Source organism: Semicossyphus pulcher, unplaced genomic scaffold (assembly GCF_022749685.1).
Source record: "Semicossyphus pulcher isolate SPU_LCO1_2020_fin unplaced genomic scaffold, fSemPul1.0.p SCAF_17, whole genome shotgun sequence".
Lineage (NCBI taxonomy): Eukaryota > Metazoa > Chordata > Actinopteri > Labriformes > Labridae > Semicossyphus > Semicossyphus pulcher.
The window spans coordinates 4,718,106-4,788,692 of NW_027211681.1; the positions used below are offsets into that span (position 1 = coordinate 4,718,106).

Consider the following 70,587-nt stretch of genomic DNA (forward strand, 5'->3'; position numbering starts at 1 on the left):
CTCTGAGCAAACTTTATAGAAGTGTGACTCAAAATAAAAACGTCTTCAAAAGGTGTTTCTTGACCCAGCAGACTTTAAACCATCGAGCCAAAAGTTTAAGATGAACAAACATTTCATAAAAACTCCACAAGACAACTGGAGGTTTTTATGTGAAGAAATAACACTTCAGAAATTACCCAGAAGCCTCTTATGTCAAGTACAACTAATTAAAAAGTTCTCATCACACACTTAGACGTGGTCTGGTTACAGATGTACCCAAAGAGGTGTCACATTAAAGATGAACCCCTTGAACCTCCTCCGTCTCTTATACTTTCCTGCTGTCACAGTGTCACCACGCTCTCACACCGCTCCTCCCCGTCAACGCTGAAATCACGCTAAAAACACAGCAATCAACTCAGCGGCGTCTCAACGTGACCTCAGACAGTCATCGGCGCTGAGGTCAGCAGCATCATTACCACGCTGACGATGGCAGCTGCTAATAAGAGTGTGAATGTAGGCGGGCGGCGGCATGGCGGTGACTCACCAGACAAGATGGACGCCTAAAGGATAACTGTGTGCGTGTGGGTGTGTGTGCGTAAGTGTGTGTAGAGATGGACTTGCAAAGGTGCAATCACTGTGACAGAGATAGTCAATTAATCTCAGCGTTTTAAAAACAGGTGGAGTGTATGCAGCTGAGGTTGACTTCAGAAGAAGGTGTGGGGGGGAGATAATGTGTGTGAGTGAAGAGTGACGGCGACTAGAGATGACATTTATCAGGTTAGCAGTGGGAACGATGGGTGAAACAAAGTGCAAAATGGGAGGATGAGTCAACAGGGAAGGTAATTGCCATCAAATGGGATAAAATAAGCTTTTAAGGCTTCAGCTGTCACTAAGAGGTTGGTGGGGAGGGGGCGGTCACTCCTCTGACTCATTCGTTTTGTTCTGAAAGGGTCTTTCATCCCAGATTGTGTATCTTCCAATCACCTCCTTCGTATATTAGTCAACCTGAGAGCCACATCAGTGTTTCGGTGTGTGTATATTGTAGTCTCCTGGGCTCCAGCGGGTTATATTCAGTGACATTCAGAGCCAAAACAGGAAGTAGTGAGATGATGTTACAGTAAAAAGTCAAAGGTCCCAGATTCTAAACCTAGTTGTATTTGTACTGTCCATATATGTGTATTAAACGTTTATGTAATGGTTAAAAAAAAATCAAATTGATTTGAAATTTTGCCTCTTTCCTTGTTACAGATTTTGCTGGTTGAACAGTTATTTGGTTCCTAAGTAGAAACTGGATACGATCCTTTCTGGCTTGTAAAACTTGGAGTCTATGTTGTTGTGTGGGAGCTCGAGGATTGGCAATAACTAGTGACTTCATATTTTCTAATCTTTAATTTTACACCTCTGAGTTTATAGAAAACAGGAAGCACAAGAAAAACACATTTGCATAATATTGGACTTTTAAGGTTTGAGAATCAAAGAATGTCTTCCCCAGGGGTCCGTTTCAGAAAGGAGGTTCAACAAACCCTCAGTCTAACCCCGGACTGTGGTTTGACTTACTCTGAGTTAAAATTCGCTGGCTTTTTGGTTTCAGAACAGCTGATCAGAGTTAGTTCAATCAACTCTGAGTAGGTTCAGCCGGAGTGCATGCTGACTATAAAAAGCCAGCATTAATAGAGCCCCGATACCACGATTCACCATGGCAATTCCATTCCGTATCGTGACGTTTTTCCAAGTGAAACAGGACGTGTGGGCGGGACATATCATTGGAGGGATTTGATTTGATTGTTGAGAAGTGGGCGTAGATAGACGTTCTCCACAGCGCAGTAGCTAGCTAACTGACCAAGCGTTCTTGGTGCTCTGCGGCTAAATGTTGCAGATTGACTGGTTAAAATTGGTTGGTTCTGGCCTACGTAAGCACACAGGATTTTTTTTGTTTTACAGGAAGAAAAATTATCGGATTTTGATATAAGAATACGAAGAAATTGATTTTCTGTATTCTTTTTGGCCTATATTGCCAAAGAGATTCACAATATTACCGGGGATGTGATCTAAAAGGATTAAAATGACATTTTTCATTTCAGCTCGACTTTAAGAAAAATAAAGTAACACGGCTGCAGCTGCAAAAGAGAGAGAAACGGCGTGGGAAGAAACTGCTGCTCAAGTAAATTTATTATTAATTAATACTTAATCACGACCGGAAGCTAAAATTTATATTAATTTAGGAGAAATCCAGTGGGAGAAAAAAACAAACATGGAAGCAGTTAAAAATAAAATACCAGAACATCATTCAAAGGTACGGCTCAGGCAGAACAGGCTCATGGCTGAACCTCACTTCAATCATATTTTCAATATGAAACTAATGAAATATCATTCAGTGGCTGTTTTAATGTGCATTAGCTTTATCCCTAACATGATGCTGACTTCACATACACTGAAAACTGAATTGTATTAGTTTAAAAAAAAAAATCCAATAACTTACGGCGTCTTATCTGAGTGCTCTCGGCAGTGGTGTTGGAAAATCTAAAAATGATGACTTTGACACAGATTTGTCTTTTGATTTTTTTTTATCATAAATATAAAAGACTTTTGCAAAGCGGTCTGAGCAGCACAGAGACGCAACGTTTCTTCTTTTAATTCGGTAACCGCTCAAACACACACGTGAGACGGGCTGAATGAATGAGGAAGTCGAATGAGGGTTTTATATTCTGGAGGGAGGAGACAGAGCGAAACTCTGAGTTTCCTGAAGAAAACCTGCTCCCGACCAGGTTAGGTTCACAGACTGTTACCATAGTAACCAACTCAGAGTTAAAGTTACCTCTCTTTCTGAAACTGCAAACCTGAGGTTTCCCTCATTTCAGGGTTAACAAACCCGGGGTTTTCACTAAACCCGCTTTCTGAAACGGACCCCAGGTTAACTGTACTTATTTATATCCAGACTCTAATCTTTCCAAAGCTGTAACAAGTTAAACATAAAGGGGACATATTTTAGCTCTGCAATCAATCTTCTTTTGCTCTAATGTGTTTTTGAGTCATAGTAAAGTTTGTTTCGTTTTAAAAATTGTACACATATTTTTATCCTTTTTTGAGCCTTCCCTTCCTCCTGAAATGAACGAGTCGTTTTGCCATTAAGGTTAGACCTTCGTCACGATTGGCTGTATTTGGAGTGACCGCGTAGCCCCTCCCCCATGTGTGCAATCCCACGTGGGGGAGCGGCCGCACTGCACTGTCGCTCCAAAGTAGGATCGGTTATTTGGCCTTATATGTAATAGTAAGCTGAAATCTTGATGTGACTACAAGCTAGAGCAAGAAGGCAGCCTGAGGTTAATGACGGTGAATGATGATTGGTCGATTTCAGCGAAAGCAAGGTTCTACGTAGAAACCTGCAGCTGGCCCATTTCAGAGGCGACCTTTGACATGCGACATGTGATTCTGGAAAAACTCGAAATTACGCAGTTTTCACTTTTTCAACGTGAACAATAAACACCCAAGAATGTGAAACCCATGCAAAATATGAGAACATCCATTTAAGAGATATGGCCCCTTTAATTAGAGTGATGTCAACATACAAATGTAACTTATTCTTCAGCAGTGCTTTGTAACACTTTTCAGAGGCATGTGTCGTTATGATCGGAGTGGAAGAGCAGAGAACACTTCCTCAAATGACAAGTTTAGTCTTTATTTTGGAGGGCTTGTTTGGATACTCAGATGCAAAGTGGAGATCTGCCAACAAGTCTTCGAACTAAATAACAAGGAAGTTTGTGTGTTGCAAAGTTTTGGTGGGAAAATCAACTGTGAGGAACTTTGATTTTGTTTCCACTTTGGAGGCCCCTGTGGACGAACTGGTACATCTTTTGTCTTTACTGTTTGTGTCCTGTACATTAATCATCGTATTCTCAAACCCAAAATCTGCTTTATTTTTAACCATCAATATATCACTCACTGTAAATCTTTGGCAAGGAAAATGTAACAGGAACTATAAATTCCTTGTTTGTTATTGCAAGGCGTATGGCTCCAGGCGTTAAAAATAACAAATAGTCTTCCTGATTAACTTTTATGCGTTTGTAGGTCATAAAGAGGCATCGGAATTAATTTTATTCTGTTTCATAAGCCGTTAAAAACTTAATTTGTAGGTCAGGGAAAGATGTTGAGGATTTTGTAACATGTCTGTAACAGGGCAGAACCTCCTGTCTTCTGCATGAACACTGGATGCACTAAAACCCGTGCACCATGATGACCTCCCTGCCCACATGTTTCACCTGACTACATATCAGTCAATATACCTCCTGTACTCGGACTGAAGGTTAGCAATGGACATAAATCATTATACATTACATCTTAGGTTGTCAAATTGCTTTGTAACGACCCGTGGTATCTCACAGAGATGCTAAAGGTAGGAAACAAATGCCGTCATGACGTCTAAATATTAGGTCAATGTTTCTCCTCTCTCCTGTGAGAGCACCTAATATTCACATGGGTGGATTTGCATTGTAGTTAGTTAAAAGCCCGGTGCGACTCATTCAGATGCCACTGTGTAAAGTAAATCTTGAATATGCAAGAGATGCAAGAGCCGTGACAAAGCGAACTTGCAAATAAGGATGAGTTGATAATTCCTGTGGATCCTTGGCTGGTTAACCTGAAGAGGATCTCTGTTGAATGAAAAATGAGAATTCATGACTGAACCATTGTTAAAAATAAAAATGTTCTGCCCCCCTCCTCTAACTTTTTGCAATTACAATGAACTGTTTAACCAGGAGAATCACAGACCAGGGAATTTACATCAGCATCAGAAATCTGTGTTATTCACTTTCATGCTAAAGTAGGTTTGAGTGAGTTTGCTTGTATTACATGCTGGGTTTTGTTGCAGAAGCATTATGTAATCTAAGTACAAAAAAAGTGATTGTGTTTTGTTAATTATTTCTACTCCAGTCAAACATAGTGTCAAGGTTTGGACTTAAACAAAAAGGGAGAGGACCCGAGGTGCAGACAAAACTAAAAGTTTAATTAACAAAAAGAAAAAGGCAACAAACAAAAGCTTACTGAGAAACAGTCCAGGTACAAATCCAACAAAAATATCCAACTGAAAAGTAAAACCAAAAATCCAGCAGAAACACAGGAAGCCACAAGAAAGTCCAGGTACAGGTTCAGGAAACAGGATGACTGACAAGGATTCAGGATAAAGACAATGACGAACTGACACTGACACAAGGGAGCACAAAGACTAAATAAACTGACACTTATTAGACACAGGTGAGACAACGGAGGGAAGCACAACAAGACATGACATACAAGGGGCAAGAACTACAAAATAAAACAGGAAACACTAGGAACCAAACTCAGGACTGAGAGGACTACAAAGTAAAACAGGAAATTCTCTAAATGAAATGTACAACTAAACCAGACTAAACCAAGACAGGAACACAATATACAAACTAAACAATAAGAACTCATGACAACAAGAGACAAAGTGACCGAGGAAAAAAGGAAATAATATCAAAACACCAAAATACAAATCAGCAACATAACTAAACTAGAATGACTCATGACACATAGCTGGATAGTGTTTGTGGACTGTCTCAGAAAAAACTTGTGTGAGACGAGAGGGCAGTAAATGGACTTGGAGCACATTAGGGACTCACTGTGGCTCAGAGGTAGAGTGGGCCGTCCCCTAATTTGAAGGTTACCGGTTCGAGGTCTACATGTCGAAGTATCCTCGAGCAAGATACTGAACCCCAAATTGCTTCCGAATGCATAGACTGTGGTGTATCAGTGTGTGAGTGCTTAGCTGATTAGTGGCCTTGCATGGCACTACATTAGTGTATGAGTGTGTGAGTGAAAAGTGGTCACCTTCTGCGCTATATACTATATAAAATAAAGTTTCTATTTGTCTTCCAAATGCTGCCTGCATTTAGTTTGGCCTCTTTACCTATAAGGGAAAATGATCCAGCAGCAACTTGAATTCACTACATTTAGGGTATTTATGTTGGTGCCTGATTTCAACTTGGGGCATTCTTTCTGGTCTCATGTTAACAAAATCTTTAACATTACCATGCAGAATTATGAGATACCGTTGACTCTCTGCTTCCTCCTCATAGACCCTCTCTAGGAATTCCTCTCGGAGGGGAAATGGCCCTCCAGCCTGCAGCCCCGCCCGGCTCCTCTCGGCTGGGGAGACGTCTGCCTACCTCGTCCCCTTTCATCAGTGCCAGAGCTACTTCGTGATAACAGGCTTCATGGCTCACTGATTGAATTCAGGTGGAAGGACTCATTTCCAGGGCATTGATTGCTTCCTTAATGAACAGACACCACGGAGCCTTTCGTATCAGGACTCCTAGTTTTACATTTATGGCGGTTAAACTGAGACAAACAAAGAGCAGAGATAACCTTGCTTTAGGGTGTATCTGCCTCTGAGTTTATCTAAGGAGGAATCGTAGAGAAATGCTCCGCGCTAGATTAAATGTCCATTAGCGTGCGTCACAGGCTTGACTTTCAGGAGACAGGAAATTACCTTTTCTTTTACCTTTTTACCAGGCAAATTGATTTTTTACAACGTGAAAACAAACACACACACAAGATGACAGGTTGCACGCTGCCTGCACGGCTGCCGGAGCAGAAAAACAAATTATCCCGAGCAACAATTTACCTGCTATTCACAAGATTGGATCCCAGCTGACCAGTGTGTCTGCGGCTGCTCGTCCAGATCAAAGTATGACTCAGACGGAGAGTGCGAGTGCATTCAGACCTTTGTTTGATGTCAGTACAATGTGTGTGGATGAGGGGAAAATAGGAGCACTAACACAACAGTTGTTGGTTGGAAAAGGAAGCAACGTTCCCAGGAATAATTGAAGGAACATGATGCTCCCACGTCATTAGTCATTATCATCTTCGGCATGTTCCAGGAGTGATTTTGTAATAAAGGGTTGGGAGTTTCTTTTCGGTTACTTTGCATGAACGTGTCTCATCTTCCTCCATCAATTTTTTTTTTATAGCTTTCCTAGAATGAGAAAAAACAAGGGGACATGCCTGGACTTGTTCAGGCTGAGTGTGGGGAGGAACGAGTTTTGGATGAAAACAGAGAGAATACAGCGTCCGTCTTGGTTGATTGAGGCGTTAAATTGATTTATAAAAGTAACATTTCTTCCTTTTTCCAGATTAATTTTTTATGTCTAAGGTCTGATGTTGGTGCAAGATGGTGACTCCAAGCCAAGTGAGTCAGAGTCGAAGGCCTTGCTTTCTAATCCTGGCCCAGAGCAGCTTTTTAAGACGTGTCTTTGTGCATAAAAACAGACTTTCACTTTCACGTCTGAACTCTTTGTGCTGCTCATTCCTCTTCACACAAAAGCGAGCTGTTCTTTTGAAGGAATGGCTGAGCAGGGTATTCCCCGGAGATATTTCTGATATTCTCTGCTGCTTTGTGTACGTTTCTGTGCGTCTGTGTGGAGGGGTCTCATCCAGCGTCTGTGATGGGCTTTTGTTGCTCATCCTGTTTTTCTCAGTGACTCAGGGATGAGATTTATTTTCCCTCATGCTGACTCATCAGGGGCGTTTTGATCACCATCTCGATAACGGTCATAAACTATTGGTCAAAAGTCATTTTAACAGCCTTCTATTCAAATGTATAATGTATAACTGTGTGTTCACACCGAATGTGAAGCGAATATTCGCCTCGCGTTACTCGTGCGAGTTTGACCACCGGATCAAAATTCACGTTTAAATAACAGGCGAATATTCGCCCTTCACTTCCGGAATGGAGGAGAGGAAGCAGGGCTTATCGCCATGGTTACCAATAGTGTCAGGAGAATCTCGATGTAGATAGGCTTTCGCTACACCATGTGACGCAAATTCACTGAGGAAGTTCAATTTTTTTCAAATTTACGCAAATAAGCGTTGCGATATTTCGCGCCATTCGCGCAGCCCGACACGAGTTCGCATCTACTCTCGTCATTGCATTGACTTTGTATGGAATCTCGCCGCAGATGCGCGTCTATTCGCACTCAGTGTGAACGCACAGCTATACTGTTGTCTTTTGTGATGCTGGCATACTGTGATGTTTCGTGTCGTCTCAGGCCTAAACTGCAACATTTCTTTTTTAATTATATCTGATTGGTTGACTAAATCTGAAACTTGGGCCTCAATTTGTCATTAAGGAGGTGGTGGTGGGTCCTGAGGCGAGGGGACCTCTGGGGATCAATAAAGGATTATCTTAGATAGATCACTGAATAAAGGCTTTTTTCTGCTCCGCACCAAAGAGCACATCCATCACACTTTGTTTGAATTTTCAAGAACTCAAGATTTTTTTTCTTCATCGATTCAAACCATTAAAAAAAATAACAAAATAATTAAATTGGTGGCCAAAGCTGTTGAATGAGTGATTGTGAAACATAAAAGATGCTTATTAATGCTAATAAGCTGGTGCAGACTTGCCTTGCCTGAGTTAAAACATTGTGCGTCATTACATTACTTCTTGTATACTAGTTCACATTGTTTTTATACTGTGTACTTTTTTCCATAACTGGGTCAGAAAGCTATGAAACTAAATGCTGAGCTACTCTGTCATCAAATCTTCCCATACACAAGTAAACACAAACACACACACACACACACACACACACACACAGCCCCCGTGCATTCAGCTGCAGCATCACTGACCTACATGTCTGCTTCTCACCGCTGATGACGACATCTTCAGCAGCTTCAGCTTCATTTCAAACTGCCTCAGCACACACAAACCGCAGACTGTATAAATAATGGACGAAGCCACCGTGACGTCGCTCGATGGTTTCTCACATGCGTAAATAAAGTCTCGAGTTTGGGTTTGGCCGCCGCCATGTTGGTTTTCTAGAGTCAGAAGTGACCATATTTGGATGAGGGGGTGGTGCTGGAGAGGAGTGAGGGGTCAGCAGTGGCTGATTCATTAGCTGGCGATTGAGCTGGTTTACTAGAGAGTTTTTTTGTGGTGGTGACTGCAGTTGTTTATTTATCTGACTGAAGAAGAAGGGGACTTGCCGCTCGCTCGCCCAAATCTTTGGTGACAGAGCAGCGGGGGAGCAACACTTACCGGGTAACCGATCCTTTTATCACTACTGTCTTCTGTAATGTCATGAATAGACAAATGAGCTATAGGGACAAACAGGTTACCAGGATGTAAACATGTTTATCTCTGCTATAAAAATAGGCGTTTTCTTGGTTTCCGAAGCTTCAAGAGGACACTTGTGGAACTGCAGTTCTTTGCACTTCTGCATTGGCTTAAGTTTATCAGCACCCAGGGCCTACAAAGTGAGTTCAACATATTCAGGGTATCTTTTCCTGATCTGGCCCAACTTAACCTGACAAAGGCTTCACGCTAAGTGGTCCAGCAACACTGGTTATCAATGCTCCATCCTTAGAGTATATTAATTAAAGCAGTCGTGTGTTACATTAGATTAATACATTTCACAGATGTATTTTTGTTGCGTTAACAGCCGTGTCAAACTATGGAGCAAATAAAAATACATATAAAAGCACAATTTAAAGCAGAATGCTGACTTTCGTATCTTTTCAGTTAAAAAGTACTTCAGGCTTCATTGTTTTTATCAGTCTCTGTTGTAGATGTATATCAGTAAAGCTCGATCAATATCTTTCATGAATATATTTCATAAAATCAGACGGTAAACAGGAAGTGTTTTACTGCTCTCTCTCTCTCCCTCCTCCCTCTCGTGATCAGCTCACAGAGCTCCTGAAACAAGAGACCTGATTAGTCAGTAGGTGGTGTTTAGTTCAGGTTGATCTTTTATGTCAAACGTTAAGAAGTAAACCATCTTCGTAGTACTGAAAACTCGGAGTTAACCCTGAAGTTACATGTTTACAGATGGTAATGATAGTCAGGCTTTTTGGGGTTTGTTGTCTGTTACTGGGGATCTGTTTGAGCTTTATCGTGAAGCTTCAAACACAGAAGAAGCCTACTTCCTGGTGGTGCAAAATAGTCTTTAGATATAAGTCAAATTGATATATTAAATAAGATTATATGCGTGTTGGTGAATACATATGACTCACCTTAATGAACATCATGCAACAAAATCACTTTCCTCCCACTATAAGGCACTCCCAGCACTGTGATGTTTTTCTGTACTTTCTTGTACCATTAACATTAGCAGGTACCAGCCTATCTTCAGTTTCATGTTATTGGGCCACAACTTGAAGTATCTGTTTTGGCATGCACATTTTTGGATTAGTATCATGATGTGTGAGATCAGCCCAAACTGTGGTTTAGATCGGACAAAGGCCAGTGCCCACATAGCCCGCTCCAACCCCTGTGACTCAGTCATTCATGAGAATTTCTGAGGTATTCATCATTTCACATTTCACCAAGTTGGCTCTGGTTTTGGGAGTGTAAGCTACAGAGGTCAGTAAGTGCCTTTGTGAAATTTAAAAAAGGAACTGACACACGTGTTTGTGGGCTTTTTGCCCTTTTAGCAGTCCTGTAATCACTGTTGATGAAAGTGGACATGAGCAGTTCTTCAACCATCTATGAAATGATAATATTCTTTCCTGTACATTTTAAAGCAGTAAAGGTATCATATAAGTTTGCATGGTTTTTAGCTGTGTTTTTAGCATGAATATTATGTACTATACATCAATAACGAGTCCACATTTCTTTGTATAACTTTAAGTATTTAATGTCATGCTTGTAGTAATATCTTGATGTGGAAGAAAGTATATATTTGTCGGGTGCTGTCAAGCTATAATGAAGCATTATTACATTGGCATACACAAGACACAAGCACATACATTTATGCATACAACACTATGCCCTTTATCCTGATGAATACTGTGTACATCTGGAGAATTAACAGAAGAGGTTTCTTATTCAGTAACAGAGGAAATTAATTTTAAGTCTTGTGTATCTCTAAGTATGTGTGCATCCTGCTGCTGCACTGTAAAGACGCAGCCTAAATGAAGGAATCTGAACCAAAGTGTATTCATATTCATGGCGGCCATTTTCCTTCACAGTCGAAGCTCAATTGCTGTTATACAGTATTGTTGTAGTGCTGTGTTTCAGGTTTTAAGTTGTGTAGAAAAAAAAAAAAAAAGTAAACTAATAATGTTATCATTACGAAGCTTCCAGATTGATCAGCAACTGAAATCTTGAGGAACATTTGGTAGCATTTCAAGGAAAACAACATATTTGATAACCCATTAGCTGCTGTCTGACAGCATTCACACAGTTCCTAGCTAGCTTTATGCTAGAAATTGATTGAATGCCAACATTACAGTTTGAAAATAAATCAGAAAGGCCATATTTCAAGTTAAACAGCATATTTGGTCACCCATTAGCTACCATCTGACAACAGCTAATGTTAGCATAGCTAATATTAGCGTTAGCTGGGAAGTGGCTTAATGTTAACGTTACAGTTTGATCGTGTTAAATGATATGGTAGGACGGGAGTCATTTCCTAAGATGTGTCCCAATCCAGGGGCTGCTGCCTTTTAAGGAGCACCATTCATAGCCTGTGTAGACCATTAGAGCCGAACTGAAATGAGACGGTCTGGTCTACAGAGGATTTCCTGTTTGCGTCACCAGCTGTTCCTGCCCTTACCCTTGTGTCACCAAACACTTCTCCTGTTGCCTAGCAACTGGTAGCTAGCAGGCTAACTAGCTAGCATAACTAACATCACGTAACTTAACCTATTATTTTAAAGATAATTTGTTTCAAGGCCCCTTTCATGTTTTTTTAATATTTGTATCGCTAGCTGAGTTGAAATCTAAGTCTTTTACGTTTCAAAGTGTATTCCTCGGCCACGTAAGAGTCCGCCATCTCCTTTGATCTGGCGCGCAATGAATCTCAGGATACGTTGGGCCGTGAAGGATGCACCTGATGGATCCTTCGTGGCCCAAGAAAAGGAGGACGCATTTGTCGGCCGCATCTGAAGGAGCCTTTAAATTGGGACAAATACGGCCTTCAAGGCTGCAGCCCCTGGATTGGGACACAGCACTAGTTTATCGCAATGTTAGCTCAAAAGTAGTTGTATGCTAACCTTAGCAGCGGCTGTGGCTCAGTGGTCAAATCCCCTGCTCCCTCAGGCTACATGTAGAAGTGTCCTTGGGCAAGACACTGAACCCCAAATTGCTCCTGGCATAGCCAACGGGTATGAATGTGATATCTGATTGACAGTTGGGCACTTCATGTAGCAGCCTCTGCCATCAGTGTATAAATGTGTGTGTGAATGGGTGAATGTGATATGTAGTAAAAAAAACAGCTTTGAGTGGTCGCAAAGACTAGAAAAGCACTGTATAAGTACAGTCCATTTACCATTTACCATTTACTTAGCTTTTGTCTATGGTTGCTCAAAGCTGTTAAATATGCTATTTTAACTTGAAATATGGCCCAACGGCCCTCAAGATTTTACTATCCTTATCTTTTCCGTTACTGATCAGTCTGGAAGTGATGAAATGAAAACAATAAATCAGATACTTTACTTTAAACCTGAAACACAGTTGGCATCAACACAGAAATAGAGCTTTCCACCCTGACTATGACATCAGAGAAACATTGCCGCCATGTGAATATGGTCTCTGCCACCTGGCTGTGATGGGTGGAAACTCTTGGATTTAGTGTTATGTATTGTCTGTTACGTGTCTTTCCTCATCCCACCCTCCCTCCACCACCGCCCCCAACAGACCAGCCTTATCAAGGAGCAGTGGTTCCTCGTAATCAAGGCAGAGGGTTATCTAGATAAAATTAGTTCCTCGGAAGGAAGGCAGGGGGAGAGGGGGGAGGAAAGCCTCCCGCACAGCGTGACGTGTGACCTTCATGTCCTCTGAAATAACCAAGATCCTCCCTTAGTCAGTGGGTTGAGGTGGCAGCCTGGGGAGAAGGGGAGTCACAGACGATGTAAAGAGGAGAAAAAAAATGAAATGAAGAGTCAAACCTCCCACACCTTCCCCTCTCTCTGTCTCTGATTGGGGGAAGTTGGATGGAGACAGACAACGTGTGAGTCACCAGCTCAGCCCCACCTCAGCCTTGAGAAACTGTTTCAGAACGGTATCGAAACAGGAAATGTCAAAACTAAGTGTGTGCTAAATCCAATGCCAGCTTCTGTCAACTGAAGGGCTCCAGTTTGGTGTTTGATGGTTGGTTTCTTTTCTTTCTTCCGAGACGTAACTGCAAATGTAAAGAACATGATGTCACATAAAGATGGTAGAGGGGATACAAAGAAAGTGGAAAAGAATACATCCTTATCAGCATTGTAAAGTAGTCGTTTTACCATCCCCTCTACATATTTAAAAATAACATAAATAATTAATTATTGGCTGTTTTTTCTTAAAGATAATGCTCAACCAATTTAGCAATAAAACAGATTTTTGGATTCACAACGGACAGTTAAAAAAAAAAAATTGATATAACAGAATCAGATGTTGTCTTTTTATTCTATACTCTGTCTATCTTGACATAACCTACATTACCCACAATGCAACCACAGTGACAGTTCAATCGGAGTTTCCAATATGTTATGCTAGTAGCAGTTAGTCACAGGCAGAGGCGAGGAGCTGGCTACCAACAAATCAGCTCACATTTATCTTAACTTGAACCCTGAGAATTTTTTTATTGTAATTTTTAAACTTGCAGTATTCAAACCCAACAGACGCTGACTCAAGTGACATCACTTAAGACAACTGATCAGACTTCAAGGAGCTCCTTTTGGGGCCACAAAAGAGCATATGCAACGTTTTGTTTCACAAATGCTGTTGCACTTTCGGACAATTGTAGACATTATTTAATATGTAAAATATTTTATTTCTAATAATATATTAATTGAGAACAGTGTTTATGTTTAATTAGGAAAAACATATTAGTACTGTATACATGTTATAGGAGACCGGGTTGCATTTTACACTGTAACTCCAACACATGTTGCCTTATCCCAGACACTGCTTAGTGTTTGTAAACTACTTAGCTAGCTTTTAGCATTTGCATGCCTACACCCTCACCACTGATTGAAGCAAGAAACTGTTAGCTGGGTTGTCAAAGGGCATTCTGGGAGATGTAGGAAATAACAAACTGATGTAGATGGTGAAAGGCTATAAAAAAGACATAATAAGATCTGGTCAAACATCAAAGACTGAATCTATAATCCAGTAACAGTTTAATGTTGTTATTTTCCTTCAAACAGCTGCAGTGAACAGGGTAATGATGCTGTTTGTGTCACCAACCCATCATCTGCATATCCATGATCACTACAACCTCAGCTCCAAATGTTTATCATCTATAGGTCTCTGACACACTGGCACCTGCTCCCAATCATAACAGTCTGTGTATATATACTCCATATACTGTGTGTGTGTGTGTGTGTGTGTGTGTGTGTGTGTGTAATCTCTATACCTACTTCCTGTGACGTGGGCACTCCCCTGTCGCCGCCCGCTCCCAGCCCTCCTATCTATTACATCTTTCCATCAGTGCCTCTGTGTTCCCATCCGCTGAGTGGGAGAGCGACTGTGTCAGTGTGTGATCCTATGTGTTTGTGTGCAGGTGTGTGTATGTGTGTGTGTGTTGTGTGCGATTAAAACGGAGCAGTGCAATCTGTACAGTCCCAGTGAGTTTAATTCCAGCTGAGTGGATCTGGCTTTGTGCCTCCCCCACAGGTGATGAGAGGGGAGGATGAGGAGGATAGGGAGGAGAGGGAGGTGAGGGGGGGCGGGGCAGGCCGGACAACAGGAGATGAAAGATGAGAGTGGAGGTAAAATTGAGTAAGAGAGAGAGAAGGGGAAATGGGAAATAGACAGACAGACAGATGGAGGGGGGGTTGGGTTCAGGAGTGACTCTTAAGTTCCGGTCTTTAATAAAAAAAAAATCCCCTTTCTCAGTGCATCTGCACAGGCGAGGATTTCTGATATGGCCTCCCATGAAGGTTACACAGTCCTGTTGAAACTCTATTGTGTTTGGATTAGAAAGTAAGACTCCTTTGTGAGGACCGGCTGGTTTATTGATTTTATTTACTGGTTTATAAAAACTGTGTATAATGCAAAGTAAGTAATGTATAAAAACGGTGTATATTGCATAGTAAATACTGTATCACAACAGAGTATATTGCACAGTAAGTTATGTATTCAAACAGTGTATATTGCACAGCAAGTAATGTGTATTGCACCAGAAAAAAATGTGTTGCACAAGTAGAGAAATTGTAGAGGGAGATAATATTCATACCTATAGAGGAATGTATCCCACTTTTAATTATATTTCAGTGGACAATTTTCTTGTATTCAGGGTGTTGCATATTTGTCTGTTTGATGTTTTATATTCAAAATGTTTTATTCGCTCTTTATCGCACTGCTCATCATTATGTCTTGTTCATAATTAGATATCACATTCTTCTGTGCCTCACTCCTACAAAAATCCGTATTAAAGTCTTTAACACAGTCCATTAAAAAAAAATCCTCTATCACACTGTTTAGAAACTTAATTAACAATGAATCTCTGAAGTATAAACCCATCAGTTTTAATTACAGTGAACTCTCATTACACTGATATGACATTTATCATACAGGACTTGATGAGTCAAGTTAAATTAACTGTGAAAACCGGAACATGGTTTGTATTTTCTGGAGATCACTTACCAAACAATTTTGAATTTAGTGTGAAGGACTGAATGCAGGACTTTGTGTCAAAGGTTTTGAGGACATGTCTTCATCTTAAGGCTACATTCTGCCACACTGTTTGTACACTTTCACCTGTGAAACACACACACAGCTGCATATACAAACACTCAATTGTCTACAGGAATGTTTTGCAGCTTGCAGGAGAACGTGCTTCCTGGAACAACAAAGGCCGGTTTGCCAGGCATCGGGAAACGCTCAGTAGAGGGTGAAGGCTGTTTTTCCTGTAAATCAATTTGACTTTTCCTGAGGTTTTGCTGACAATGCCAACAAAGGTGTAGAAGAAGGAAGTAATGCACCCAAACATTCCTTTAAATACTTTCAAAGCTTCTCGAAACTGGCTCTCAGACCTTTACGGTAAGTGAAGTCCTGAGTCCTCCACAGTTCCCGTGATATTAAAAGCCCTTTAATGCATTCATACAGCAGGGAATTGTTTTGTTCTTTATGCAGAGAAGCTTAATGTACACAACTATACTATCAGGGTTTATTCTGCAGGGCTCTGAAGTTGATGATCCATTGGCTGACTCACCGCCAGAGGCTTAAAGTGATATTTATTTCCTCCTCAAAGTAACATTAACACCCTCCGAGATGCAAACAGCTACATTTTCAGAGCTGCCCCTCAGGGAATTTATCTTCTCGCTTCCTTCCCCATTCTCCGCTGTGACCTGCTGCACTCAGCGGAAGTGTAGAAGGATAACAATATAGTGACATATATGTGTATATTTATAGACTCTAAAATGAGAGAGCAAAGCCGCAGAGGAAGGCTCGGCTTTGGAGAGGCATTGTTATATATAATGCTGAGGATGTGGTGGAATAATGCAGAGCAGGCAGACATCACTGTGACTGTATCCAACCAGACTGCTCATTCTCGCAGCTTGATTAATGACTGAGGTGGGAGGCTTTTGTTAAGTTGCATTTCTGTTCAGTTAAAATGTCCTGCTGAAACAGGGAGAGGGTATTTTAACTAAGTGAGCCGAAAATAGACCAGATGTGTGGCTTTGAGATCAAACCAATAATGACCAATAATTTACAAAACAGCATATGACGGGGTATGGGAGCACTTTTGATTGACACTCTGGACTAAAAGGATAATGCTGCTGTCATTAATTTTTTTATCACTCTGAACAAATCCCATGAAAAACAAAAACAAACAATGCGCTTGTTCATATCTCAGTCCTACCTGACTTTATCCTGTTTGGTGCATTCACTCACAAGCCCATTCATTTCTACTAACTTTCTAAATCTTAAAAAACAGGTCACAAATATATATTTCCTTTTCTAAAGAGGCTGATTAAATTCCTAAAGTAGCTAAGCACCACATTTTCTTTAGAAAATATGGCTGAATATGAGTAAATACAGCCTGTGTTTGGGACTATGTGCAGCAGCAGATGAATCCCCAATTACTCATCTAGTGTTTTATGGCAACAAGTATGGATCTGACTTATAATAAACCACAGTGCCTATGTTCAGTGACAGAACAGTAAAAATACGATGCATTGGATAGAGAGAGAAAATACATGTGTGTCAGTGGGATATATAAGGGCCTGTGTCCACTAACAGCATTTTTTGAGCTGGCAGCTTCTATTTTCTATACAAAACCAATGCAGTTCAGCGTTTCCAGCGCCCTCGCTGTCAGCTGTTTTTTGTCACTGTGCTCTCAGCGTTCTCAGTTGAAAATAGTTCAACTTTTGGAACACCATCACACTTGCCAATGTCACTTCTCCCTTACTGACCAATCATAATCAAGAAGGAGCAGGACTTCAGATATCAACTTTATAAACAACAATGGCGGAGGAGAAGCTAATCCTTTAGTTTTTTCAAGGGTACAATTTCCAGGTCTAGAGCTGCTGCTAATGCTTATGTTTCTTTGTAATGTTTCCTTGACTAAAAGCAAATATGAAACGGAAGTGATGCCAGACAACTTTCGTTACCTAGCAACAGTAAGCGTCAGCGAGAAGCGCTCTGAAATTGAGGTTGTGTGGTGTTAGTGGACACAGGCCCTAAGTTAGTAGAATAGTTTATAAGTAGGATTTATAATAATATGATAGTTGTGATTTTTCTTTGGATTTCTTTACAATAAAAAATATAGAACATCACTGGCCTTATCCTTTATCTCTCCTGACAGCTTGTGTTATTTTTGGAGCAAAAACTACCCAATAATTGTCATTTTAAGACACCTTATATTTCTGTACCCTGCTCTAAGCAGTGATAGTGCTCAGTGCAGCCAACAATGTCTCAGTATCACAACAAGGGTCAAAGGTCAAACATCCTTAACAATTCAAAACAGGAAATGACCACACTACTTTGTGGTGATGTTTTACTCCTTAACCACATCTGTGCTGTAAATAACTGACTCCTCCCTGGCTAATGAGCGAGGATAAACGCACAGATTACTAAACGCAGTGACACACAGATGATAATGAGCAGATCTGACAGGAAACAGCACACCGAGCATCTGTGTGTAAGATGATGCTCATGTGACTGTGAAGCAGGTGAAGAACATGTACTCAGCTTTCCAGGATTGTGATGACAGCTTTTCACAGATGTGCATGCACATTCATGTTATTTTAGGAGATGTGATGAACATGGACTCCTCTATAAACTCCTCGATAACCAGGTCAGGCTGTTATTTATAATAGAGAACAGGACTGAATGTAATTCAACTCAGCTGCGGGATACAAGATCTTTTTAACTGGAAATGTGTGTTTTGTTGAACATCGGAACACAAAATGACAACATGGGTAACAAGGAATAAATCAGGTGTGTTCTCTATAGTTCACACGTCACAGAACAGCATGTCGACACCTCCAGCCCGGCCGTGAATTCCCTCAGCACTCTCACCTCTGCAGCACAAACAGGTTGAGGCTAAATTTAGCGCTACCTGAGGCTTCGACTATTTATACATGCAAAAAACTTCACCTGAGACCCAGAGAGACTTTTATTTGGGGCAATAACTGGCAACAGGGACAGAGCAATTTACCTTGTTTTTAATCCATTCACACACACACGCACACACATGCACACTTTATCCTTCTCCCTCTTGGATCGAGGGTTTGTTTCCTTGAGGAGTCATGACATGACGGTGAGCAGTGGGTGGAAACAGGGAGGGATGAGTCAGGCCTTTGAAGCGCGCGTGTGTGTGTGTGTGTGTGTGTGTGTGTGTGTGTTCAGCATGTGTCATCGAGGCCATCGTATCATGACTTGAAGTCAGGAATGCCAAACATTCCGGTTTCATATTGGATCTGGCAGCCTGTGGAGACTGGTGCGCTGGATGTGATCTGATTTGAGTGTGTGGTTACTCAGCATGCTGACGTTTGTTGTTGCTGCGTCTCATTAAAGACTCATAAACAAGAGCTGACATGTGACTACATGACAAGAGCGATCCATGAAATACTTTTGGATTGACTTCATTGAGAAACTCATTGTGGTTCATAATGTTTTGTTGCTAACAACACATTTGATGCTGGGACTCCCTCAACACTTATTATCTATGTAATCTGGTTTGTACTTTATTTACTCAACACTGTAATTAGTTTTCTACATCCTCTTCTTATGGGACAGCTAATCTTCTCCACCAGTTATGCCACACTCTGTGGTTTCCTGGATTAGTTTTAATTAATTATAAAGTTGATTTATTGTGATCAATATGAATCAAACCCTCCTCGTATCTGAGGAGTATGATTGAGATCTACAGGTCAGTGAGGTCAGAAGCCTCAGCCCTACTGACTGATAACTGTCAAAGCAAGATGCTTCCAGTGCATTAAAACTGTGAGGAAACTTGTATTCATATTCCAATAAATATATTAATTTTAATTAATTAATTTTGTCCTTGCTCTGTGACAAAATAATTAAATCTGTGAGTGAAAGTTATTGTGCTGTATCAGCATCAGCATTATCACTATTATTAGTTTGGGTAATTTTACTAACAAAACTGAGGACTGATGCAATCCAAGTCATTATTGCACTCATTATTTTCTCCCTACATGGATTCAACCACACACACATCGGAAGGTTGATGGTTCGATCCCCAGCTCCCAAGTGTCCTTGGGCAAGACACTGAACCCCAAATTAATCCTGGTGGCATCGCCAACGGTGTATGAATGTGATGACTGATTGACAGTTGGGCACTTTACGTAGCAGCCTCTGCTATCAGTGTGGGAATGCGTGAATGTGACATGTAGTGTAACAGCAGCTTTGAGTGGTCGCAAGATTAAATGAAACATTTAAAAGTTAAGATTTAAATATGGATATTTAAACATACCTTTTAGTAGCAAATGTTTATGTTTCAAGAGTTGAAAAACCCTTAAAACGATCATTAATAAAGGAAATCTTTATTCTTAAACAGCATGTATCTAAAAGAAAAGTCGGTTCTTAGAACATGTATTTACCCGATTACGCAGACATTTCTTTTTTAACAACAATGGTCACACTTACTCTGATGTCATGGAAAGCTGGTTCTTATTAAAAGCCTCTGAGCTAACACAGCTCACATGTTGGTTTGTTGGTTTGTGAGTTTATTGTGAATTCTGTGGGACATGACCAGACATGACTTTTACGATTCATGTTCTGCAAACTATTTATTGTTTAGTCTTTTTAAAAAAGACATTTTTGGTACCAGAGTGGAATTCCAGCACGCTGTAGTCAGTGGTCAGCTGAGTGAGATGAGTAGTGTGCGCCTACTTAGGAAACGGCAGCATCATCTGCAGAGTCTGTCAGCCAACCAGGAAGCACCTGTGCAGCTGAAGGGGGAGAGGGGGGAGTTAGAGCTAAGGGGGGTGCATGTTGAAGCGAGGGTGATCTATTGTGTTTGGGTGCTTTTTATAAATCACATGGAAAAGGGGAGATTTTGGGCAGGAAGTGACTTGACGCACTTGCATACCGCACTAATGCAGTCTGGCCAACATTTTTCGTCTGGTGAAAATAAAAAGTGTTTTGACAGAAGTTTATAAAGGTCACATAACGATGGATGCAATATAAAGGAATCTGTCAACACATAATGTAAACAAGATTTAAGAACCTGCTCTTAGAGTCAGCCATGCTTCTTCTTTTACATTAAGTTTATTAGAAATACTGCAATACATGGACATTACATGGAAGCATTTTGTTTTTAATGGTGCAAACAAAAACAACTGGGCAGCTATAGTTTGACTTGATAATATAATACAGGAAAGTAACAGTTAGGTTTGTTATGAAATAGTTAATTCTGTCAACAACACATCCCTCAGAATAAAAGACAAAGGGGTCCTTTCTAGATCCACTAATTTAGTTTTTCACAATAAGACAGCAAGAAAACAACCATAGAGGAAGAATAAAAACTGCCAGGAGCCTCAATAGACCAGAAAACAATACAACAATAAGGCTTGAGGTTAGTGTTTTTTAATCTTTGACAAATAATACCTAATATCTATCATATCAAATATCTGTAAAATATCGAAGATGACCAAATATCAAATATTCTTGATTATATACAGTACATCTATTACGTTGAGTTCTGTGTGATAATATCTGTAGTATATTTAAGCAATATCACATGAGAGGGAGTGATGTTATGCTGAATATCATCACGACTGTGATTCGGTCATAGGCACGAGGCCACAGGCAGATAACAACCTCTGGTGTGATATTGCTTTTATACAACAGTTAAAGTAACAATCAACAACAGGATACTTTTTGCTCCACCAGCTCAACTAGTTCCACAACTTATCTGACACTTGCAGAGCAACCCAAATATTCTCCTGCACTCTGTTAGCACAGATCAGCTGTTTGTGTGAGATTATCGTGTTCATTTATCTGTATGCTTTAATTTATCATCAACCAGTGAAATAAGAGTCTGCTGTGTGATTTTAAATGTGCTATACAGATACATGTGACTTGACTTGATTTGATTCGGAGGTACCAGCTTGATCAAAGTCGACATACACTGCTGAGGTGGAGCGATACACCGAGTGAAAAGTCTCTGTGATGTTGTTCTCTATCTTAGCACTCATGGAATGCCTCTCGTCCAATCAGATTACTTGGTCAGAACTACCTGTTGTATTGTATAATATATACTATCCTATTGTATCATATAATATTGTACTATATTATAACTATATGTTCTCATTATTATTATTATTAACACTTACTTAACATGTATATATTTTTTTAGTGCCTTGTCTATCTGAAACAGGGAATTGCTACACTTTTAAACTTGGAAATGGGCAAAGCAGGTCAGTGAAAAGCTGAACCCAACCGAATCAAACAAAACAAAACAAAAACATTCCACTGTAAGCTTTTTGGCAGCACTGAACCTGACATATTGTTGACATCTAAATCATAAAAATTCATTGTGTTCATCTTCCTTTGAGGACGTTCCCAAACCATCCATCCAGCCTGCTGTTATTGTTTTCTCCTTGGCCATTTAAAAACACTCATCTCATGTTACAGTACGGAGGACATTAGTCCCAGTGGTATAACTGGCTTTGATGTCGTGAAATAGATGGAATCATTATGTCAGATCAGCTTTACAAATGGTACAAAGCTTTACAAATAATTCGATATGCTTTACATACATTCACTCTGATTGTGGCCATAATGTACACATAACTAAGCATCATCACATCAACCTTTACATGACATTTGCTTGTTAATATAGAGTTTTATTTTTATTTTAAGTGCACCTGAATCAACAACAAATATAACATGACAGATAATTTGCCTATTATTGCAGGATCCAGTGACATCTAAAAATGCACACCACTGCTAGAGGAAAGTATTTTTCATCAGCATCGGTTGACGATAATGGAACAGGCACATGACATTGCAAATGCTTTTACAGATTAATCAATTGAACCTTGCACTTGTGACCCGATGACATCACCACGCAAATGACACACATAGTGAAAACGCAGTGTTAGACACCGTCACGGTCGATTCAACAGAGTCCTATTACAGCAGGATTGTAGCAGACTCTGTGGTAAGGATTGTGCGCCTTCCTCCTACATCAATTACCTATAGTTCAAACTACAGATACACTGACATAATCCTGTTAGCGAGGCGTGCATGGGCTGAAACAAGTGATATGAGAATAAGGAGAAGAGGGAGGGATGGAAAGAGAGCAGAGGAGATACAAAGGATGAAAACAGGGGAAACAGAAATAAAAGAAAGGAGTGAGGAGCCAGTCGAATGTTTTCTGGCTCGTCCTGGTCTTCTGTTGTTATTTACAGCTGACACTAACAAACTCCATAATGAAATGAGGGCTCGGGAACGGATGGTGGGCCTCCCCCCCTCACCAGCCATGATGTCACAAGCCCAGATTAGACTGGACCATATGGCACGCTGCCTGCTGTCTCTCTAATCCTCGGCCGCCATTCAGCACGTCTCCACCCAACCCCAACAGAACCCATTCATCTTTACAGCCTCTCTCTCCCCTCTCTATCCATCTATCTATCCATCCATTAATCCATCTATCTTTATTACCTACGTGCCGTTTTACCACTCATGCATCCTTCCATTCAACTGCCCCTTTATATTCAGTAACAGGCAGCTAGCCAGGTCTAACCCCGCATGCAGAGTCCTTTCTCCTCTACTGAATAAGACTATTATATGGCCGGATATGGGCTAACCATTATTTTGTTTGTTTATGTTTTGTTGTGTTTTGTCTGGTGTTAGTCCATTTGTGTCTGTCTCGATTTCTCTCCATTTGTCACTTTTCTGTAGTTCACCGCCTCTCCCTCTCTCTCTCTCTCACTCTCTCCGTCTCTTTTCTCTGTGTTTTGATCCGGTTATCATTCCCACGCATTCATGCAGCAGACACAATATGATGTAACACATATTTGTTGGATTCATTTGACCAAAGAGGCTTTCAGGGCCTCTTGTTTACACGATGTACCGGCTACGTTATAAGCATGGCTTTGCCTGTGTACTTATAACTTTTCACTGACCAAACTAAGACAAAGAAACACGTTTAATGACTTTTGTTTATTGAACTTTGAACATTCTGGACAGTAAACTATACCCATAAAAGCTTCAGAATAAACTGTCATGGCTGCTTGAATTTAATGGAAAAGATAAGTAAGTAGCCATTGCTAGATAAACATGTTTGAGTAACAGTTTTTTTTTTCTTTTTTCTGAGAGTTAGCTAAAAACATTGATAGCACCTGGTTAGCTTAGTTTATCATACAAACTGAAAACTACCTGGATCCTTTCTGCATCTATGCAAGTGGTTAGTTAGCCTATATCTTTTTTGTTTAATCCATAAACAATCTGAAATAGTATTAAAGTAACAGCTCTGTGTTTATTTCAATGGACAAGTTTCTCTGCTGGTTGCCTGGCAACTGGTCCTGACCAAAAACTAGTATGACTCATAACATCCCATAAAATTGCAAATTGCCAATTTCACAAGTAATGTATTGAGATATGAAGTGTTAATTACTGACATTTGTACCCTCATTAGCAGTTTAGGTGCTGCTAGGCTGGTGTTTTTATAGCAAGGCTGGCTGGTTCGCCCTATTGCTAGTCTTTATGCTAACTATGAATTATGGCTGCTAGCTGTAGCCCTGTGCGTCTTAGCCTACAAATGAGAGTGGTATCAATTTTCTCAGCAACAATTGGCAAAAAGAATAAACTATTCTTTTAACCAAAAATAAAAAAAGATGAAATTCTCTAAAGATTGATGAGAATTATTAATCTGCTGTTTTGGTTGAGTACATATGAAATGAACATGACTTTGCTCTTTTGGCCAGCATCATTTTCCAAGTATGACCATATTAAAAATGTCTTCAGCTGAATTATGGACTCCATGTATATGTTTAAATCCAAACATGAACAAACAAAAACCCAAACACAGCCCTGAGCTGCATGTTCGCATTGATTGCACGTCATGTGAGGGCCTGCAGAGTGACGTTTAAACCTGTTAATTCATTTGAGGGAATAGGCTTACATGCTGAAGGATAAAAGGCGGGTTCACCAGGCTAAACATGGGACCAAGCGGAAGTCAGAGGTTGCTTTTGTCAGCTACTTGTTGTCCAGACAAATTCCCAACAATACTGATTGCTACATGGAAGATTATTCAAAAGTAGCCTGGGCTAAACAAAAATCACCTTTGTGGATTTACAGTTAAGAGGGTCTGGTACTCAATGAATAGTTTCTGAGGGCATAAGATATTATATGACATTTTTATGTTTCATAGGGGCTCTATTTTTCCTGTAATGTCCCTTTAATAATTTTCTCCACCAGTGTCTGCATTTATGTGTTTGTTTGTGTGTTAATGAAAAAGGTGTTTCAGTGTGTGTGTGTGTGTGTGTGTGTGTGTGTGTGTGGTACACAAGGAGTAATGTATAAAGTATACTGAGATTATGTACCCAGATTTTTGTGTAAGGCCTGAAGCAAGTGCAAGGGCTTACTTTGCCTCAGCCGTGTTTGTGATGTTGGTGCCTTTTGGGGAATTTTTCGTGTGCCTATCTGACAAATAGCAAAGCTGGTTGTGGTTTATTGTACTAACAGACACCAAGAAGTCTGTGCTTGGGTAAAGAGAAAAAACTGAAATTTGTGCCTCTGTTTCTCAAATATTTTTGTTGGCATCCTTGAAATGGAGAAAGAGTTGTTATTCTGCTTGTTCTGCTAGTTACCTCCACTCAACAAGCTCTCTTAGTTTCTTCTAAATAAAAACAACTGAGGTCAGCAACTACGGTTAGCTGTATCTAACTAGCTTGTTAGCTAGCTAATGAATTAGCCTTGAAAATAATCTTAATAAATGTATAACTTTGATAACTTTGCATTTGCCAACCCCTCGCTCTAACTCATCTCCACCCTCTCGCCCAAATATGGTCACTTCTGGCTTAAAACAAAACAAAACAAGATGGCGGCTTAATGCCTTATTATTCAAGGCCTAAAAACAGCAGTTGACAAATCAATGAATTAAGTCACAACCGTGTCCACTTCCTTTATACAGTCTATGGTAATATTCCTCCTCCTTTTTAGGGTCCAGACTATATGTAATGTATGTAATGTATCAGGAGATAACTTTTGTTTTGATCTAATGCTCTATAATTAAAATTGCCATTCATTATATTCACTTTTGGAAAGTGGTGTGCGTTTGTTTCTTCAATGTCCCTATATCTTTCCTGTTATATTGTGTTTTTGTTTTGATTTATTATTCTATCCTATTTTTAGAAAAATATTGTTTGAAAATAATTTTAAAGGCCCTTCTTCATAAAAATTTAAAAAAGAAAAATAAATAAATTAGTAAAATGAATCTTTTCACAATGTTCCCTGGACGCAAGGTGGAACCTGACAGTGAGAGGACAGGTGTAGGAGCGGGTAGAGGACACGCGGTGAGTAATGGTTGAATCAAACACTGCAGTAGTGGAGCTTCATATTTACCACAGCCGGGGGCGGAGTCACAGTGCAGTCATAGATGTGGGCGGGTTTCTTGCTACGATTACACCTCGCCGGTGTCCATATATGGTTCGTGACGTCACGCGCCGGAGGTTCCATTCAGTTAAAACTCATCGGCCGGAATCCCCTTGGAGGACATGTAGGCACAGACGCGCACGGGACTCCTCGCTTGCCCGTATCCGCCGTTTAGGAGTTATCCTTTTCAATTCTTCAGGCAATAATAAAACAACTCCGGGGCTCAACATGAAAGTCTCCAGCATCGACTGCCGGCGTCTGAGAAAAATCATCAGGAAGGAGAGTGGGAGCTGCCTTATTGTGGATTGTCGACCTTACCTCTCATTCACGAACTCCAACATCAGAGGCTCTGTCAATGTCAATCTCAACTCAGTGGTGGTCCGGAGATCCCGAGGAGGGCCGGTGCCTCTGCAGTTTGTCATCCCGGATGAGAGAGCCCTGTTTCGGCTTCGGGAGGGGAGCATATCGGCTATCGTGGCTCTGGATGACCGGACGTCCCACTGGCAGAAGCTGAAAAAGGACAGTGTAGCACAAATAGTAATAAACACCCTCTCACATGTCGCGAGCGGGGCAAACATCTGTTTCCTGAAAGGTGAGAGCTTTGGGATATTAAACTGTTTTAATCCAAACACGGTGAAATAAGTTTCAGTTTGCTTATTACTCCCAAAATAGACTATTCAAGCTAACATGGTGATTTAAAGCTTTTCTGTTATACATTTTATCAAACTTTTACAAAAATAGACTTTTAATTTGATAGTTCCGTTTTGAGGTTAAACTTCAACTTGTTTATTTCTGTCTACAAGCTTAATATAAAGGCGAGTCTGTAAAGGAATTAGATTCCTCGTCGTCCCTATTTTAAAGGATTAAAAAGTGTGTTTCTACAATTATTCAGTTATCGCTAAGTCATATTTCTCCTCTGTGTTAAAAGCAGCCTCCGTTTCTCTCACTTCTTGGAGCGATAAATGTCTTGCGTGCGTCAACGGAGCGAATGAGTCAGTGCGAGAGAAACGCACACAAAGTGGTGGTGCAATGACTTTCATTGATAAAACCAAAAAGAAAGAAAACTGACTCCCTTCGGACCATCTATTTTAACTAATTAAATTCATTTGGGTTGTGAGGTGTTAAAACGCATCCATTTCCGTCTGTCACCTCTGCGTCCTCAGGATGTTGCCCTAAAAGGATTACCGGCCCTTCAACCGCGAGCTCCCGTAATTAATTACGCGCTTATAATCAGGTTATAAAGGTTATAATCCGGCGCTAAGACTGTTTCATAAACGCTGCCATTTCGCAAGATGTTTGTATGTGTCAGGGGGGTAGTGGTAGAAATATTCAAAGCTGATTCATGTGCTCATGGCTTCTCCCCTTCTCTCAGGAGGATACGAGAACTTCCACTCTCAATACCCTGAACTTTGCACTGAGGTGAAAACCATCGACCAGGGCGGAACTGAAACCGAGAAAAGAGTCAGCAGTCACAGCGAGAAGCTTTGTCACCACAAACCAGATTATGATCAGGTATGGAAACACCCTTTACAATGCAGCACTTCCCTCTCTCCAACACAGGGCTTTTATTTTTAACCTTCTCCTAAAAAAAGAGGGAGAAAAAACAGTTGACATCAGAGAGATTTATATTTGGCATCAAAACATTTTTTTTTATCAACATTCATATGTTGTTCGCTGACCTTCACTGCTCCCCGGCCATCTCATGTGTGGCTCAGAAAAAGGCAGAGAGCGCTCAATGGTGTCCAGCTGACATCGGGACGCCACACGGAGAAAAACACTCTTTCATGTCTGACCTTTCCTCTATCTTTCTCCTCCACTGCCCAAATACAAAGCGTGACACTGATTCACACCTCAAACTAGACTCTATTGCGTCTGTAGTTGACATATTATGGCTAATTTCACACAAACCTTTACATAATAAGGTGAAATAAAAGCCTCCAGGTGGATACATCCATTTATGTTTTGTCTGCGGATGAACGTCATGTTCTCATTGGGCTCACAGGTGTTTGGATGTTGTGGCTTGGGTGACCTTAATTGACGGAATGCGTCAAGATCTGGGGTCCATTTTTTTTAAATTCCAGAGGCTGTGAAATCACACTGTGTTGTTTATTTTAGTAGGCTATTTTCTACATGGACTTAAATGTCTTTTTTTTTCTCCTCCTCTCAGGGTAAACCCGTAGAGATCCTGCCTTTCCTCTACCTCGGTAGTGCCTACCACGCCTCCAGACAGGACTATCTCAGCGACCTTCACATCACGGCCTTGCTCAACGTGTCCCGCAGAGACCTGCAGCCGGCCAAGGGCCACTACGACTATAAGTGGATCCCAGTGGAGGACAACCACATGGCCGACATCAGCTCCCACTTCCAGGAGGCCATAGAATTTATTGGTGAGTTAAAATTAATCTTTGACTATTTTCTGATTGACTGGGTTTATGTCTGAATCTGAATTTTATAAAGTCACAGCAGGATGGAGTTTTTCTGTTTTGTTATTTTAAGAAGGAGCTCAATGCTCAGGATAGTTAACCCACTCAAACCAGTTAGGAAGGGAAATAAATACGCCCCGTGAGTCTTTTCCTGGAATGGCATCATCTTTAGCGCCTGTATATTTCTGGTGCAACATCATCCTGAGCAGTCTTAAAATTACCCAAGCAAATTTCGTGAGTCACCTATACATAGATCTGTTTATTTTTGCGCCTTCAAATAAGCCTCCTTTTTTGCTGCCTCTTACCAGCCACCATTCACAAATAGAGGGCTATAAGAAACCCGGCTGTAATCAGTTTAACTTGATCGCCTGACTTAAATCCCCCACAAACATCTCCAGCCAGTCTGCTTTCATTCAGGATTTGCTCACTTCCCCCGTTCCCTTCCGACCTCGCACCACCCCCCTCCCCCTGCCCCTCGCGTCTTAACTTCAAAAAGACGCTCCCATGTCGTCATCGCCTCCCAGGCATAATCTCTGTGTCTTACTGTGCCGGGTGTGGCCAGTCAGTGTGACAACTGGGTGAGCTGTCCGTGTTTAGTAATGGCCGGGTGGAGGAGAAGTAGGATGGGGGCTGACTGACACACGCAAACAGTCAAAGACGTTTGTTTATGATGGTTAGGCGGAGGATAAAAGGTAGATGACTGACACATAATGAGAAAGCACAGTTGTGGGTAGCTGGCAGGTGAGAATCATTGAGGGCAGTGGGTAAGTGAATGCAACACAGAGGAGCAGAGAGTGTGTGGGAGAGTAGAGAGGTGCAGGATAATAGCAGCAGCAGCAGCAAAAGATGTACACAATGCGCTGGTGGCTATTGTTAGCCAGGCATAACCAAGGACAAAGCTCACCCACCAGCGGCCCGGCTGACCTGTGTTTGGTGGTTGCTTTTGTTGGTATTGTGCATTGTTTGGGGATGCAGTCTACTTTTAGGGGTGCTTTGTGTAAGCCTGTTTATTATTACATAAGGCCCGAAATTGTTCCAGGGGCAGGTTTAGCCCACATTCAATGAAGGCCTAAAAATTCACGAACCCTGCCAAGTGATTAGAAATGTGGGACACATTAATCCTCAGCGAGCTGTAGCTGGTCCCCCAACGAAAATCAATCACCAATCAGAGACCCTTCTGACCCGCTGACTGATGTACAGTCAGGGGAGGAGACGATAAATATTATTGACCCTCTGGATGAAAACGTTTCATAGCAGATTCAGCCAATGAGGCTGAGGATGGTCATTAAACCACCCACTGCTGCTGTCACTCCTTTTTTTCTCCATCCCACTTCCCTCTCTTGCGCATCCTCCACTCCAGATGGGAAGTTCATGATTCATTCATGGATCAGAGCTGTCAGAAATCATCCTTCTGCGGTAGCTGTCAGGGCCACACAAGTGGCTTTCAATTTGATTTAATAGAATGAGAGAGACAGACGTGAGGGTGGAACTGAGAGTCTGTAGGTGGATCAAACTTTAAGGTAACAGACAGGAAAGGAGACATGTAGGTGTTTTCTGTAGGTCTAAGAATTAAGAACATCTTGAAATGTCTCATGAGCGCTGTTATACAGATAACAGAACATAGATGCTGTGTAGGTATCAGAACATAGAGATCGTTGTGTAGGAGGGCTGCAGCTCTAAATCAGAACACAGTGCCACAGTGAACTGTGCTGCTGCACCCAGCGCCCCCACAGCACTGCAGGAGAAAATAAGTCTTGAGTACAGCTGCGTTCTGTGACTCAGACAAGCTTCACAAGTGTCTGTGTGCACGACTGAAACTGGTACAGAATGTGTGTACATTTCTGTGTCCCTGCAAACGAAGAGTGCAGACAGGGTTGATGTTCCTGTTTGTCCACAATATCCTGCTGCCGCTGCGGCTGGTGTGTGTGCGTGACAAAGACTAAATGGATGAGCAGAAAGTGTTTGCATTGATTAGTGAGTGGGAGTTTAGGAGTAGGCAATGATTACACAGTTAAAATGTGATTTTTCATTTATCATTCACTGCTTTAAACTCCCTGCGGACTCATTGTAACCTCTCCACCAAATAATGGGACTTTATAAAATACAGACACAGACACACAAACAGAGTTTAAAAATAGGTTTTGAATTGGACAAATATACTTTTGTAACTAAATTGATTCAAGGTTTCATTGTGCATTTTTTTTGAGGATCACAGAAAGATGGATGAATTGTTCACAAAACTCACCACAGATCATTAACGTTTGCTTGTCCCATTCTTCTTCTCCTTCCAGATCACGTGAAGCAATCAGGGGGAAAGGTCCTGGTCCACTGCGAGGCAGGCATCTCACGCTCTCCCACCATCTGCATGGCCTACATCATGCGGACGCAGCAGCTCCGGCTGGATGCGGCCTTTGACATCATCAAGCAGCGCCGGGCAGTCATCTCACCCAACTTCAGCTTCATGGGTCAGCTGCTGCAGTTTGAGTCGGAGGTCCTCTCCACGGCCCCGACTCACGCCGCCACACCTGAACCGGCCACACCCTGCGCACCAGAGTCCGCCTCCTTTTTTGCCAATGACTTCGCCACCACCTTCAACACCAAAAACTATGAGCCATCTGTGTTCACCCTCCCTACCTCTTGCCTGCAGTCCCCGGTCCACCAAACGTTTAAGCTGAGCCCAATTACTGCACTGCCTTAAAATGAACTGTGACTGCTTGTAGTCTTACTTGAAAAAATAAAAAATAAATGCTCTCTGTGTGCCTGTTGTTGAAACCAGCAGAGCAGAAAGACTTCGACAGACATCGATGCTGTTTTCCTGTCTTCTAAACTGCTGTAATAAAATAACATAGCACAGTGATAAACTGCAATATACTTGCCTTAGGTTGATATTGTGATTTATTTGCCTATTCACAAAAACAGTCAGGCATTTAAACCTAATTTATTAAAAAATTACAGTCTGTCTGATTTTTTCAATAATGTGGATGTTGATATGTGTTTAATAAATGTTTTCACCACAAATATAAAGTTGTTTTCCTGTCATTATTATTGCATTGTGTGTGTAGAGGTAGTTTATAAATCAAATGGGATGGCAAAGGAACAGGCTAATTACACTTCTTACAAGGTCTTGCATTAATGGCATAGTGGTTCATCCACTTCATAACACCTTGATGGATCAAAGAAACAACAGTGGTGGACGGTTCCTCTTTCTGCAGGACGGAGATATAGAAGATCTTTTGTACCCGCAGCCACCAGACTTTAAGTCCAGTAAATGGTAAAGGAGATGCCAGACAAGTGAATTTCCCTTTGGGGAACAATAAAGTTATTGTTATTGTTATTATTAGTAGCCATATATCATACATGATAGACCATAGACTGTGGGATAGACCAAAACAGCAGGAGAGACAACAGTGACACCTGCAGTGACCTTTATAAACAGATTTAGATAGGCAGCATTGCCTACATAGAGCTATAGACGGACTGCATACCTGGATTATTGTTCACTAAATTAGAGTGACCCACCTGGCCAAACAATGAAACTTACACGTTGCATTTGGAGAACAGCCACAGGTAAATAATTTCTGTCGAAATTCCCAATAGAAAAAGAATGACGCTGTGCTTTGTAAACATACAATAAAGCATATATTTTGGTAATAATTACTAAAATGCATGTGTTAGTTGACAAGCTTAGTGATACTATTTGATTTCAGGTCGCACTCATGCTATCGAGGCTTCTCTTTGGCGCCTAGCAGACAGACAGCTGGACTGTACCAACTGTGAAAATGGGGAGGTAAATAAATACTAAACGTGCCAAACGAGTTGTTTATGCAAGAAAACATACGACCAAAAGTCAACCTACTGTATTCATTTTTACAGGATTTTTGTTATGATTTTCCGTTCACTCCCAAACATAATTTACTGTATGACTTTTGCAACAACCCCGTTTTCACATAATGGTATGGTCCATTCCTTCCCGCCCCCCGCCGCCATTTTCCATGTTATTCTCTTTTACCACAAAGTGTTTAACCTATTTTGAATGTATCAATTTCTAATATTTTGTTAAGTTTGGGTTATCAAATTCCCGGCTTCTCCAGTTTAGGGGAGAGGGGGAGCTCATCTCCAAATTCAGCCCAGCAGACGTCCTGCTTAGACAGCCATGTACATCAAACAGGTAAGCTAACGGCACCAGACTGGTACATGTTGCCTACCATCACTAGCTTAACGTTAATTGGGTTATCTTGACGTTATTCTGCTGGTTTACTGGGAAAGCCGCTGTTTTACCCCCAGTCCAACGTTATTTTGATTGCAGAGCTAAGCAATATCATATAAAAGACAGCTTAAAGTTGAATAGTAACTTGCTAATAGTAGCTAAAGCTACCCGGATTAACCAAGGAATGAACAGCCCGTCCTCCTTCTCAGGATGCTAAGCTAACGCTACAAGGCTAACGCTGGGTTAGCCGATTGGTAGTTTTTTGATCAATGCTGCTCTAGAGAACACTGCAATCGATTTTGTTACTCATAAATATGAGCTTTGGGAAGACTGTGCTCTTCCAACCCATGGTTTAGCTCGTTAGCAAACATGCTAATCCGCTAACGTCTTGCATGAATACTGGCTCATACAGTGTCCGACAGCAGAGGCCCTGTAGATAATCGTGCCCCGTTTATGATGCATTAGATGCTGCGCTTAGCTAACAAGCATACATGCTTGGTCTAACTTCTAACGGAGGGTCGAGGAAGTAATATTGCTGCATTCAGTAATATTTCCTTGCTTGTAAATGAAGTGCCTCCAAATAACCAATGTGCAAAATGAGATCAATGTTGTCCTAAAGGGGAGGATGTTACGGACTATGTGCTCACGGTGGTCTCTGGCTTCCTATGCAGGTCATCATCCAGGGGTTCAGAAGTTACAGGGACCAGACTGTGGTGGACCCGTTCAGTCCAAAGCACAATGTCATTGGTTAGTATGCTTCCGCCTAAACTTTTCACTTTTAATATAATGTAATTGGCTTTATTTTGTTTTGTGGGTGTAGGCGGATGCACTCTAAATAATAGCTCCTTCATGAGTTTTCATATGTGTGTCAAAGAACCTCTGTCACCATGTCCTCCTTTTTTTCTTTTACAGTCGGAAGAAATGGATCAGGAAAAAGTAACTTTTTCTATGGTATGTGAACCTCATTGTATTTCACCAGACATGTGAGTGAGCTTTGATTTCTGATCAGTGAACACTTTTTACTTTTTATTAACTTAAGACTGTTGCTGCTCTTTTTTTTTTTTTTTTTTTTTTTTTATAGCCATCCAGTTTGTGCTCAGTGATGAGTTCAGTCACCTGCGACCTGAACAGCGTCTGGCCCTGCTCCACGTAAGTACAGGCCCATGGTGCTGTTCTGAAAATTATTCAGTGATTGTGTTGATATTTATTGTTAAACACGCTTACAATGACCAAAACTTGTGTAACTTTATAATGACTCGGATATTACAAAAGTCTTGAGTTGATTTATTTCTTACAATATGACATTTTTCTCATAGGATACTGAAACACATTGGGATCATATTTCAATATGTAAGGTTCTTCATAAATGTAAACAGTTAGCTATTATGTTAATTTGGTTTTCCTGCCCTGTCCCTGTAGGAGGGAACTGGTCCTCGTGTCATTTCGGCTTTTGTGGAGATTATATTTGACAACTCTGACAACCGGCTGCCGGTAAGAATGCCAAATGTTTCATAATGGTCCTATTACTGTAATCACAGACACACTGACTGATTCTTTTCATGTGTTTGTGATAAATTCTTTGTTGTTTTGATTGTTGAAGCCATTATAAAGCAAAGCTAGAGGTTCACTGGTTAATGGCATGAGGTTTGGATTCTTGTATTCTAATTCAATACTTAGCACTAATGTTTGACTGATAGTGCTCTCCACTTTTGTGCACAAGACTACAGCATCACAAAGTGTACAGCAGCTCCACTGCCAAATTATACTGAGATTTTCTTTTAAGCGTTTAAGATTGCAAACTGAACCAGTTTTACACCTTTTATATGCAAAACGCCTCTTAAAAATTTAACTCTGTAAATCATTGCGTATGGTTAGGAATCATACACTGCATCTTTTTTAAAACAACTGCACCTCAGCCTTGGTAGTCCAGGCCTGCTGTTCACCTGTTACATTATCACTGTGTTCTGTTCCACCATTCATATAAAACTGTTGACAACAGCTTTAACCACATAACACAGCGTGCTTATTATTCCGATGATGAGCACCGGATGTTTGCACCACTTTAGAAATCCAAAGACTGCCTGTAGCTGGCTGTGAAACTGTAATCATGCTGCCTGGTAAAACTGTGACATAACCAGACAATTCGGCTGCTGCTGTGTGTGATTCTCATCTTGAATGGTGTTTAACGTCTCTCCCTGCAGATCGACAAAGAAGAAGTCTCCCTTCGCCGCGTCATTGGCGCAAAGAAGGACCAGTACTTCTTAGACAAGAAGATGGTGACGTAAGTATTGCTGCGAATCGACTGTCTGTGCAATCTCAGGAGATAACAACTCAGGAGATAACAACTCTGTGAATCCATGTAATCTCTTGTTTGATGGCGTCTGTGATTGTTGCAGTAAGAATGATGTCATGAACCTTCTGGAGAGCGCCGGCTTCTCCCGCAGTAACCCCTACTACATCGTCAAGCAGGGAAAGGTGAGAAAGAAGGGGGTGCAATCCTCACACTAGTTTAACACATAGCAGTTTATTTTTTAGTGTATATTGCACTACACAAATACAAATTCTATGACTTGCATATGTTAATTAAGTTGAACAGCAGGTTAAACACAACATCTTGTGTCATTTCAATGTGTTGTGCAGATCAACCAAATGGCCACAGCACCTGACTCCCAGCGTCTGAAGCTGCTGAGAGAAGTGGCCGGTACACGGGTGTATGATGAGCGCAAGGAAGAGAGTATTTCTCTCATGAAGGAGACGGGTAAAGGCTTCTAAAGATATTTATTTCATAGACTGCCATGAATTAATTTTCCCACAAACAAACAACAAAACTTACTACACAGCTATCACCATTAAATCATCGCCTGGACCTGTAAAAGAAAGCTAATCCAAGAAAATGAAGTGTTTATTTCTTGTAGTGGTTGACATTTCTGATGTGTGTGCCATCCTCAGAGGGGAAGCGAGAGAAGATCAATGAGCTGCTGAAGTACATCGAGGAGCGTCTGCACACCCTGGAGGATGAGAAGGAGGAGCTGGCTCAGTACCAGAAGTGGGACAAGATGAGAAGAGCGCTGGAGTACACCATCTACAACCAGGAGCTGAACGAAACCCGGGCCAAACTGGACGAGGTGACAATCTCAAGAAATAAAAGAAGAGACGGGCTTAATATGTTAACTGGAATTTGATAGTTACCTGGTTTAGAAATGAGTGATCCCTCCTTAAAGGGCCTGTTCCCCGATTTCCAACCTCAGTCCGATCATGCTATTATGGGGAGCTAATAACATTATGGTAGAAAAAAAATGCAGTTTTGCTCTGTGCCTTTGGAGGAGGCTATCCACTTCTCCAATGGGCCCTGGAAAACCCCTGCAAGACTACGTAAAACGTGTCATCTGGCGGAGGCCAGGGAGCTTGCTAAACTACACTTCCTCAATGTAGGACAATGTCATGTCTCGTTCAAAACCTCAGGTTTGAAATGTAGACTGCAGACCTAAAGATTTTTTAGATGATCCACTGGTATATTTTCGTCGTATGTCAGATTCTGTACCACTCTGACCCATTGCCTGCAGCGAAACTTTAGTATTTCACCTCAGTATCTCTCGCTGGGCCGTTCCTTTCAGAGAGAGGGGCACAATGCATGCTGGGTGTTGTAGGAATGTAGAATGGGCGAAACAACGAGCTGTTTGTACAACTTTCTCCACAACTATGGAGCCAATATCAAATATTATTGCTTCTATCGATTACAGAGAACACCAGCTTTGACTGACAGCGGCTTTTTCCAGGGGCAAATTGCTCCTTTAAATACAAATGAAATCAAGAATTGATTGTCACTGTGGCCTGTTCACCTAAAGTGCATCTTTCCCATCTGTTGTTTTGAGCTTAAATACCAAGACTGTTGTTTTTTGTGTGGCTTCATTCCAGCTATCATCCAAGAGAGAGACCTGTGGAGACAAATCCCGACAGCTGCGGGATGCTCAGCAAGATGCCCGAGACAAAGTAGAGGTAAAGAATGCCGCCATGCTGACCAAATACAAACATCTAAAATTAGGGGTGGATGAAGAATTAACATTAAATCTTTTCTCTTAAAATGAGTTACAGTACTAAAATATTCAAAATCACATTTCAAATCATCACTTTTTTGAGATCAACAATTCAGTTAAACGAGTTAAATAGTGATTCTTTCATTTTGACTGAACAAGAATCCTTTGGGCTGTAAAACTTGAGTAGTTGTTTTCTGTCGTGTCGTCATAGTCTGTGTATATATGTCTTATTTAAAGCAGGCTATCTGCTTCTGTCTGTCCACATGCTTAATGAGTAGAGTAAATGCGCATGTACTACATAAAACACACCACCTCTCCTGATAGAATCCGTCCTTGGTAAATAAATAGATAGTCCACAAGCCTTTGAATGAAATCTCACAGTCAGTGTCTTTTTTTTTTTTTGGCTCCCTTTCTGTAGGAGACGGAGCGTGTTGTGCGAGAGCTGAAGTCCAAGATCTCTGCCATGAAGGAGGAGAGGGAGCAGCTATCGGCCGAGCGCCAGGAGCAGATCAAGCAGAGGACCAAGCTCGAGCTGAAGGCCAAGGACCTGCAGGACGAGCTGGCAGGCAACAGCGAACAGAGGGTACGGAAGCCTCCCGTCTGCGTCACTGTGCACACGTGATGCAGCACGAACAGCACCACCCCTCTTCCTTATCCTGCACCTTCAGTTCGTGTAGAGAAGGACGCTAGTCTTTCTGCTGTTTTACTGACTCCACCACACTTCCATTTATGGCTCTCACAGTTCTGTAGATCTAGTCTGCGCCTTGCTTAAGCCTCATCTCAGCTGTGCAGTTATATAAATTGGAAAAACACTTTATTACTATATACTTGTAACATGAATGTATAATGACATTTTTACCTTGATTGTTCTACACAGAGCAATGCAGACCCGACAGTGTAACAGACAGCAAACTTTGACAACCGCAGATCAAAGTGACCACAAACCACATGATTAATATTAATGGAAAAGGAGAGTGATGATAATAAACGTAGCCGGCGGGACGACGGGCAGCTTGAGTCCAGTCTGTTGGCTGCTGCGACCCTCTCTGCACAGGCGATGACTGTCACTGAAATCGACTTAAACGCAGATGGTGGTTAAGTTTCGTTCCAATCTGTTCTGCTGCTGTGTTGGTGCGCTGGGATTTTATAACTAAATATAAGTAGGACACACTTTGTGACTGTGGAAATCAGATGTTATCGAAACACAGATGGTGAAGAAAGGCATTCAAACATGAGTCACAGGTAAAACCAGACAGTCATGTAGGCTAATAAAGTCAGGGGGTTTTGTTGGCCTTGATGATAAGGCTCCGTGGTTGATGACCACCCACGGCAATGGAGGAGTTGTCCCAACTAGCTGTGATGTTATCTGTTCTTTATAAATGAGTTATCACTGATGAATCTCCTGTTAATTGACCGATCAGCTCACCAACTTATCAAATAGCGCTGTGTCTAATTCTGCCACTAAAACAGGAAGTTAGCTGTCGTGAATGAGCTGACAGTTTGAGTGCAGACTCTTTGAGCAGAACGTTTGCTGGTCCAATAGTTGGATGAATCGAACCACAACAGAGGAAGCAGCAGCCCGTGTATCAGCCTCTTTGCCATCAGCTCCACTATACATCATTCCTGGCACACGACGTGTGTACAGAGCTGGCACTGATTGCTCTCCATATGGCCTTGTGTTCAGTGTGTGTTTGTGTGCACGTGTGAGTGTGAAGACGCTAATCATACATAACGGATTTATTGGCTCGGTCTGTGTGTGAACCGTGATGGGTCCAAGGCAGCATGCTGGCTGTTGGTTGGATTAAGCCCACCTGGCTCCGGCTGGCACGGAATCAGCCAAAAGTTATTGGAGCAAAATGAAAAAGCAAGGGGAGCAGAACTGCGTCACGAGCGGCTGAGGGTTCTGATTTGAGATTGGCTAGATAGGAGGGATATGTAGAAGTTTTCATACCTGTCAGATGACACTCACCATCACCACACACGTGTCTGATACATAGAAAAATGTGTCAGAATCGGTATTTGTTTGGTCTGCTATAGGGCTAGGGCAACACGATGTAATCAATGACGTACGGAAATACGTCGATTTGTATAATGTGCGTTGATGTGTCGCAAAAACTAGACGGCTGTGTTAAGAGCTGGAGCACAGTAAAGTTCTGTGCGTGCAGAAACGGATCTTGTCACTCATCGCTGGCAATCTGCTAGGGCGCCACGTTCTGGGGAGCGCTGGCTTGAGCCTCAAGCGTTTTGAATGAAGCCCCGGTACAATGTTAAATATAACCTTAACTTTCTCTCTGCTCCGCTTGTATTTACCGTCACTCTACCGCTCTCTATCTCTTACTTGCTCGACTACTCACTCACTGTGCACTTCATGACACAAGTTACGACCGAGAGAGGAGAGGAGAGGAGAGATGCGTTCAGGTCCAGTTGGGAAAAACTCAAACTCGATCTTTTAATAGAGAGGAGGGTCAGAGGTAGGCCTTTGTAGTACCTTCTCAAAAATTGTTGATTTTTTTGTTGTTTAGAAGTAGTACGTAAGTAAGTACTGTAAATACTGACTCTGCAGTTCAGGGAAACGGTTGCTATAACATATAGTGATTAAATGAGGTCCTATATTTTTCTGACCAGGCATGTGACAAAATAGACAAATACTCATTAATTATTATTATTATTATTATTAATTCTATCATTATTTATATCATCACACAGTGATGTGGAAATTGGAGACTAAAAAAAAGTAATCTTAAAAAAATAATCTTAAGAATAATCAATAAATTAGTCGTTAGATTAATCGATTTAACAAAAAAATAATCGTTAGATTAGTCAATAAAAAAAGAATCGTTAGGTGCAGCCCTCGTCTGCTGTTGGGGAGACCCACGTGAAAGCTCTGAATTATGAAGTCAGATGAGAAAGATTCAAGAATAAAATTGTGACACAAACTGAACACCGGGTTACTTTTATACTGTTACTAATATAAACATACATTTGTTGCATGTTCCCTGAATTCACAACCTGTCTTTACCTTTTTGGTGTTGCAATAGTCCAAAGAAGGTTGTAGTGTCCCTGTGTTTACAGTAATGAAAGTGGTTCACAGGCAGCCATGGTTGTGGGTATACATTGTGGTTTTTGCTCCCTACATATACTAAGGTAAAAACATGATTATTACACTAAATATAGAGTAATAATCAAAATATTGAGTTCATATTTTTTTGGATTCTGCCCTGGAGTCCAAAGCTGTATATAAGTGAAGCATACTGTGATTTCCTCTATCCATGCTGTAAAAACCTGTGACATGGTTTGGGTTCTCTTCACATCCTTTGTTTGTCTATTTTTTTTGGTAATTGACGCTCGAATCAAATATAAATATGGCGTCTCAGTGTCATAGAATCTGATTGGCTGACCTTTTCTATTTATTGAACTATTCATTTGTCAGTTCAAGTAAATTATACTGCATAACAGTGGTGCACAGAGGGTATAAAATACGAACTCAAATATAGGTACTTTCTTGAATAATCCCTCCTCCGTCTTTCTCTCACAATAGGTCGTCCAGTTTCCCACAGTCACGTTCCTCTCCTCTTGTTCCTGTCCTCATCTCTAAATAACATTGTCTGATCTTCCACCTCCAGAAACGCCTGCTGAAGGAGCGTCAGAAGCTGTTGGAAAAAATCGAAGAGAAGCAAAAAGAGCTGCAGGAGACTGAACCCAAATTCAACATGGTGAAGGAAAAAGAGGAGCGGGGCATATCCAGGTAGAGATGACTCATTCTCGGCTACGGTCCCTCGAGCAGCAGGCATTAGCCGATGAGTCAGTCATCACATTTTCAATACATTTTGATAGCGAGAGATCAGGGGTGGATGCGCATGAGAAATTTATAGATTCTCAAGAGTATGTTTGATGCAGATGTGGTGCAAACCTTTGGAATCCGAAACAGCTCAAAGGTGACCCTGAGAAAACAGTCCTTTTTTTTTAAAACGAAGAACCCAAACACATCTGTGCTCCCGCTGGAATCTCTGCTGCGTATGTGACACAGGACAACAACCACAGTATATTAAGCACACTCTGTATTATAGGGTTGTAGATGATCATGTCATTTATATAACTGACGAAGACCAGGTTTTTCACTGTGTGCACGTTATGAGAATAAAGATAACATCTTGATAAGTAGGGCTGGGTATCGATATGGATTTCTCAATTAGATTCGATTCTGATTCACAAGATCCCAATTCAATTCGATATCGATTTGTGTTAGTGGTATTTCAGTTACAATATCAGTGCACCTCTAACCTGGTGCGTTATCAAAATGTTTACAATAAGAATGTGACCCCAAAGTTACATCATGTACTTTTTATTTAACATAACCAACAGCAGTCAACATAATATTAACAATTTTATTAATTAGACAGCTTATGAACTTTTTTTCCAGTTCAGATTTTTAGTCTTTACGTCTGGCTCCTGGTTTTGATTTAACAAACTCGGCTTCAACTTGCGCGAGATTTGGCCACGAGATCTCACAGCGCGAAGAGCAAAGCCACACAAGAGTTATAGGGAAAGGCATACTGTATAACAAAAAGCAGAAAATGCACTCAGGGCCAAAGCTAACGTTAACAGAAAGTAACATAAACATCAGTGCAAAACTAACTTACATATTCATGGACCCACATACGATAGAAAAAGTCAGTCAGCGATCACTGATGTCTCCTTAGTAGCTGCAGTAAACAAGTCCAAGCATGTCTCCCTCACGACCGTGTTTAGAGGGGATGCGCTGAGTCGTGCTGCGTTCAGGAGCGCTCAGAAATGTGAGTGATCAGACACGTTACATATTTTTAAAGATCGATCTTGGGATTTTTGAATCGATATTGGGTCATTCAAATGAGAGTTGATAAACCCAGCCCTTTTGATAATAATTCCTCCGTGAACTTTTAACAACGTTTAAAACTGTGATTCTCCCTCTGTGGTTACGTTTCCTTCCAGACTGGCTCAGGCTACTCAGGAGAGGACGGACCTGTACGCCAAGCAGGGCCGTGGCAGCCAGTTCACCTCCAAGGAGGAGAGGGACAAGTGGATCAAGAAGGAGCTGAAGTCTCTGGATCAGGCCATCAATGACAAAAAGAGGCAGATCGCAGCCATACACAAAGACCTGGAGGACACCGAGACCAACAAGGAGAAGAACCTCGAGCAGTACAGCGTAAGACAACTCAAATCTGCTATACTATTACATACTCTGTTACAATAATAGGCACAAAATAATTGCAAACAACACGAGGTTGCTGTTTTGTTGGTTTATTTTAGAGGAGCTCTTGTATTTACAAGGACATTTCCTGGAAAGCCTTTTCTGCAGTTTAAAGTAGCCTCTTGACAGGTGTGTATCTGACTCACTTCCCATCTTCTCTCTATAGAAACTTGATCAAGATCTAAATGAGGTCAAGACTCGTGTTGAGGAACTGGACAAGAAGTACTACGAAGTGAAGAACAGGAAAGATGAGCTGCAGAGCGAACGAAAGTAAGAACCTCATCTTTCCCTCTCACCTTCTCTTTGACCTCCCAAATTACACTTGATTTAATTCAAAGTTCATGCTCTTTATTTACTGTTCAGAGTGTAGCTTCACTTCATTTAGATGAACCTTCACATGAGCCATGCCTACATCTCGCATTAAGCTGAATGTTTGAATTATTCACTCTTCCTATTTGCCAATATGCTGTTTTCCGCTTGGCAACCTTTAGTCACATACCAGAGTATTGTGTGCTGTGAATGTCAGTCGGCCTTCTCTGTCCAACTAAACAATGAGCTGGATTTATATAACAGAGAGGGTGACACCTGGGGCGTCTGCTGCCAGACAGCCTTCTACTTTTAAAAGGTCCTTCAGGGCAGGAGGATTTGTGTTGTGGGTTACTAGTGAAAATATATCTTGTTCTTTTTTATATAATATCATTTAATAAACAGGTCATGATGTGCATCACTAAAAGAAGGTGATTCATTTTTATGCTTGTCTGATATTGAATCCATCATGCATCCTCCAGTTCACTGTGATCCATTGTTTTTGAGTAGTGGGTGAAAAGGCGGCGTAATGACAGCTTTAATAGAGAGAATACGACATGCAGACCACACAGCTGCAAGCTCTTAGCTCATTGTCTGCTCTAAATATATAAATACATCTCGAAAATAATATCATAATGGAAACAAGAGGGGAGCTGTTTGGGCAGTGTTATTGTTTTAATTATTTAAATTAGATTATTTATCAGTAATTTAACAATTCTATGCGCCACTTGTGGTTAATGGTTAATGGACAATCTAGGACAATTAAATCTACATGAAATAAAGTAATGGGAAAATGAAGGGGCAACACTTTACAACACAGATGCAACTGTTTCCCCTCATTTTAATCAAGAAAAACACTTTTACAAATAGAGAATCTGCCTGTATTTTTCTTTGTTGTAAGATTTATTAATAACTCCCTTTCATAGTGAATGTTTTAGTTCAGTGTCCCAGTGTTGGCGTGTTTTTATCACTGACTGGTTTCCTTCTCTGAGAGTATCATGGCTGCAGTTGGGTTTTGGTTTCCTGCACCAGAAGTGTAACAGTGTGTGACTGTCTGTGTCTGTCCAGCTACCTGTGGCGTGAGGAGAACGCAGAGCAGCAGGCCCTGGCAGCCAAACGAGAGGACCTGGAGAAGAAACAGCAGCTCCTTCGAGCAGCCACCGGCAAGGTCCGTGTAACTGTGCATGTCTGCGTAATTTCTGACTTGCGTAACACAACCACAGGCGACCACCTGCGTCTGTCTGGACACGAGTGAAAGATGTGCCTGTGAAGCACTAATCGTTTTACTTGCGCGCAGACACTCCATGTTCCTTTTTTCCGCAGTGATAATTGAAACTCAGAGGTAGATCTGCTGTTCCACACATCCATTAAACCCTCACACATGCGCTTTTTGCTGAAGCACTGTGAGAAGGGAAATGGGCAAGTGATGATGAATCAAACCCCAAGTGGAAAAAGTGCCTCTCTCTTCAAATGAGCCCACCTGAACACTGCGAAAGACTCACTTTGTGACTCAGCCAGTTGTCAGGACAGGTATATCAAATGGAATCATTCATCTACCTCGCTACTGGCACCTTATCATAGCGTGCTAAATTTACATATGACTCACTCCTCTCTGCCCCATCCAGTTACTGCAAGTCGTTTCTTCTGGGGAGATACATCAATCAAATATCATTTCTGAATAATGTGCTGAGATAAAAGGAGGCTTCACAGGCAAATGTATTGCTTTTATTTTTCTTTCATTGGTGCCAGCTGACTCATCCTGTCTCCAGTCTTTCATGGACTCTACCGACCCTCTCTGACATTTAATATTCATGGTGTGCATTTTATGGTTTAGTGTTTTTCTAAAACAACACTTTATGTTTAGAGGTGACATAGAAATATATTTGTCATTGTGATTTTCTCCAGCATGCAACTTCTTATGTCTTGTTTCAGCAATCTTTAATAATCTATCTCCATCTTAAAGTTATAATCCTGAAGATCTCAGTTTTTTTCTCTTTGGCGGCACCTATGGCGATAAACAGTAATTGTGGGAGCACACTTCCCAGATATCCAGACAGTGTTGCATGTGTCATGTCCACAGTTGGCTCCAGTTGTAACTCTCTTTTAGACTGTTTGCTTCATCTGAGCGTCGAGTTTGTTTCTTTTTCTTTGGATTTTCACTTATTTTTGAAGTTGTATCTGTAGTCATCGATCTTTTCTTTGTTTGTTAAGCCATAGTAGATTACTGTTTACTCGCAACACTTGCAGAGACCGGAAAAACAGCCGCTTAGCTCCGCCTACCCTCTCTGGCAGACCAACCACTGCTGGGTGATGGAAAACGCGTCACTAACTGGGCGCCACTTGTGATTTTTTCCATGAAAGTTTCCACTGACACCCAGTTTGTAATTCTGCAAATGCAATGGCTTTCATCAGTGGGCCATAGTCTCAATCACCATTGTGTTACCTCATTCGGCGATGGACAGTGACTTAACAGACATTTATTTACATGAAAAAGATCTTTAACAATGGTTTATGTCACTGCTCTTAGGGCTGTTTTGATATGATTATGATATGAACATCATAATTAAAAGTGGGTATGTTTAGGTTATAAATGTATGTGAGTTGTTGCATTAATCTTCATCCCTTATATATAGAATAAGTATACGAGTTATTTCCAGTATTCAGTGTTACAATGATTTAGGATTAATTCCCTCTGAATTTATAAGTCTTGTGTTTTTTCTGATACTCATCATTCATTTTCACCCTCTTGTGACTCTCCAGGCTATTCTGAACGGCATCGACAGCATCAACAAAGTCCTTGAGCATTTCCGTAGGAAGGGCATCAACCAGCATGTCATCAACGGTTACCACGGCATCGTCATGAACAACTTTGAGTGCGAGCCCGCCTTTTACACCTGCGTGGAGGTGACAGCTGGTACCAGGTGAGGGCTGCTTTATTATATTTTCACTGCCAGCTCCCTCTTTTGTTTTTGAAGAAAAGGACGCTACCAAACATTTGAAGCAAACAAAATATATAAGAACATCCTCAACTTCCTACATGCTTGTAGAATGTGTCTTGTGGACATAAGGAGCGTGGAGTGTGAAATATTCAGTGATTCAAATATTGTGTTAAGTTGCTCCTCCCTCTGCAGAATCAGAGACATATGCCTCAGGACTTAGTGATTTTCATCTTTATCTTCATCACTTATCTGAATCACAGTTTATAGCAGTTTCATGTCTAGGATGTTTTCACAGGTGTTTGTCTACAATGATGCAGATTCCATATAGTTAAAGTGACTTCACTCACTTCGTCTGTCTGCTCTCGTGGTTTGCAGATTGTTCTACCACATTGTTGAGACTGATGAAGTCAGCACCAAAATACTGATGGAGTTCAACAAAATGAACCTGCCTGGAGAAGTTACATTCCTGCCCCTGACCAAGCTGGACGTCAGGGACACCGCCTACCCCGAGACCAACGTAAGACACGTGCAGTAGTTGCATCTGGTGTTTTTGTACACAGTAAATTTAGACCCTGACAACAAACCAGCAAAACTAACATAACAGTTAGAATAAAATAAACTGTATTCATGTGTATTATGTTAAACACTTGTCTACTTCATACTTTTGCTGAGTTGAGGTTTAACAGTCATGCACACACTCTTACTCCAACCTTTTTTTCCCCCCTGTAAGAAATAAGGCCACAATTTTCCCGGTTACACAAAACCTATATTGATTTTTAACCATTCTATGACAGACAACTTTTTTATCATGATGTGTTCTGTTTTGTTTTTCCTCTGTTTTTATACCAATATGTTTTCCCCATAAGGACGCTATCCCCATGATAAGCAAGCTGCGCTACAGCCAAAACTTTGACAAGGCCTTCAAGCACGTGTTTGGAAAAACCCTGATCTGTCGCAGCATGGAAGTGTCCACTCAGCTGGCCAGAGCGTTCACCATGGACTGTATCACTCTGGAGGGTAAGCTTACTGATGATGCACAGCAGCACAGTTCATACCACAACCACAGGATAAGTAAAGCAAGGCGGCAGCTTTCACACACACACACAAAAATATGAGTTGGTATGGCTTTGTATCTAAAGAGTTGTTTGTTGGCAGATGTATTATTACACAGCTTCGTACCAGCCTATTGTTTTGTAGCTGTTAACTAACGCGGCCCTCCTCAGGTACATTTTTAATCCAAAGCATCCGTGAAATATGTATCATGCTTATGACCCTCATCGAAAAGTTTACCAGTACTCCAGTTCTTCCTCCTTAACCAGTGACAATCTCCAAATTGGCACAAACATCCACTTGGCTTTATGGATGAACTGATTAGATTTTGATGGACAAAGGTTACCGTGACATCACCAATGTCCCGTTCATGTTAATGCAGAAATTCCCCTCAGCAACGCCTGGAGGAAATTTTATTACATGTGGTTTATTTTTAATTTTTTATCAGTCCGAAAGTATGACACCATCCACGATAAAAACATAGACAATCTCTACTCACTCCACCCCTGCTCTATTTGTTGGTATCTACTGACAATCTCAGGCTCTTCAGTGAAACAGAGAGAGAGACGTGCTCTGGTATCATGTCCCTCCTGTAAATGATTGTGCTATGACCATTTCTTTGTAATGTAGGTCCCCGTATGGCATGTAAACTTGACAATTCTGTTGTATCATTAAAACCTCGTCTCCACACAACAGAAGTGCATTTACAGGCTGTAGAAGAAGTAAGAACTGTAACTATTATTGTTTTCACCCTGCCTGAATCTAACTGACAAGCTCTCTGTCCCTCATTAGATGTTCAGAGGTTTGTCATGGTCTTCTGACGGCTGATAACTCGCTATCTCTTATACGTAGTGCATTGTGTTGTGACCTCCTAGGTGACCAGGTGAGCCACCGTGGAGCCCTGACAGGAGGCTACTACGATACCAGGAAGTCTCGCCTGGAGCTGCAGAAAGACATGAGGAAGGCTGAGGAGGAGCTGGGCGAGCTGGAGGCCAAGCTCAACGAGAACCTGCGCAGGAACATTGAACATATCCTTTCCTCTAAAACATATGCTAATTACTCCATCGATGCCCATAGGATCATGTTGGCTTATCAGGTAGTTCAGAGCATGTAACTGAAAGGATTTTCATTGTATTAGAGTGGCGGCTGTGGCTCAGTGGTAGAGTCGGTCGTCTTTCAATCGGAAGGTCGGAGCAGCCTCTGCCATCAGTGTGTGAATGGGTGAATGTGATATGTAGTGTAAAAGCAGCTTTGAGTGGTCGCAAAGACTAGAAAAGCGCTATATAAGTACAGTCCATTTACCATTTACAAAGTGCATCTCTGCATTATTTGTGACAGTGGAAGCCTGTGGGTTAGAGAGGTCTTACTCATTCTCTTTGTGCTGCCAGAGTTTGGAGACAAGTTGTTTACTCAGAAGTGACTCATGCAGTTTCTTTGAAAGCTTCACCAAATGATCACTTCATCAGTGAAACAGCTTTTCCCCCTGTTGAGAAATATTGATTATAACAAAATGGGTTGAGTCACAAATGAATACCGAACAGTTATACCAGTGTTTGTCCCGGGGGGATATACAGGACATGAGGGGACATGTCTGTTCATGTGATAATGAATTATTTACCCATAATTCAACCGAAGTGACTCCATCTGCTTTAAATGTTAGATGTATAGATAGTGGATTCAGTTAAAATAGTTTTCTCAACATCTTGTGGCACCTTAAGGAGAGTGTTAGTTTTCAGGAAAAACAGCATATTTGCATATATATAGCAAGGACAGCAGGCGGTACAAAGCAAGCTCATACTTGCTGTGCTCTGGATGATACAGGAATAAAACAGCAGGTGTGACAAACTGTGGGCTCTTGTGATTTTGGCCTTCTGAATCCAAAATAGAGAATGAAACAGAGTTGGTGTTTTTGAAACCAAAAATATCAGACTTAAAAAGACAACCTTCACATCTCCTGCTGATGAAGAAATATTCTGTTTAAAAGGCCACTCTGCAGTGAATGAGAGCCTCTCCTCTATCTAGGCGCTCTGTTAAAATCACCCTTCAGTGCAGCCCTCACTCACTAACAGTGGGATGTGACATGGCTGCACCTGTATTTTAAATTTGGATTAAATCCATCTGGGTTATGTAGCTCCCTCAGCCAACAGGAAGCTGATTTGGATGCAATGAGTGTCTAAGCAGGTCAAGAAGGATTAGTGTATGTTAGGTCATATTGGCCAGAGCCATGACTCACTGCTGGGCGGATCACGGAGGATTTGTGTTTGTACTATACAATATGTTTATGGACATGGTCACTTCCGACCAGGTGTGTTTATATGTGTGTTTGCACACCTGTTTTTACTGTGTGTAGCTTCTCAACCCAGTATTGTGTATGTGGGGTAGTGTGTGCACCTGGACGTTACATATACGTGTGAGTAGGCAGAGAAAACGGATGACTGAGCCGATGACATGGCGCTCGTCCTACAGTCCTGCGGCGGTGAGTCAGAGAACAGATCAATTATTTAAAAGCCTCTTGTTGTTCAGTGTCCACTTCTGCCACGTTGATAAGCATGACATTACTGATGCACGTCACCCGTCCATTCTCTTTTAAGTTGCCCTCTTTGTTTCGCCACCAGCCGCATTGTGGAACTATTGAGGTCATGCAGTAATGAGCCTTTTATTGTGAATGGTCATAACTGCTACAATCCCTACAGGCTCCTTGTATGAAAAGCTTCATGTTTCATACTTGAGTCATAAGTGTTGAATTTGTCATCTTAAAGATTGATGCAGGTTTTTTTTTTAATATCCGGGCAGGGGTCTGATGTTGCTGTTCCTATTGAAGAGAATGATTATTTTCTCCGTGTGCCCTAGGAAACAGGCACAGCAGCCCTCTGACTTTCAGGAGCCCTCTTTACATCAGCTAATTGATTAGCGTCAGTGTTCATTGAGTCCCTTTAAACCCCAAAGGCTGAGAGCAGTGTTGTAGTTCTGGAAGATCAATAAGCCTGTCTGTTAAATTAGCCTAATGATGAGTATATGCAGCCCTCCTTAATTCTCCGCCTTGATATCAAAGACGACGCAGTCCTCCCTTGGAGGCCTAATCATGCCATCGAAGCACTCTGAGCTGCACTAAAAAGCCTACAAGCTGTCCTGTGACCCTTTTTATGTGCTAATGAAAATACACTCGACAGAAACAGTCTCTTGTTCCTCCTGATTTCCTTTTTTGTTTTTGTGCACACGTACTCCTTGGCGGCATAAAGAGTTAATGTAGACAGCTGTAGCCTGTAGACACTGGGTCATATCAAGGTGAGAAACCTGCAGAAGAGAAAGCTTGACCAGTCAACCCAACTTGTGTTCTTGATCATTTGTAATAAGCATGAATGTAAGCATGAATTCTTCCTTAACCGCTGCCTCCACGCATCAACAATGAGATTGACCAGCTGATGAACCAGATGCAGCAGATCGAGACACAGCAGAGGAAGTTTAAGGCCTCCAGAGACAGTATTCTGTCAGAGATGAAGATGCTGAAGGAGAAGAGGCAGCAGTCGGAGAAGACGTTCATGCCCAAGGTGATCTTATACTGACGATGTCAAAGTATCTGAATTTAAATGTGTACACAAGGTCAAAGGTCACTCTGCGCTGACTGTGAGCGATCTGCTCCTGTCTCACTCTTTCTCTCTCTTCCTTTTCTCCAGCAACGCAGTCTCCAAAGTCTGGAGGCCAGCCTGCACGCCATGGAGTCCACTAGGGAGTCACTGAAGGCCGAGCTGGGAACAGACCTGCTCTCCCAGCTCAGCCTGGAGGACCAGAGGCGCGTAGATGACCTCAATGATGAGATCCGTCAACTCCAGCAGGTCAGAAGGACCATCGTACACAGACTGGGTTTTATACGCTAGACCTGTTGCATAATTTGTCACACCTTCAAATAACTGAGAGTCACAGGGATTTATGTCCCTGAAATACATTTCTGTAAAAGAAAAAGAAAGATAAAGAAAAGTGTGGTTGACTGGTGCAGTGAGTCAATACTCACCGCAGTCCCCGGACCATGAAGTTAAACCAACCTCAAAGGGCCTTCAAGTGTATGATTTTAATTTAAAAGCTGATTTTAGGATGGATCTTTATTTTTTTTGGCTTTTGACCTTTATTGGATAGGACAGCTAAAGATGGACAGGAAATGTGGGGAGTAGAGAGTGGGGGATGACATGCACCAAGAGTCGAACCTGCGATCAGTGCGACGAGGACTGTAGCCTCTGTATATGTGGAGCCTGCTCTACCAACTGAGCTAAAGCAGCGCCCCAATGGATTTGTATTTTCTGTTCTCCCACGGATAAAATGAGAAACTTTATGTGAAGCTGAAGTAGTGGGAGCATACGCATCTCTCCACCTGCTTATATTTAGTTCAGAGAACAGTTACCTACATTTTGTTTTCACTTTGTTTCCCCTCCATCTCCATCTCCGCCTCCTGCTACTGTACTCAAACCTAACTGAGGTGAGATCAGCAGGCAGCAGCTGTGTGTGGGATGTTCCTGTGATCCAGCGTTGCCTCCTCTTTTTCTTTTACTGCCAGCTGCTCTCAGCTCTCACCTCAATGAACTCTCAACCATTCCTGCAAGCGTTGTGCAACAGCTCCGCCCCCACAACATGGACCCTTTCATGTATGGTTCGGCAGTGTTGGCGGTTGTTAAATTCGATCGTGCGATCACTTGGTCAGGAATTATTGTTGATCGGGGTTTGGCTGGACATAAGTGTGTGTGCCATAAAGGTTATGTACACTATTTTTGGGCACTTCTGTATAGAGAGCAGTGTCCTTTGTATGAGGAGGCAGTTTGTTTAGTGCAGAGTGGATGTTGTTATATCGGAGCAGTCTGAATAAAATGCCAGAGGCAGATTATTAGTCACATTTAGCTTTAAAATGAATTAATGCTAACATTACTCACATTTCTAGCGCGGTGATGGCATTTCTTCCATTTGAAACACAACAAGAGAAACTGTCTCAGGAACTCTTGAATATTCAGTTCCTGTGAATGTACTAATGCTGTGTGTTGATCCCTCCATCCACCCACAGGACAACAGGCAGTTGTTGAATGAAAGGATCAAGCTCGAGGGCATCATGACCCGAGTGGAAACATACCTCAACGAGAACTTACGGAAGCGTCTGGACCAAGTGGAGCAGGTACGCTGTGCCATTAAACCCCCTAAATGTCCCATAGTATGGCTCTGCAAACTAATACTTTTCTATAATGTGATTTATCATTATGAATTCATACATCCTTACTTGCATATCCAGCAAGTTTGCAGCTGTTTGATGCTTCCAGTAATGTCATAAGGGGACACTTGTATTGTTGTATGCTTTTATTCTTCAAGTCAGAGGAGTTCTTGAATTAGTGTGAACCTCTTTTTTTGATGTGGTCTCCTTTGCATTGACACAGGAGCTGAACGAGCTGCGAGAAACTGAGGGAGGCACCGTGCTCACAGCCACAACTTCTGAGCTGGACGGCATCAACAAGCGTGTGAAAGACACTCTGGCTCGATCAGAAGGTACACATTTTACTAAAATACACACTAACGATTTAGTTACGGCCAGAAATAAAATAAAAATATATTTAAAAATAGAGACAAAAGTAATCTTTTTTTTTTTTTTAATATTGTGAAATGATTCTTAATAATCAATACTAAACGGTGATATCTCTTAAAGCAACTAATAAATAAGGCTTAAGGGTAACGTCTGGTGTCAGTAATCTTTTCTAATTAATACTAAATACCAACTGTCCTCTGTGGGTTTCGACCACCAGCAGATGGTGAGAATTGCTGTCATGTGTTTGACTCACAGTTGGAATGATATGTTTCATGGCCGCACAGTTTTATAAATGTTCCAGTGGCTCTGTGACTCAGACGAGGGTGATGGAGTGCAGTTGTCAGAAAGCACTTGTTCCTGAATAGCATTAATTTACATGCATTCATATTTAATTTATCTTATTAAAGACACATTCACAGCAGGACCTAATTTTTAAGTAGGTATTATATTCAGTCCTTTGTTCTAAACTCTTTCATGTCGCATTTGCATTTATGATTCACAGAACAATCTGACTGCCTTTTGTCTCTCTGTTAACAAAGAGGGAGAAATGGCTTGATGAAGGCTGTAAAGCCAAATGGAGTCCTCGCGGCTTCTGATTATAAAGTATGAACTCGGATATTTGAATCAGTATTGGCTGTTTGCTTCTAGAAAGTTATTTTCATTACTTTTTAAACAAGAGACTGCACCAAAAGTGTCTTACTTTAACCAATCGTAACTACGGCACAGCCCTTACTGTCTCCTTCTCTGTCTATCCCAGATCTGGATTCTATGATTGACAAGACAGAGGGGGAGATCAAGGACCACATAAAGAGCATGGAGCGCTGGAAGAACATTGAGAAGGAGCAGAATGACGCCATCAACCACGACACAAAGGAGCTGGAGAAGATGACCAACAGGCAGGGCATGCTGCTCAAGAAGAAAGAGGAGTGCATGAAGAAGATCAGAGAGCTGGGCTCGCTGCCACAGGAGGCCTTCGAGAAGTACCAGACCCTCACGCTGAAACAGGTACACACAGACACACACAGGGAATGCTTAAATATGATGCATGATTCCCTCTGAGAGCCCTTCCTTAAGTTACCTTCTTTTTAGTCCAAATCTACATTGAAACTTCTTTCATTGAAACTGATTTGGGATCAGTTTATTTAAGGGCTAATAGGTACACTAGGACTGATTACAGTAAGCTGCCACATGGGGGCAGTAGAAGAAGTTGTTAATTGCAACACATATAATCACCTTATAAACATGTAATGATAAATTAGTTAATGAACAGTTTATGCATCCATTTAGAGTTATGCTTCTTTCCGCCTGGTTAATTTGGGTCCTATATTCACTTTGCTTTTTCTCTGGTCTGCTCTTTAACAAACTCCTCAGGGAAAAATATCCATGCAAAACTTAACTGCAAAATGATGCACTTTTTACCTGCTACCTTCTTTTTTCTGTCTTATTTTTAGTGGTGTGCAGTCAGGGTACATTGTGTATGTCAGAGTTTTTTTACTGAAAACATAAGCAGGTTAAAGAGAGCACTAAAGCGTAACAGAAACAGTAAGTTTGAGAGCAGTGAAACCCAAACAATGAGATGAAAGATGCTGAAACGCTCCGCAGAGCTGAGGGGAACTGCAGAAGGGTGATAATACTCTGTGGGATTGTCGCTACAAGCTTTAACATCACACATTACACACAGTCATTTGAGGAATTGAGCAAAAGATAATGCAGCTTTGAGCCCTTTAAGGTGTTAAGTGCTATAAAGGAAAATTGTCAGAGCGCTAGAAGCTTAGATCGCCGGGCCCTAGCTCTTTTGTTACCACAGCAACATTAACACTACAGACATGACAACAGCGGCTCCAACAATAACTCAGTAGGTCCACCGAAGGTCGCATTTTCTGTGCATCCTATCTTACTACCAGAGCCTAACAGACGCACACACACACACACACACACACACACAGACCCAAGTCTAAAGGGCCTCAGGCGGTCAAATCCCTCCCACTCACCAGTGACTCAGACACTAGTTAGTGCTCTGTCCCTGATTTTTCAGTTAGCCCCCCTGGGTGCAGACTGAGCGCTGGGGTGCTTGGTTGCATCTTTCATAAGTGTCTGAGCATGTACTCTGTGTGGGTGTGTGTGTATTATTGTGTGTGTGAGTGTGTGTGTGTGTGTGTGTGTGTGTGTGTGTGTGTGTGTGTGAGTGTGTGTGTGTGTGTGTGTGTGTGTGTGTGTGTGTGTGTGTGTGTGTGTGAGAGTGTGTGTCATCTCCCCTCCTCGACAGTGCCCAAAATAGCCCTCACACTTTCTCATAAACACTCCACATAGTTAATCTTTCTCCACGGGACACTGCTCAGGGGCAAGATAGTGCCAGTGATTGCTGAAGTGGATGAGGGCCGTGTAATAATGGCACTTGCTCATGTTTCCCCGGCCATTAGGGCTCCAGATGGATGAATTTATAGTTCGAGAGTTTGGAGAGCGTGTGTCGTTTTTGAGCCAGGCTAAGCTGGTTCTTAATCAGGTCACGCCGTCGTCAGGCATAAATAGATTCTGGTACTTGTTCAGAAATATATAATTGATCTGAATTTATGGCCTTTGACAGGAGATAGCAATGCACACTCAGATACTGTAAGGATACGGCTAACTTTCTGTCAAGAGGATGATGCAGATGTCACAGCAGAATTTTGCATATTTGTTGTTAGAAAAATATCTTGAAAGTTAATATCTTTGTAGTTGATTAAAATAATGAAAATCCCATTTAAAATGTATTTTAAAACTTTATCAGGATCAGAAATTGAGGGGAAAATTCTGTAGAGCAACAAATCAAAGACAGAAAACAGTCTTATAGATATAAATAACAGTTAAAGCGTCATCCTATTATTAAACATACTGACAGGCTGCCAGTCTGACTTCACTCTGAGCTAAAGGTGATTCAATCTTTCCTTCTTTTTTTTTAACTCCCACAGTTGTTCCGAAAACTGGAGCAGTGCAACACCGAGCTGAAAAAGTACAGTCACGTCAACAAGAAAGCTCTGGACCAGTTTGTCAACTTCTCCGAGCAGAAGGAAAAGCTGATTAAGCGTCAGGATGAGTTGGACCGTGGCTACAAATCCATCATGGAGCTAATGAACGTCCTGGAGCTGCGCAAGTACGAGGCCATCCAGCTCACCTTCAAACAGGTACGTGCCACCACAGACCCTGTGCAAAGTCTCCAGAGCGGCAGGTTTGATTAATCCTGTGTTTGTGTCGTGCAGAATTATATGAAGCAACATTTCTATTGTTTAAAGCTTGTTAAACCTGGAGATATTGCCCCTTAAATTGAGATAATATTCAGTTTTCAGTTTGCAAGAGAGCATCTTACAGGGAAGCCTTCAAGGATGAGACTGTTGCAGAAAAAGTGCATCTTCATATCTCTCCAGTAAAACAGAAAGGCAGCACTACAACTTATACAGGCATTACTCAGACATGATTTTTAGGCATTTGCACCAACCGTGTTGTTACTGTAACAGAGAAACTCTACTGGTCCTATAAGCAGTTTTTTAGATGTATGAAATGGGAAGAAAAATATGAAGTTAATTTAAAGCTATAAGTAATTGTAAATTTCTGACAACTCCACAGTACCAGCACAGTTACACAAAAAGTACAGCAGATTTGATTCTCACCGATTTGATTCTCCTAATCTGACTAATGTAACTAAAATCCTCTTTGTGCCTCCTCTTCACACATTTTCATCCTCTCAGGTGTCGAAGAACTTCAGTGAGGTTTTCCAGAAGCTGGTTCCAGGTGGCAAAGCTACGTTGGTGATGAAGAAGGGCGACGCTGAAGGCAGCCAGTCTCAGGATGAGGGCGAGGGCGGCGCTGACAGCGAAAGGGGCTCCGGTTCTCAGAGCAGTGTTCCCTCAGTCGACCAGTTCACTGGAGTCGGCATTCGGGTAAGAGTCAAATCATGTGTTTATTTTGTCTATTTTTAACTCCAAATTAATTGTGTGAAACGACAGTCTCTATTTGACTCATTATTTAACTAAATATATGTAGAAGGTAAAACAGTGTAAATCACATCGTCCTTGGCATCATGATATTCCCACTTTCATACTGAGCTGTGTTGAGCCTCACAATGCTCTCCTGTTGTGCAAGCGGTTGTCTCTTTGCTAAAAAACAAAAGTTATTTTGAGTTTAGTAGAAAAAACATTGCATTGTTTATTTCAGGATTACATATCCTTGAAACATCCCCACAAAGCTAAACCAACGCAAAGTTGGTCATGCGATGACTAATGCCCCGTCCTCATCACTCTAAATTTATCTGTATCATTATCAGAGCTGTCATAACAGCACAGAAGCATTCAGGTCATCTGTTGGATCGTCTCTCTTCCCAGAACATTGAAGCTAATAATAATGAAAACATTGTGTGTGTGTGTGTGTGTGTGTGTGTGTGTGGGTGTGAGTGTGTTTCTGCCCGGGGTTAAATAACACTGCCTCCCCTGTCCTCTGTAGGTGTCATTCACAGGGAAGCAGGGGGAGATGAGAGAGATGCAGCAGCTGTCTGGAGGTCAGAAGTCTCTGGTGGCTCTGGCTCTGATATTTGCCATCCAAAAGTGTGACCCCGCTCCTTTCTACCTGTTTGATGAGATCGACCAGGCCCTCGACGCCCAGCACAGGAAGGCTGTCTCAGGTAAAGTGCTGGTTGAATATGTGCAGAAGGGGAATTAAACAGGTCTCATACTTTAATTAATTTCTTGAATAGCAAGAAAAATCTGGTTTTAATTATTTGTTCTTATTATTATTATTATTATTATTATTATTATTATTTGTTATTTGCTCATCTTTCAATCTTTCAGCCATAATCACCATTTCTGTATTGCTCTTTTATTTCAGACATGATCGTGGAGCTGGCAGGTCACGCCCAGTTCATCACTACAACCTTCAGGCCTGAGCTGCTCGAGTCCGCTGACAAGTTCTACGGTGTCAAATTCAGAAACAAGGTGAGACAGAACTTAAGGGCCGGATTTATCCGCACCAATCATTCCAGTTTATCCTGAAGAGGTGATCTCACAGACAGGCTGAGGGGTCTCTTATCATTGGCAGGAGAAAGGTTGTATGCAAATGTTTTCATTCTGCAGATTGTGCTGTTTTAAGATTTAGAGAGGTTCAGAACCAGCTAAAAGGGCCAGTTCGCTGATTTTCAACCTAAGTCCTATCGTGCTATTATGGGGAGCTAATGCCATTATGGTAGAAAAAAAATGCAATTTCACTCTGTGCCTTTAGAGGACACTATCCGCTTCTCCAATGGGCCCTGGAAAACCTCCATTAGACTACGCAAAGCCAGGGAGCTTGCTAAACTACACTTCCTCAATCTAGGACATTGGCCTCTGATGTCATGTCTCGTTCAAAATCGTCAGGTTTGAAATGTAGACTGCAGACCACCAGGAGACGATCCACCAGTATATTCTCGTCGTATTTCAGATTGTGTTCTGCTCTGAGCCATTGCCTGTAGCGAAACGGTAGTATTTCACTCCGGCGTCTCTTACTGGGCGATTTCTTTCAGAGGGAGGGGCGCAATGGACGCTGGGTGTTGTAGGAATGTAGAATGGGTGAAACCACTAGCTGTATGTACAACTTTCTCCACAGCTATGGCGCCAATTTCAAATATTATTGCTTCTATCGATTACAGAGAACACCAGCTTTGACTGACAGCGGCTTTTTCCAGGGGCCAATTGCTCCTTTTAAGTAAATCAAGGCCATAACTTATTTTTCATTAGCTCTGATGTCAAGGAATTGGGGTCTACAAAGAGTAAAACATAAAAGCTGTCTTTATTTTTTGTAAGGTCCAAGTTTAGTTTTTGTTCTTACACTCCTGTTTAAAGGAAGAGTCCTGTGTTATTTTCTCTCAGTGTTTATCGGCCAGGCTCAGTAATGTCTGTGATGGATGAGTCAAAGTGTAGTGAGGGTAGCGTAATTTGGTAAACAAAAACAAAGTGTACAGACAGCTTCAGTCTTGGCGAAGTAACATGAAATCACATCACATTTAAAAAGGGGATGTTCTTCACCAGCCTCTGCCAGTGTATCATCACCATGTTGTCCTCTGAGGAGAAATGTAACATGAGACATTCTTGAACTTTCTGCAAGACTTCCACGCTTCTGTTGTCCTTAATTATTAACAGAAACATTCACAGGAAGGTCAACATTTATCTGTAAATGAAGGTTATTGCTGTATATTCCTTCAGTTTGATTTCTGCTGAAGCGTCTCAGTAAAAAGATTTATTTCTCTGGAGTTTCTGAGGTTTCATAACATAAATAACAACAGCTTAGTCAGCGTCTGAAATGGAGGCATTGATTGGCCATTAACTGTGTGTGTGTGTGTGTGTGTGTGTGTGTGTGTGTGTGTGTGTGTGTGTGTGTGTGTGTGTGTGTGTGTGTGTGTGTGTGTGTGTGTGTGTGTGTGTGTGTGTGTGTGTGTGTGTGTGTGTGTGTGCGCGTCTGTTTAGGTGAGTCACATCGACGTGATCACAGCGGAGCAGGCCAAAGACTTTGTGGAGGATGACACCACCCATGGTTAATAGTCTTCAGCTCATCATCCTCGTCGCCCCTCCTCCTCCTCCTCCTCCTCCTCTACAGTGCACTGCGTAGCTCAAAGCCTTCCATAACTAGGTCCAGAGACAGAAACATCTCGCTCAATCCACCAGCCTTTTTTTAGTCCCTCTGTTAAAGATAAACAATGCAGCAGGCTTCTCCGACCATCTCTGAAGTTGTAGATTCAGATTGGTTTCTCATTTTGAAAACCGCAACTCAAAAATGACTTCCCTGCTTTCCTCTGTGTGTTTAAAATGCACTGGATCCGACCACCTACAAAAGTGTAGTACCTTTACACTGAAAACAATCAAGTCTCATTTTGTCTGAACACATCCTGAAGAGAGCTCTCGGTACCTGTTTGTTACTGTGTTGAATTTTTTCTAACGAAGGTTTTTGAGCTGATTTTTTTTTATACATTCTGTAAGGTAAGTTGGAAAGTGCCAGAGACGCTCTTAAAGGTTACAAACCACCAGGACCTTTTCAGGAAGCATCTCATCATGTGAACAGTTGAGACTGTTTCCGTGATATGGATGCAGATTGTTAAAGTCAAACCTCCAGAGGGTCTCCAGCTGATGGATTTATGTTTTTATTGGCACCCTTAGAAAAAGAGTTATTGTTCACTCTTGGTTTCTGTAATGTATCCTCTTTGTACTCATGAAACAATGTTAACTTGTATCTGTTATAACCAGCCACATGGCTTCAATTGTTTAAAGGTTGTGGTTCCTTTTTATGGTCGTTACTTTATCGTGTAATTTCCTGTTTTTAGGTCACTTCAATATATGAAAGGTTTGATTCCAAATCGTCACATATCCAGTTGAGCTTTTCTGGGATCACATGTTGTAATTTATGTTTTCTGTGTTTCCATACAGGATTGATTGTTTGGGATTAAACTGCTCATATGTTGTGACTAGTTTCAGATCTGCCTTTTAAATGTTTTGGTTCCTTTTTATGTAATTAGAAAAGTTACAAAAATAATAAAAGATTTAAAAGTGAACTGTATGTTCCTGTCACTTTAACTACTTAATAAGACCAGTAGGTGGTGCTGTGTCACTGATTCCTGACATCCTCATACAGATAAACATTGATGTGAATGCAGCAGAGGAACAAGCTCAAAACAAGACTTGAAATTAGGAGAAACAATAGTATAAGAAAAGAGAAATTAATGTTATATATAAAACATTCACAAATCCATTCGACACATTGTCCGTAGTGTATGTGACGTCTCATTCAAGAGGCCTTCATTGATAAATCATTTGATTTTCTTTCACATGAAGTTTCTCAACAACAGCGCAGCAATTCTTGTGGACACGATAAAAACTCTTCAAACTCACAACTTAATTAACCTTATTGGATTAATTATAAATCATGCTGAAGTATCTAGGGAAGGAAAGTCCATCCACTTTTGGATTCAGCGTCGAGGCAAAGTGGGGACAAGGATGGCAACAGTCTGACATCAAGGTCAGAGTCTGGCACTCGTCACGCAGACACAACACCTGCGTTAGATCTTGTTTTTGATATCAAAGATCCTGTTGAATTACAGTGTGCCGGGGAGCTCCCACATGTCACACATACGTGTCTGTAATCCTAGTGTAGCATCACCACGCACTGGCAGTGTATCTGAAAGGTCATGACCTCCTGTGATGGATTCATAGACCCCTGTTGTAATACCGCAGACCTCCAGAGCATCTGGTCCGGTGCGTATGCCAAGACTTGCCTGGTGCCTTACGTCAGAGTTTTTAACCTTTGAAAGTAGAGTTCCCACAACTGTATTTTCATCGTACATCACATTATTACATCAGTTTTATTGTTGTAAAGCAGAGAAACAGTTTTCACCTTGGAGATAACTTGTGAGATTCTGCTTTACACTCCCTGAGCCCACTGCTGTATATCTCCTTAACCCCTGCTTCAAATCACAGACTGTCTGCTGAACTGTTCTCCTACAGCCTCCTCCATGACTAATTCACACTTCTGCAGTGAAAAATAGAAATAACAAACCCCCTCAGGTGTTATTCCTTTAACATTCTTGTATAGAAGGAGCATTTATTTTCCACCCCGGTGTGTGAGGAACAGCTTTTTATGGCATCTTGCTATTCTTGTGTGATCAAAGTTATTTTCCACAATAATAATGATTGCAAGTTTATTTCTATATGAACTTCAACTGCCTCCAATGAAATAGCATAATGAAAAAAATAATACAAATAAAAAAGCCTGAGAAGGGGACAAACATCCCGTTATTTTTGTAATAGAAACCACAGAAACCACAGAATGCAAAATAATTATATTAATTATGTACAGTAAAGCAGTGGTTATACAGTTGGTGTTAATGTATAGCAGAATGAAATGAAGTCACCTGACATAGTGTGTAGCTGTTTTAATAAACTGTGCGTCATATGACTCTAATTTTGTTGTTCTTGTGCCGGGCATATCAATTTTTCATCCACGTTATTTTTGACTCTATTAAATGTGAATTTTATGGACCTCAAGTCAGTTGGTTACACAAATGGGTGCCTTGCCAGAGGGCAGGGTGCAACAGTAACAGACTGGACACCTCATCCCTCTGTGTCTGGGCCTGCCAGCAGAGAGCAGATCTGTTGCTCTGTTGCTCTGGTTCCAGACATTAACAACCCTGCACTGTCGCCTGTCAGCTGACAGACGATGAGGATCAGTAAGTGCTACACTTCGTATCTGCCGCGCTGTATTACCAAAACTCATCTCGATTTCAATTTCCTTCTGTATATTTTTCAATCTCTCTCCTCTCATCTGCTAAACTCTTCCCTCTCATAGGTTTAAAATCTACACATGTGTAAAAGCTCACGTCATTTCCTGCAGTATTTGGGGGAGATGGTTCATCCCCTAAAATCAGATCTAGTCTAGCCACTGTACTCACAAATGTTATGTATTATGATTCATAATCAAATGTTTGGATACAAAATTTGGACCAGTATTTTTCCTAGTAAAAGCACAGGTGTTATGAATAACATCAATAATGGCTACGTTCTAAAAAGATTAAATTCATAATTTGCTTGTAGATTTAATCTTTTTGTTTGTCTTTTTGTTTGTATTTTAAATTTGTAATTTTGTAACTGTGTTTTGTATTTGCTGCTTCCTATCTTGGCCAGGACTCCCTTGAAAAAGAGGTTCTTAATCTCAATGGGATTTCTCCTGGTTAAATAAAGGTTAAATAAAATAAAATAAATAAAACACCTGTGCTTGTCCTATAGTGACTGACAAAATGTCTTCTTTCCTGTGAAAGTTGAATTCATTATTTACATTTGAAGTAGTTTGCATACTTAGCTTTAATTAGTAAGATAGCAAGCTAGCTGGTTAGCCAAAACTAGCTGTTACAGTCTGGGTGATTTACTTTCACAGGATTATGGCCCTTTAAGATTGGTTTGCAGGTTTAAGGTCACATTAAGGAGGAAATGAAGGTGTATTTTGGCTACTTTAAGTATTTCTTAAGTGCAACTGTAGTGTCTTTTCAAATGTAGACTATAATACACTAAAAATAATTAGTGTAACACAGTACCACTGAAGGAAAAATCTAGCTGGGGTTGTATTTTCTTAAAGCATACATAAGAGGAGCATTCAGTACTGCGGCATTTCCTCTTATTCTATAATAGTTTAGTAAGCACTTATAATTGGACTGTGAATTGTAGAATATACCGACTGAAACAACTGTAAATATCTGTTAATGTGAGTCGATTTGTGAGTTTTGTTTTTTAATGATGACACTTTGTCTCCTTTTCTCTTCTCACCCATATAGTATTTCCTCCACCACCTTATCCATCTCTCCCTCATTGGACTCCCCTCTTCTCTCCATTCTCAGACAATAAACACCATATCTTTTCAGCTGCCTGCCTGCCTCCCAGCGCGTTGCTTTCAGAATGTGAAGGACACTAATGAACAGATAATTTCAGGCCTCATAATCAAGCTCCTTATCATAAAAACAGGCATAAAGCTGTCTCAGTTTTTACAGTCAACAAGTTAATTTGTTGTCCAACAGGTGCTTATTTACTGCTGTGTAGGGTGGGAGGAGACGAAGGAGGAGGAGCAGGGTGCCCTGAGAACAGATTGGCTCTGTCCTTTCACTTGCATGGTGGTCCATCTGACATGCAGGCCTGACCGGCTGACTATCTCTCTCTGCTGCTCTCAAGGCATCTCTGTATCCGTCTGCTTTATCTGCCTGTCAGATGATCGGTCTATCTGTCATCTGTTCACTTGTCTCTCTGCCTGTCACTGATGTCTGATTCTGGTCTGTGTTTAAGTTCCTATATAAACATGTAACTGCCCCAGAGCCTGAAAGTGTTGGTGAGGGATGAGTTGCAGGCTGCACACAAAGCATCATGGAGGGGAGTTTTTTTTTATGTGCAACTCATTCATTGAGCTTCATTGCATTGATCACAGCCAAACCCACAGTTTTTCAGACTGACGGAGATACAAATCTGGGCTTGCAGTGGTGGTATGTGCATGTCAACTTAGCAAACCCACAATTGGAGAATGATGTTATACACAATACATATATAGGTTTACTTTTCAGATATTAGTTTATATTTTAGATTAATCAAGTTGAGGTTATTATTTATTATTTCTGTTAGAATTCCTGGATGTAAATATTCCTTTCTTCTGGTGTTAGGGTTATTTTTTACTGTGTATTGATTTTCTCCTGTGCTGAATTTGCTTTGATAACCTGCTGCTGTAACGCCACAATTTCCAGGTTTGTGATCAATAAAGTCCACCCATCCTACCTACCTACCTAAGTCTCCATAGCACAACTGTACCATACTCTGGTAAGAATCTCTTTAGAGTAAATAGAGAGAATAAGATCTCCAGATAATATTTTAACTAAGAGATAGTAAGCCTTACCAAAGTAGTTCTTTGTGATGATTGGGCCTATTATATACCACTTTATTTTAAATTATGGAGGAACACGGAGAACGAAAACTACGGAAAACAGTATATTCTCATGTTAGCAATCCAAATTCCAGTATTACTGTGAACGCAGCATCACACTTGTATCTCGTGCACTGCAAAAGTCGAACGTTAACGTGCCTGGTTGCTTTCTTCTCAAGGTAACGTCCACAAACTCAACTGTCAAGTTATCGTATTAAAATCACTTTAGGGAGAATTTACCATATACCCCTACTTGGTTCTGATTTCCTTAACATTTTCGGCTAAAAAATATCGACTTCACCTCTGTCGTTGCTCGTCATAAAGTTAATTAAGTTTTGTAGATTACGCTAGTTTACCTGTTGCGTCGTGACTGCAAATGCTAACGTCAAGCTAGAACAAATTCAGAATACCAGTGAGCTAATCAACAAAAGCTACATTAATAACCCTTAAAGATGAGTTAACATTACCTCTCTGACAGAACAATGCAGCTGCTGATGAACTAAAAGTAAATAATGCTATTTCTATTGCCTTAGATAATCACTTAAGAGTTTCATGAGCGGCACTGCCAGTCATCAAAGGTAAGCAATTTCAAGAAGAGGAAATTAATACAAGCTATAGGTAAGTTGTCAGTCCATTTAAAAAAACATTTCTTCTCACTTTAAATTGCATTTGTATCATTAGGATACTTAAACTCCACAGTAGTCCTTAACTGGCCTCATTACAATAGCTAAAGGGCTGGTAGGAAACATTAAAGGCACACCAAAAACCTCACCTTTTTATACTAAATACATTTTTTTGGTACTTGATTAACATTTTCTGCAAGTGGAGGGGTGATTAACATGTTTTTTAATGTTTCATCATGATTTCTATGTGTTATTATAGGTTATTTATAGGCTATTTATGCAACAGTTTGTGTGTGCTGCTTCTCCTCCCCCTCATTGCTCCCTGTTAAACAGCTACAGGTTATTGATTTCAACTTAACATAAGACCTCAGAGGTTATCAGTCCGTCATCACTCATTTAGTTCTGCAATTTGCTGTTTTCCCAAAGGCCTCATTAACAGCATTTCGACTTGTATGCCGGTTGGAAGCACAGGTGTCACCAATAACATTAACGATGCCTCTGTTTTTAGTGTCTTAGTCAGCTAAGACTGTGTGACAAGGACCCTGCATGCACAAAACTAAGACCCTGAAACTAAAGCAACTAAAAAGTTCAACCGAAATATAAAATGTAATTATACCATGAGTTTTTTTAAATAATGGTTCAAAATGTCTTTAATGAAAGGGCCTATTATAGTTGAAACAAAATTGCTAACATTAAGTTAATGGTATAATAAGTAAGAATTTTCCTTGCATTTTGTCAACAACACATTCAAACTGGGCCCCTCCTCCTGGGCTCTTCGTCACCAGAAGCTCACTCTCTCGTGCGAGAACACGCCCACCCCGCCGCGCTAACACTGACAGCATCACGGTTACCTTTGCGCTGGCATGCTAACCGCCGCTTACCGTTGCACTAGCATGGTAACTGCCGGTTAGCTTGCCCTACCCAGTTTGAGGGAGCTACCTGTCCAACAGAAAGAAGGCCAACTCTGCATCGCTATATCAACATGTTCGCGTGTCTGAATGAGGCCCAGTTGCTAATTTGAACTTCTCCTACACTCACTTATACGCTGTGATTGGCTCAGGGAACCACAACAGCACTTCTCCTGAAAATGTCCCGTGCAAAGCAAAACAACAGAATAGATGCAGAGGGAAGGGTCTCATAAGGGTCTGCACACACACTCACTAACACACATGTATAGAGGCAAAGTGATTATTTATATATATTATATTTGTAAAAGTCTATATTTTATTTTTCTAGGAAAATCCTACTTATTATACCTTTAACATTAACATTACAGTTAAGACATTGAGGGGGCTTGAGAGTTTCTTGAGTAGGCAAGGCAAAGGCAAACTTTTGAGCTATGTTTCAGTCATTATTTGTTATACTAAATGCATGATTGGTGGTCGATGTCTGTGTGAGGTATTTGAGAATAGCCCCTTTCACACATGCACTGCACTCCTGAAAATGTCTCAACATTGTACTGGTTGGCTGCTTTTGAGAACTCAGATGTCTGCATCCGTTGACCCAGATGTTAAGCAGACTTTTTCCTGGCAGCACCCAAGTATGAAATTTGTGTAGTCGAGGTGAGCCGATGTGTGAATGCAGCAGTTAATAGTCAGGAACATGAGCAGCGTGCAGGCGGGAGGGTGATGGCATTGTTTATGTGAAGCAGGGTTTCACTGCTATATACTCCTTCACTGCTTGCCTCAGTTTCCTGTAATGTTATTCAATCTCAGGTTTGTATCACAAAAACATCGTTACACTTGTTCTAAAAAAACAGAAACGTCACCATTACAAAACACACAAAGAAGAACATGTCTGAGATATTTTTGTAATTAATGTCTCGTTGTCATTATTGTTTATTAGCTAGTCGTGTTAGGATTGGGCAGTAGCTAGCAGTTACTAGAATAGCTACACTGTCAAGAGCTGTCTTGTTAGGCTACTTTGATTGCCAATTGCCTGGCAAGATTATGGTGGCTGGGTTTAAGAGTTCTAAACTAGCTTATAACTCATTCGATAAATACTAGGGAAAAAATTGTTATAATTTATCGGCTACACCCATTTAACCAATAAATCACTCGCGGCCACTTCGACTCAAGATATCACACTTGCATTGAGATTCTTTCACAATTCTTTTCATTCCAGACACATGAAGATGATGTACATGAAATCCCTTTAATATGTGGAAAAAATAACATTTATTCACAATGTCTTTACACATTTTTGGTATTTTATTTTTTATCAGACCTGAAAAGTTTTAAAGGAACTTAAAAAATGCCACACATGACAAAAGTGGTCGCACCCTGGAGCCCTGTCCACCTCATGGTCTACGTGAGTATTTAGTATTGTTACCCTTCCAAGGTTATGCTGGCTAGTTAGTTAGCTAGGCAAGGTATACTAGCCCATACCAACTTTGTGTCTTGGCTAAGTTAACTAGTTACAGAGAAGCTCTTTTTCAAAATGTAAATGACTTTAGTGGGTTTAGTAGCCTTAAAACCCTTCAGAGATTATACTGGCTAAACAGTTAGCTAGTCAGCCTTATTTAACAAAAAGGCCTGTAACTGTTTTTACTGTAACTTTTGTACTTAAACCTTGCAAGATTAAACTGATTTCTCTACAGTTAGTCAAAAACCCCATGAAATTTAAGTGCATGTAAATATACCTGTAATTAATGTACATTAAAATACATTGTAATTGAAAAATAATATTAGTTTTGACTCCAGGGGTCTTCTCAGAGTAATGTTTGTTTAGCTGATGCCAATCTGCCTGACAGGCAGACAGACATTAACCCCTATTGGCCTGCTTTAGAGCTGTTGGAGCCCTGCAGGAGGCCCTGGCTTAGACTCCGTGGAACCAAAGGTCAACAACAATCTGGCCTATGATTTCACTACATGACCCAAGCTGATGGCCTGAGGTAAAGGTTTGATTTGCTCGAGATAGATCATCTTTGTTTTGATAGCTTTTTCTGTGATTTGCGTGACTTGTCAACCTCGTGTAATTAAACCTGATTTGCGGTGTAATGAACAAGGGCTTCTTTGAAAAAAGTATGTCACTGAATGTATAAAAGGAATGATGTGAACTGGTAATCCTCAAGACTCAGTTGTGTGTGTTAATGTTACTTTTAAAGGCTTAAAAATCATGAGAAGTATATCATATTTTTGTCTGCGAATTATTTTGTGTGAAAGTATCGAACTGTTAAAATAGTTTTTTAAGTGAGGTATTTTCACTACTAGAGTGAATTCTTAAGTCAGAATTTCTACTTCCCTTTAAAATGTAATTTACTCAGTGATGCTAAAAGGTGATGAATATAGCTTAGCCTATAGTTGTAACAAATTCCATTTAATATTGCTGTTAATGTCATCTTTGACACTGCAATCTTTTACAAAGTTCTTAGTTCTTTTACAGGAGCAGATGCTCACAAAATTATAGAGCATCTCTGAAATAGGGCTTGTTGACAGGTTGTAAATTGAAACCCAGTCGGGATAGAAGCCTTTAAAACAAATATATTCTTTACATAATAACTTTTCACACACATTTTCTTTCAGCAGGAACCTTGATTGAAAGGGGCCTTTACTGCATGTTGACCATCAAAGGATTATACTCGTAATTCAAGGTAAGCATTAAGTTATGATTTCATGGTTTACTTTGACGTAAGAAGTTAGACTACCAATTTAGTAACACGAAGTCCTACAATCTATTTACAAGATTTGCCACATAGTTATTTGCAGGTAAGTGAGGGGGCTGTTTAAGTCTATAAAATGGGAAGGTGTTAACAAACTCTCCAAATCTGAGCTGTTCAAAGCTTCACAGGTGTAGGTAATGTCATTTACACAGGATGTGACGCAGGTTTCCCTTCTGGTGTTAATGTTATTCATGTCTTTAAAGGTTAACTGTCAATAAACCCTGTTTAAAACAGGCTTTTATGTTTGGCGACTATAGAGCCAATGCCATGATTGGACAACAGTGATTCTGTATGCTGTGTCACAGTGTAATTTTAGATCAACAATAAAAAATGCAACTGCTGTCATGAACAATGGAATTTACAAGCTGTTGTTGTCAGTGATTGCTGGGGCCTCATTCCTTTTTTAAGCTCATTTTATGAGGTCATATGTTCTCTGGATGGTCGGCCAAATGCTGATGGCAGGTCATAACTTCTCTGAAGTCCGGGTTACCCACAAGGGCACTGGTGTCTATACCGCAAATTACATTTTTCATTGTTCCTTTATGAAGTGATTTAGATAATGTTAAATGTGGGTTTGTGTCTACAACTTTCAGGCTCTGTTTGCAGGTGCTTTGGTTGGACTGATCTGTAAATTGATCAGCCAGCCTGCTTATGATATGAGAGAAGGAAAGCTTTGTATTAATTCATGCAGCATCAGGACTTTAAACCTGCCATGAAATCTGTCTGCTGTTGACTTAATTGAGTTGGCAAGAAACCTCTTGGTATTGAATTAATGCAAGTTTTAGTTTTCTATGATTGTGTAAATTCTCTTTCAGAGGCTTTTCCATCCTTCGAAGTGTACACTTCTGTGAGAAACTTAAAATCCATACGTTTTTTGTTCTTTTTGGCATAAAAATGATGATGTAAAAAAGATAACATTCATTTAAAATGCTCCACACATTACCATATAAACACTATTGTGTGTATGTGTATTCCTTTGTGCTAGCTGGTGTGCACACATTAAAAGGGGCCTGCTGAAATAGATACCATCTTCTCATGCAATGTCCATAACCACATCTGACCTTCAGTGTGTATGTGTGTGTGTATGGAAGCGTGTCACATGTGTTCATGAATGAATTCATGAGCTTGGGCTTGTCACATACTATAGCCCGCTCGGTTCTCTACATAGGGGTCTCACTCTAATGAGGCTAAAGGTAGAATATTAGAATGGCTGTAATTAACAGTCTAAGCCTGCTTAATGGCTTCACACATGTCAGCTTAAATCCTCTGCAAAATAAACATTCCCCTCTTCATGGGAATGCTCGGCTCCAGAGTCACATTCTCAGCTGCAGCGGGAACGTTTTCTGGAAAACTGATCGCCTGGAAAGGGAGTTGTTTCTTACTTAGCACAGTCTTACTTTGGCATTTGGCAAATGGTTTGGATTATTATGGTTGTCTTTGTTTCAAAGAATTATGGTGTCACAAAATATAATGGTGATACTGATACGGAGAGGTTTTGGTGCCATAACATTTTTCATCCACTGAGATTAGCACAAGGGACAAACCATCTCCCTGTTCCCTTTATCCCTGTAAAACTAGAGACACTCTAAATACAACTTAATTACTTAGTAATGACTGCATACATGGTATATACTCTACTGCTTTCAAACCCACACATTAAAATGTAGACAAACGTATTGTAATCTTAAGCAGGGGCGCACAAGCCCTGGCCTCAAGTCTTTCATGATTATTTGCCGAAAATACTTCAATATTTAGTTTATTTCACAGAGGTATGAACAATATTTTAGGCAGTTAAATGTAGTCATATTTTTAATAAGCAGAGCCGCCTTCTCCTGTTGTATAAAACCCACAGGTCTAGCTACTAAGGCTGTGCATTTCTATTTTAATTAAATATCAGTAGTGTTTGGAGAGCATGGGAATTCTGTAGCATACATACATATCCTCTAGCAATTACATATTTCTTTAGAATATTAACTCATCACATAAAGAGTGTTCTTATACTGTGAAAAACACATTTTTCCCTCAATATTCACACTTAAAAGTAAAAGACAGACTTAAAACACATCTACATTTACAGCTTAGAACACATTAACCAACAAATATGAAATTATTTATTTGTTCAGTGATGTACAACAAAAGAGAAAGCAAGTAGGAAGTATAGATAATCATATACTTTACTGAACATAAACTTACTTATACCATCTCCTTTTGTATGGTTGTTTGTTTTTAGTATATTATTTTATTTCAGTTATTTATTTCATTATCTTGTTTATTCTCTTTACTGATATATTTTTTTCTGTGAATATGATTCTGTAACACTGTCATTGCGATCACGTCAAATCTCAATCACACAAAGCCTATTAAGTTTAATTGAATGCAACTGAAGGACAACCACCTGTTTGCGTCAGGTAACCAATTTAGCAGCTGAGAGCTGTATATGTTAATGTGTTTATCTGAATGCTGAGAAGTTGTGACTTGGACACTTTGTCATCAGTTAGCTCTTTGTAAAGCCTCTTGTTAACGCTCTAAATCATTGATAAAGACTTTTCATCACTCAGCTTTTCCAACCACAGCTGTTTACACTGAATATGACTGATCACGTCTCAGTGTTCTCAGTTCACACGACTGTGCTAATGTTAGCCGGTGAGGCTGAATTATGGGAAATGTTGTTTCAGGGCCTTCTATAAAGCAGTGAACAGGCTTACTGATATCCTGATTGACTACAAGTACCACAATGATTAGAAATAGTATCAGATGGACACATGAACACAGACTCACTCAGATGCATTGTTGCCCATTAACGTTGGTGTCAATGTGATCATTTTTGGAGCAGTAATTTCCTGGATTTTTTTTCAACTTTTTCCACCTATTATTTGTGCTTTTTTTTCTTTTTTTCTTTTTACACGTTCTTTTTTCACTACATTGTGGATGCTTTGTAGGCAATTATAAATGAAAGTTTTGACTGTACTTTGAGTTCAAATTCAGATAGCTCATCTTGCTAAACAGCATGGAGACTGAGTTTGCAGAAAGAGAAGAAGTGAGATCTCAAATCAATCAGAAAAGCAAAAGTTAGAAAATGATGACCTGGATGATGGCAGCACGTGGTATAACATTTATCCGTCTTT

At 40.8% G+C, this 70,587-nt stretch overlaps 2 protein-coding genes across 2 annotated transcripts; both read left to right on the plus strand.

The window, feature by feature from the left end:
• The first annotated feature begins 26,148 nt into the window (after window positions 1–26,148).
• Window positions 26,149–31,446, plus strand: dusp5 (dual specificity phosphatase 5). The gene is made up of 4 exons (XM_069666159.1): window positions 26,149–26,591; window positions 27,372–27,511; window positions 28,167–28,386; window positions 30,714–31,446. Exons 1-4 carry the CDS (start codon window positions 26,228–26,230, stop codon window positions 31,118–31,120), a joined length of 1,131 nt encoding a protein of 376 aa, XP_069522260.1. The 5' UTR covers window positions 26,149–26,227; the 3' UTR covers window positions 31,121–31,446.
• A 982-nt stretch (window positions 31,447–32,428) lies between these two features.
• Window positions 32,429–59,249, plus strand: smc3 (structural maintenance of chromosomes 3). Its single transcript, XM_069665682.1, has 29 exons — window positions 32,429–32,590; window positions 33,301–33,376; window positions 33,542–33,580; window positions 33,711–33,778; window positions 34,049–34,120; window positions 34,831–34,910; window positions 35,026–35,104; window positions 35,270–35,387; window positions 35,579–35,754; window positions 36,545–36,625; window positions 37,082–37,246; window positions 40,287–40,408; window positions 41,632–41,845; window positions 42,057–42,160; window positions 43,265–43,364; window positions 44,957–45,117; window positions 45,511–45,652; window positions 46,002–46,152; window positions 47,061–47,213; window positions 49,582–49,733; window positions 49,860–50,018; window positions 51,230–51,337; window positions 51,594–51,702; window positions 52,497–52,744; window positions 54,688–54,900; window positions 55,462–55,653; window positions 56,213–56,390; window positions 56,594–56,700; window positions 58,204–59,249. The coding sequence occupies exons 1-29, from the start codon at window positions 32,576–32,578 to the stop codon at window positions 58,273–58,275; spliced, it is 3,654 nt and encodes a 1,217-aa protein (XP_069521783.1). The 5' UTR covers window positions 32,429–32,575; the 3' UTR covers window positions 58,276–59,249.
• Window positions 59,250–70,587: the final 11,338 nt, after the last annotated feature.

What these genes read in the sequence shown, in the direction of transcription:
- dusp5 (XM_069666159.1), top strand. Translation starts at nt 26,228, where the DNA reads ATGAAAGTCTCCAGCATCGACTGCCGGCGTCTGAGAAAAATCATCAGG. An exon ending in AAACATCTGTTTCCTGAAAG is followed by an intron (nt 26,592 to 27,371) that starts GTGAGAGCTTTG and finishes CCCTTCTCTCAG; the next exon opens with GAGGATACGAGAACTTCCAC. An exon ending in GGAGGCCATAGAATTTATTG is followed by an intron (nt 28,387 to 30,713) that starts GTGAGTTAAAAT and finishes TTCTCCTTCCAG; the next exon opens with ATCACGTGAAGCAATCAGGG.
- smc3 (XM_069665682.1), top strand. An exon ending in CAGGCAACAGCGAACAGAGG is followed by an intron (nt 37,247 to 40,286) that starts GTACGGAAGCCT and finishes TTCCACCTCCAG; the next exon opens with AAACGCCTGCTGAAGGAGCG. An exon ending in AGAACCTCGAGCAGTACAGC is followed by an intron (nt 41,846 to 42,056) that starts GTAAGACAACTC and finishes TTCTCTCTATAG; the next exon opens with AAACTTGATCAAGATCTAAA.